The sequence below is a fragment of the Bicyclus anynana genome, chromosome 21 (genome assembly GCF_947172395.1).
Source record: "Bicyclus anynana chromosome 21, ilBicAnyn1.1, whole genome shotgun sequence".
NCBI lineage: Eukaryota > Metazoa > Arthropoda > Insecta > Lepidoptera > Nymphalidae > Bicyclus > Bicyclus anynana.
Window position 1 is genome coordinate 5,051,333 of NC_069103.1, and position 72,089 is coordinate 5,123,421.

Consider the following 72,089-nt stretch of genomic DNA (forward strand, 5'->3'; position numbering starts at 1 on the left):
GTAGATGGTATGACCTAGGCATCCACTAAGAAAGGATTTTGATCAATTCTATCCTCAAGGGGGTAAAATAGGGATGATGAAAGTTTGTGTAAAAAGTCCTTCAATTTAAAGTTACAGTTTTAAAATTTTATTCAATAATTATAAAAAAATAAGAAATATAACATGAATCAAGAATTTTTAAAATTCAACCCCTAAAGTGGTGAAATAGGGGCTGAAAGTTTACATTGACTTCCACGCGAACGAAGTCGCGGGCGTCCGCTAGACTATAAATATAAAGGCACCTGGCTTAAAAACGTACTCGAAATGGAAACCAGGGCATAACCACATAGATATGAATAATGTCCTGATTTCAAAAACGAGTGCAGAGTAAATGCAAAGAATAATATTAATATTGCCTTAACTAGATATACTGCTTTGTTATAAGTATTGTTTTACATCTAACATAGCCTTTTACATCTAATTAGTTAGTTATTTTTATTTTATCCAATTTATATAAAAATGGCGACCTGGCACCGGAAGGCGCAGTGTTGGTCGACCCCCCCAATAGGTGGACCGAAGACATCAAGCGGGTTGCAGGGAGTCGCTGGATGCTCGCGATTCGAGACCGTTTTGTTTGGAAATCCATGCAAGAGGCCTATGTCCAGCAGTGGACGTCTGTTAATAATGATGATGATGATGATGATGATGATTATGTTATAAAAATGTCGATTCCCTGTCTCCGAAACGGCTCGACCGATTTTAATGATAAATTTTGTAGATTTATTTGGCAGATATGAGATAAATAGATCGTAAGCAAACATTTTATACTATTATATACGTCACTAACACATCGAAACTAAGGCGACCAAAGGTGGTTAATTGTCTTAGTTTCATTTTGTCGCATAGTAAACAATGACAGTTTAAAACAAATAATACATAGTATTACTGTTTACATCAATTATGATATAAAATGGGTAAATCACACACTTTCCTACTAACGGAGTTAATTTAAACTGTCAATTTGCTTTGTCTGTGTTATTTTTGTTTACAAGGCTTATTAAGTTTTCTTCTGATTGCTATGCAAATAAAATCTCATAATTATTTAATGGCTGACGAGAACAAAGTAGTATATGATTTACAGTATTGTTACATGGCATACATTTGGTATATACTGGTAACATGCGGTTTAGGACTGTGGTTTTGGAAGAGCATATTGTGATGATGATGATGATGATGATGATGATGATGATGATGATGATGATGATGATGATGATGATGATGATGATGATGATGATGATGATGATGATGATGATGATGATGATGATGATGATGATGATGATGATGATGATGATGATGATGATGATGATGATGATGATGATGATGATGATGATGATGATGATGATGATGATGATGATGATGATGATGATGATGATAATGATGATGATGATGACAATGATGATGATGATGATGATGATGATGATGGTGATGATGATGATGATGATGATGATGATGACGATGATGATGATGATGATGATGATGTAGAAGATGTTGACATCTGAAACGTTAAGATATCTGCTAAATACTTGCTGCTGTCTAAATACTTGATAGTTTTAAGTTATAGGTGAAAAATGTAGGAAAATAGGTAAATAAACAAAAATATGCCTGGATATACAAAACTGTGAACTAAAACGACTTACAAATAATTTATATAAATATGTAGTTAATTTATAAATTAGAAAATGGAAGCCACATTGAGTTGATTTAGGAATTGAACGTTTTTAAATAAGTAGATTAGGTTATTATCAATAGCTCTTTCGTAATCGTTTTATACCAATGTCATATTTTATGTTTATTTTCATTGTATTCGTAGAATATTAATATTTTTTGATTGTTGTAAGAGTTTTGAATTGTGTAGAAATAAGGTGAGCAGAAAGACTGGTGCCTGCGACGTACAGTTTATAAGACTGTACAAATTAATATATAGAAGTATTTGGTCATTGTTGTATAGGATTAACCAAAAATTTTTCGTATCCAAATTCAAAAGCATTGTGTCACTTTCATTACTTAATTAGTCAACACAGTTCATTTTGTAACGCTACAGGACCTACTAATATTTAACTTTACTCTTTATTTATTGTTTTTACCAAGTTGCAACACTTTCTACAATCAAAATTATAAAAGAACAACTTAAAATTTACACAGTAAGTTAACATTTTACAGTTACAATAACTGTTATATAATATGCAAATTAAATTGTTTAATTTTTATTTAACTTTAATAGACATTAACATGAATAATTTAGCAAACATAACAATATATTGCTATCAATACTAACATCTCAATTAACGTCTAACGCAATACGCCGAAATTTGTTTTGTAGTAAAGACTACGCCGGATTGGAACAAACTGACCTCACGCCGGCTATAGTACAATCGCGACGGTCCGAATCGGTGCACGCGCATATCGCTGATATAACACGATATAAAAGGGGACGTGCCCCCTAGGCCTGCCTAATTGCCGTCGAAATTCGTCAGAAGTACGACCTAAAAAAAAAAAAAATGGCGGATATAGAACCAATGCACGGTCCCAATGACACCGAGGGTGTGCTTGTCGCCAAAGGGGTGTCTATGCTGGTTTTGTTTTGCGCCTGTATGATATGTGGTCTCGTTCCCATGTTTGTGGCGAGGAAGTTCAATTGGATAACACCAGAGGAAGCCGGCACCCTCAAGTCCAAGAACAAAATCGTAATGACCTTGCTCTCGTTCGGAGGCGGTGTGCTCCTGTCGACCACTTTTCTGCATTTGCTTCCCGAGGTCGATCACAACATCTACCATCTACAAGGTCAGTGCTATTTTTTCTATTGTTTCGGTTTGGACAACAGCAAAATGCCTCTATTTTGAACACTTGTTTAAATTATTAAAAATGATTTTGACTATATTGCTAAAATTCTTACTCAAAGATTTTTTAGTTTTCAGAATATATACGACATTTAACCATTCCCTACTTATGCACTTTATTACGGAATTACTAAAAAGTTTAGGGTACCTTAAGGGTACTTAAGTTTGCTGAGTTCCTATTTAATAAATAGAATTCAGAAAGTAGGCATCAATGGAAAACAATTTACCAAAACAATTTATTTTAATTTGTTGTGAAAATAGGGGTCACAGGTCTATTTTAGGACTATTACGTTTTCTTATTCATATGATACTGTTTACTGAAGATGACACATCACATGTGTTTAAAATTAATAAAAGAGAAATTATATTCATGACAATATAAACAAGTCTCTCAATAAAGTGGTACAATAATTTTAAGCTAATTAATAACTCAGTGCTCAATAAGATAAAATCAAAGTGTATAAAATTACCAAACGTAAAGAAAGTAAAAGCCAATGTGAAGTTTAAAATAATGAGGAATAAGATCTGGTTGATACAACTGTTTTGCTTGTAATTGAGTTTTTTGCTAAACTCCGATGGAGCCCAAATGTAAATAATATATTGACCAGATATAGTTCTGCTGCGCGATTAAAAAAACGAATCGTTTAGAAGATCTTCGAAAGACCAGGCCAAACCTACTTATATAAATACAATACAATAGTAGTGGTCAGTCATTTTGTCAGTCGTGCAACTGGACTTTTAAAACTAAAGCTACTGTTACAAATGCTCATTTCAAGCACTTAAAGCATGCTACTATTGAGCAGTTGCTACTTCTTAGCATGTATATCGCAACATTGCTAATAATGAGCATATTGCTTATTTCGAGCTTGCTCAAGAATCAACAGTCGTGCGACTTATGAGCATGCTACTTGCTGCGCACGGAAGGGGGCGTGCTTTTAGCGCGTCTGAACAGGTTTGCTTATTGAGTATGCTAGTCGATCATCATTGCTATTCTGTATTCTCTTCACCTTTACCTTTCCCTGTCTAACACGATACTATAGACAGAGAGCGATAGATACAAATTAGCATGTGTAATTGGAATGTTTGCTTTGAGCATGCTTATTCAATACTTAAAAATAGCATGGTTATTGCTAGCAAATGTAAACTGATGATAAGCATGCTCGTATGGAGCATACTTAATAGCACGTTTTTAGCATGCTATTTTAGAGTATGTGTAACAGTACCTTTAGTTTGATTTTGCCAAGTTACAACCGCGCGCACTCTAAGGTGACGGATACGTCAAGGAGGACATCATCTTCATAAGAAAATCGTACTGACTAACATAGGCATTGCTAGACTTGTATATGTTAGCTACTTTCACAGCATTAAGATGTTATAGACTTGAGCATTTACTTGTAATGAGCATTCGTGCGAATTTTACAATACAGAAAAATACGAGAACATTTTAGTGAGCATTCTAGCGATCAGATTTGCTTGGAGCTTTTGGCTGAGCCAAGCTTCTGTCATTCGTTACATGTGTTACGAGTTACGAAATACGTTACGAGTTACATACTTACAAGTGATACTAATATAAAGCATTTAATGAAACCACAACGCTCTTATAGACTGTACAATTTAATACACCGAAGTTTTTGTAATCGCTGTATGGGAGTGATCAAAAACTGAAGTATGATCAAAAACTGAAGTATGACTTATGAAGTCAAAAGTATAGGCATAAGAATTTTCATTACCTACAACAAATCGTTAACAAACTACTTGTAATTCTACTGAAGCTTCACTAATATTTGGCTCTCGTTCGTTCGTTATCAACCCATATTCCCCGAGTCTCCTCTCAGAATGAGAGGGGTTAGGGTAATAGTCCACCACGTTGGCCCAATGCGGATTAGCAAACTTGACACACGCCGAGATTTAAAAAAAAATATCTGGTATGCAGGTTTTCTCACGATGTTTTCCTTCACAGTTAGAGACACGTGATATTTCATCATCATCATTCAAATCAATTTCTTAAAATGCACACAACTGATAAGTTGGAAATGCATGCCCCGGGCCGGATTCGAACCCACACCCTCCGGAATCGGAGGAAGAGGTCATATCCACTGGGCTATCACGATAATATTTGGAATATTTGGCTCTACTCACTACTTAATATATTTACCAAGTTGTCATGATTTTCATATGTCTTATCTCATAATAACTTTTAATCGTCAACGATGTAACTATGTTAAATAAATAATTATTAATGAAATAGCTAAATTATTTAACAACAAATATCTTTTATTTAACTGTGATATTGTTTTAACTATAAATAACTCATATAACTGTAATAGACATTAATATGAATAATTTAGCATAGTATAACAATATATTGCTGTAAACACTAACATCTCAATTAACGTCTAGCGCAATACGCCGAAAGGCTTTGTTTTGTAAAGGCTACGCCGGAGTGGAACGAACTGATCAACTGACGCCGGCAGAGTATAGTACCGGCGCGTCGGTCCGAGCCGACGCACGCGCATATCGTTCACATAACACAGTATAAAAGAAGACGTGCCCTTAAGCCTGCCCAATTCCTCTCGAAACTCTTTAGAAGTACGACTGAAAAAAAATAAAAAATGGCAGATATAGAATCAACGAACGGCACAACTGACACCGACGGGGTGATTGTTGCGAAAGGGGTGTCTATGCTGGTTTTGTTTTGCGCCTGTATGCTATGTGGTCTCTTACCCATGTTTGTGGCGAGGAAGTTCAATTGGATAACACCAGATGAAGCCGGCTCGCTCAAGTCCAAGAACAAAATCGTAATAACCTTGCTCTCGTTCGGAGGCGGTGTGCTTTTGTCTACCACTTTCCTGCATTTACTTCCCGAGGTCGATCACAACATCATCGATCTACAAGGTCAGTGCTATTTTTTCTCTTGTTTCCAAACTGGTTTCGACTTGGAAACAACTTTAAAAGAAATATACAGCAAAATCCATTTTGAATGCTTGTTTAAGTCAGTAAAAAGGATTTTTGACTAAAATGAAAAAGGTACCTATTATCCAAAGATGTATTTTATACTCTAAAGTCATAGGTCCGTTATGAATACTTGCTTAAGTCATTAAATGAATATTGACTAAAAGACTAAAAGTATTTTGAAAAAAATAAAAGAAGTACTGCTACTTACTAAAAGTAGTATTTTAAAGATGTATATTTGTAATTAAAAGTGCTGGTTCCATTTTGAAATCTTGTAAAAATCATTAAAACTGATTTGACGAATGTGCCATAAGTATAATTTTCACTTTTTTGGGGTTCCCATAACACGTTAACTTATTTTTTGTAGGTTTGTTCTAATATACAGGTTATTAACAACATGCTGTCATTATTGCATTACGAAGTAACATTGTACCTATTTATGTTCCCTCAGTTTCAACATCGACATTGCGTTACCGGCTGTTATAATATTTACTTGTACATTTAAAGGTCAAATGCTACATGCCTAATTTTTTAATGTTTAAATTATGAATCGGAATTCATATATCTCAAGCATGTTTGTAAGTGAGTTGTTTATTTAATCGTTAGTACAGAATACACCGTAGTTGTATTCATGTGGAAAAATCTAAATATAAATGATTAAAAAAATCTTCAGTATCAATAATATATTTCAGTCCAATTGTCTTCTATTTCTTCCATAGTTATTTATATATGTTGAGTTAACTGTAGGCTTACTTCTGAAATCCTGAAAATACATAATATCAAAAACCACGACTCTTTAGCTATCACGTCCAGAGCTTCTTTCCATTAGACCACGGTTATACTGCCAACGGTGCAGTATGTAATTAAAAATGTGTATTTAAAAATAAATATTTTAATTCTATGTCTGACAAATTGATCCATGCATCAGGTGACCCAAGAGCTGGCGCTTATTTGGCCCAAAGGATAAAGCCTTGCTATCCAGAGAGGTAATAACGCCATCGTATTGGGTACATCGCCCATGGGTAAACAATTAGATGGCGTGTATTTTTTTTTTATATTTTCTCATTTTTTTTTAATCTTTTATTAATATAATAGATTTACATTTTTTTCAATTTTAAAACTCTATTAAACTTATCAATAAAAAATTTAAAATATAAAAAATCTACTCCATTGTCACAATACACAGTATAAAATATAATTTCTACAGCTATTTTATTAAATTTACGTCAATATTCGGAGACATAGATCAGCTTTCGCCTGTTTTTTTTTAATTGAAATTTAATATTCCATAAGTTCTTATTTATTATTAATTGAATTATTATTTTGTATTAGTTTATATATTAATTGAAAAAAAATATTTGAATAGTCACTAGTTTGTTCGGATAAGTTACTACTTTGTTCGCGGGCTAAAATAAATTTCACTCAATCTATTGTTTGATGAATGAAGAAAATTGGCAGTATAGAGTTACACATGTTTACGTCGTATGACAATCGTAGTATTGCATGAGAACGGAAATTCAACTCATGTTTGTCAAAAAGGAAAAACACGTACATAACTGAATGAAAACCTCAGTAGGAAATGGATCTACTAACTATTTAGTAGGAGACTAAATATGGGATTTAATCACAGTACATAGAACGCTAAAACTAAAGCTTTAGCAAAAGCAAAACTATTTATCTGTTTTATATTTATCTATTTTTTCGCATCTAAGAACAACATTAGAGCTCTTGGGGATAATTTTATTTTATGGGGTTAAAGATACTCTGTTCTTTTCGTTTCTCTCAACAATGTTTATAAGTACGAGTTGTCGTACCGTCGATCATTGTTTCTAACATCATTCTAATAGTAATCCTTGCAGAGTCAGTCGGCCAGTCGGTGTTGGAGGAGCATGGTGGGTCTATGTTCCATATTCCCTCCTTTATAAAGCCTTGCTGGCAATAATGAAGTTTATAAAAAAGGCCATCCTTAATATAAAATATCAGTCTTTTCTATTCATGTCGTCTTGGATATTATTTTGTTTTCTAATAAAGTCGGTATTTCCGTGAATGTTGTTGTCCCATTATATTCTTGATAATATATTGTTGTTAGCAAAAAATGTCACAAGTAGGTATTATTTGTCCAGTCCACTTGTCACCACAGTCTTTTGTGAATATTTTCTTTGAAACGAGACGAATTGCAACAATATACAATGTAATGTCTGAATCCTAACTAAGATTTTATTCAGCAATGTGAGTTTGTTTGCTACGTTTTCGTGCCCTAGTTACACAAACCATCAGGTACAGAAAAAAAATAGTATATACCTCCAGAAAAAGATACTATTTTGTACTTTAAATTAAGGCATTAATGGCAATGACCTTGAATAATAATTTATCTATATTTTGATTTCCACAGTTTGGTCACGGAATATTTAAACATGATAAAAACAAGATTTAATAGAAAATTTAAAAAAATATGAAATACCTAAATAGAAAAGTATTATATTTGTAATAAAAGTTAAAAATTGATATGTATTTCAAAATAAATATTTGGTTAAGATAATAATTATTAGTCTGCAATTTTATTTTAAGGTCAGATATTTTCTCGATTCACATTATCTACACTGCGTATAATGAGCCGTGATAACCCAGTGGATATGTTTCTCTGCCTTTGATCCGGAGGGCGTAGGTTCGAATCCACTCCGAGGCATGCGCCTGCAGCTTTTCAGTTATGTGCATTTTAAGAAATTGAATATCACGTGTCCCAAACGGTAAAGGAAACCATCATGAGGAAACCTGCAAACCTGAGGTGTGTGAAGTCTGCCAATCCGCATTGGGCCTGCGTGGTGGACTATTGGCCTAACCCCTCTCATTCTGAGACTCATTGCTCAACAGTGAGCCGATTATGAGTTGCTAATGATGGTGATGAATGTATGTATGATGCGTACGCAGCTGCAGGGCAAACCTTGTACACATTGCCTATACCTACCTTATTTGTTTTCTTACGATATGCTATTGCAATTAGGCATTTTTTTGTTCTATTATACTCGCAAAATACTGTACCCGGATGTTATTTGTTACGAGAATTGAAATATCTTCAGTTGGATGGATGTTGAGTTAAATACTGATTTAACTCAACGTCTATATTCAGCATAGCTTACATTTAAATTAATTTACAACATGATATAATTTGTTCATAATAAATTAACCTGGACAGGCGCTGTCAGTCTTTTTGGTATTTTAATGAATATTTAGTGCACAGTTATAGTAAGTACCTAGTTATAAAGATCCAAATAAATACTGATTCCATTAATCTTAACATTAACAACCCATATTTGGGTCACTGTTGAGTACGAGTCTCCTATGTGGATGAAAGGGGTTAGGCTAATAGTCCACCACGCTGGCCCAATGCGGATTGACAGACTTCACATACGAAAATAATAATTGAGAAAATTCTCAGGTATGTAGGTTTCCCCACGATGTTTTTCCTTCACCGTTTGTGACACGTGATATTTAATTTCTTATAATGCACATAACTGAACTGAAGGACGGAGGCGTATGCCCTTATTTTTAACTACAAACTTCAAAAAATGTTAAATGCTCTAAATTCAAAGCATGTTTTTTTTAATGTTTATTATGTCATAGTTCCATAATTTTACAACAATGACATTAATAAATTAAAAAAAAATTGTTCGATTTAATTTCGAAGAACTTTGCTTCAAATCAAACGCACAAATAAACTTTCGCCTTTATAATATTAGTGTGATGGACCAAAGCTGCTCCAATAGGATCTTACCAAATTTGGCTTGGCAGGAAGAACAACACAAGCAGAGAACGGGGAGTGTTGATCGATCGTCAAGGAATTCCCTAACCCTACATCTTGTAGTCATAAGTTCGGGACTCTACTCGGAGTTTTTCTCTCTACCACGCGATCGACCCGGCACCCGCACGGTGAATCCATGGAATGCTAAGATATTCGTCCCATAGTAAAAGGTGGCAACCCTAAAAATATGATATAGATCGGTAACATCAGAACCATAGAGATTGTACCACGATACGGTATCGAATGAACATTATTTCGCTCAGAAAATCTGTCGTTATACCTGTCGCTCCATACATTTTACCTGTCGTTCCTTATCTTAACGGACGTGATAACGATTTCGCAATCTCTAACATCTTTACGTGACTTTGTTAGAGTGGATCTATTGTTCGATCGTTTTATTCATCATTATCATCATACTATCAGTCCATTTTATCGGCTCACTGCAGAGCCAGATCTCTCTCTTTATAGGAGAAGGTACTCTCTTTATAGAGCCCACGCTGCTCCAATGCGATTTAGTGGGCTTTTGTCATAATGTCTGATTTTGTGACCCCTATCAGATAATAATAATAATTACTGATAATAAAAAAATAATAATAGCACCATCGTATTCCCAACAGGGCTGAGAATTATAATTAAAATTTCTTGAAGAACGAAAGGCATCATACTATAAGTTATATGATCGAGATAATTAATAATAATTATTGTCAGAATTACACATTATTATAGAAGCAAAAACGCGAAAGTGCAAAAAACGAATGAAAACCAAGCAAAAGATATTATGGATGCGTTAATAGATAGCTGTTATGTCTACAACTAGTGAAGATAATAATAATAATTAATCTTTGATTGCTAGCATTTATCGCATTTCAGTTCTCAAGAGTCAATCTCGAGATAGGCAAATGAATTAATAACTTGGAAATAATAGAAAGTACAGGAAATGAAATATATTTAGAATATATATTTATTATTAAGTAGACATTGTAATTTTCCTCATAAGAAAACGTAGTTTTAATGCCATTTTGTACATATTCGTATACATAGAGGTAAGAAATGCACATATAACTAACGCGGAACGAACAAAGTAAATAGCTAAAATACTTTTTAGAGAGTATTTCACTATCAACAATCTATAAACATTTACGATAGATAGATAGACATTTAAATAGTTGATAGATAGTAGATACAAGAAAACGTATTTTTACTTTTAAATATTAACAGGAAAAACAAAATTATCAGTGCAAATTAAGATTTGATAAAAATGCTCGGGTTTTAGGATGACGAAAAAACAACAATTATCTTTTTGAAATATCGAAAAGCACTATAGGTACAATGTTGAAATTTATCAGGGAAATAGTTTATAGTTAGTAGACGTACATTAGCAATGGATTTTGCGAGAGGTCCAGATTAAGAGCGAACGAATTCTTGGTCGAGTTTACTAGATTTGTGTATATTAGAATACGCAAGCCCAAAATTTCACCTTCCCGCCATTTAATGTTCACAAGTTTATGGATGCTCAATGAGAATGAGAGGGATAAGGCTAATAGTCCACCACGCTAGCCCAATGCGGATTAGCAGACTTCACACACGCAGAGAATTAAGATAATTCTCTGGTATGCAGGTTGTTGGTACGATGTTTTCCTTCACCGATTGAGACACATGATATTTAATTTCTTAAAATGCACACAACTGAAAAGTTGGAGGTGCATGCCCGGACCGGATTCCGACCCACACCCTCCGGAATCGGAGGCAGAGGCACTATCCACTGGGTTATCACGACTCTTCACATAATTAGCGGGCTATAGTTCAATTGTTTCGGCGTGCCATTAGACTAGAATGTACTGTGCGGACATTATCTAACGCTTGCGCAAGATCACCTCACCCGCAGCGCGTATGTGTGCCGATGTCCGTTCCACCGTCCACTCATCTCAATACTGTGTCAATATTGTTATTTAATATCAGTGTCATGCCAATCTCTGTCGAGTGTTGTATGTTTTATTTGTTAATGATTGTACTATTCTTAATACCTGGCAAACGTTGTTAATTAATCAGAATCATTTATTTGCAAGAAACATTAAATTTAGGTATACAAAGATGTTCTTTTGTATTAGGTAGCAATGTTTCACCATTAATAGGTATACAAATGTTTAATTAATTAAATTTAAATTAAATGACATTAAGGTTAAAAGAAATATAATTACAACTATTTAATATTAAAACTATAAAAAAAACTTATTGATTATTTAAAAAATCAAATACAACATTATTAAAATTTCATTAAAATCGGAATACCTACTATTCCGTAGGAGTGCCAGGTATACCGTAACACAGGATTATTATCTTTTTTTTTTTTTAACAATTTTTTTTTATCGCTCGAGAGGACGAATCAGTTTTATCTGATTGTTTCGCCACATATAATTTCTATGAAAGTAAAATAAATGTTTATTCAAAAGACTATTTGGTCTATACATATATTCATGACTGCCTGCATAATTCATTTCTCTGTTCCCGATCATAATCACAGACGTTTCCTGTTACTCCTTCCTAAGCTTTTTCTAATTACAAAAAACAATATGAAAATTCCTTTATTTTCGAAGTTAAACCTGAGCCAGAATTAAATATATTTTTTCCTGTTCTAAATACATTTTCGTTTTATATATATAGTTTTTAATTTTTTTAATCGATCGATGTAGGCGACTTTCTGTCAGATGCTCTGGGACCGGACGAACTCAACAATTAACTTATTACCAATTCAATGAAGGGAAACACAGAGCAAACGTCGTACGTGTCTAGAATTACAAGCACTAACTAATCGCAATCCTTTGACAGCGTATTACGTATCTCTCTGGTTCTTTATTATCCTGTTTTCTTTTTTCTATTATTGCTTAGGTTGTTAGTATCTCTCTATATTAAGAGTTTTATCATCTGTTACAGACCAAACATTTTTAGAATTTGGTTATTTATATGATAGATAAAGAGAAACCGAATATAAGCGACCGTATTTCACCTCTATTGTATGAACAGTTTTTTACATCAAATTAAATATATCACTAAATATATTGCCTAAGGGTTTTAGGGTTGCCTAAAAACTTCCGTCTAAGATATAATTATGGTTTATGATGATGTCCGGAATCCAGGATTGATTTTTAAAAGACTACCTTACTAATACCATCGTGTTCATAATAAAATTTTATCACTTAACTTTAATTTATTAACTAGACCAGTGCTAGTTAGTTAGTATTGATTTATCTGTTTATGATTTACCTGCATATGAGTAAGAGGAAAATAGTTAACCTAACTTTTACACATTATTTAAGCTTCATACTTTCGGTCGCCCGGTTGGTATGAAAGTCATATATATAGCCTGCAGCTCCTCGTTAAGTCAAACTTATGTAAAAGCTCTGTTGTACTTTGACCTTAAATTGTTTTTATTAAAAAAAAACTCCAAATCACTTATAAGTCTTAACATGTTATGGTTTTCTATCAGAAAAATAAAAATTAAATTAAGTAAGTGATGCGATTACAAAATTGTTTTTAATGTAGCTAGCGAATAAATGTTAGGAATTTGTTATACCTAATTGTCATTATAACTTGTTAGAGGAATTTACACGTTCCGCCACAAGATTTTAATTTATATAGATATAATTATCTAAATATTTTAAAAAGTATTTTAAAAGGAGGCAAACATTATATGTTCGTGGAATGAGTAATGGTTAGTCATTTGAAATGAGGAAATACCAATATCGTTGGCCTAGCTAACGCGTGGGAAATCACCTGCTAAGGTGAGTCGGGTAGTTGTGTAATATGTGCAGTACTGTGTCTTTTTGATACTTCGATCGATATCAACCCATATACGGCTCACTGCTGAGCTCGAGTCTCCTCTCAGAATGAGAGGGGTTAGGCCAATCACCACGCTGGCCCAATACGGATTGGCAGACTTCACACACGCAGAGAATTAAGAAATTCTCTGGTGTACAGGTTTCCTCACGATGTTTTCCTTCACCGTGATATTTAATTTTTTAAAATGCACACAACTGAAAAGTTGGAGGTGCATGCCCCGGACCGGATTCGAACCCACACCCTCCGGAATCGGAGGCAAAGGTCATATCCACTGGGCTATCACGGCTCTTACTGACTTTTTGATACTTAGACTAAAGAAAAATGGTATTGCATCAACACATCAGCCCCTGTAGCAAAGTGGCACGTCGATTCTCTTTCTACGATCGCAAACGCTTCGAAAACTAGAAAAATGTATGGGTATGACAAATCACGTGACCTGTCTATAGCAAATGTCATTCCCATGATTTTTTAAAGTTTTCGAAACGTTAGCGATCGTAGAAAGAGAATCGACGGGTTACTTGGCTACAGGGGCAGGTAAATGTACAACACAACAGGTTGAGTTTGTTGTGGGCTGAATGGCTGAACTCTGACCGAATCATGTCTGGAACCCTCGTAACTTTAGTTTTCGACTATAATTACCACTAATAAATCATGACATGAGTAATTTGACGTTTCAGAAGTGTCACAAGCACTTTGAAATAATAAGCATAATTGAAATAAATGAATTTCGAATTTCAGAATTTTTTAAATTTTGTATTTTCTTAAAACCGCACATAAGTCCCCTTTAATAGAAAAAAAAGTGTGTGTCAACTCCGACGCACGAATGGAATTTACTTTTTCAAATCGACTGCCTAAATAGGTGTATGTTGCCCGAGGAGCAGCAGGCCGCGGCGTCCACGTTGTTGACGGCAGCCTACGGTGAAAGGTGCGCAGAATAGGTTGCGCACAAAAAATGTAACGCTGTCGAACTTTACAGCCAATATTTTTTTTCATACCGGGGGGTACATATAAAAAATGTATATATAAAAAGTCGATTCTTAAGAAGTAAACTCCAAAAAAATTAAATCGCTTCCTCCATTCGGGCGCTGTGGTGCCACAGACAGACAGACAGACACGTCAATTTTATAACACCCCTCTTTTTGCGTCGAAGGTTTAAAAGTACTAGTGTAATAAAACAAAATAATCTACTATATAAAAATAAGTCGGGTTTTCCTTCCTGACGCTATGACTCCAGAACGGACGAACCGATTTCCACGGTTTTGCATTCGTTGGAAAGGTCTCGGGCTCCGTGAGGTTTATAGCAAAGAAATTTCAGGAAAAATTTTAACGTAGGGTAGGGGTAGGGTAGAGGTAGTTGATAGTTTACATCGAGTTTCACGCAGACAAAGTCGCGGGCGTCCGCTAGTTGCATATAATTAGGTTGTTACATAATAAGAAAGCTCAAACCTAAGTCACTGGTAGACGTCTAATGATTGTCAAAGTCCATTGCCATACCTAACGAAGCATTACATAAAGTCCTTTCAACCAGTCAGTATCTTATCCACGGTCAGTGAACTATACTTAATGGTGGTACATGATTTACATAAAATACCTAGTTGGTCAGGTGAGCGTAAACAAATTAGAATGTCCGATACTTTGCCCGCCTTAAAAGATAAATAAATAAAGATAGCTAACTGCTACCATTACTAATTTTTGTTTTATTGAGTCGCGTCAGCTCTCCTTCTGTTTTTTTTTAAAGAATATTTACTATAACTTTTGAATATATGACCAATATTCCCATACCCCTCCAACTAGTCAGGAAAGACTGTATTAGGAGTGGGTACAACAATAGACCAACGGGGCGGGGATCGATCCACCAGCCGTCGATGATGAGTCCAACCGCTATTGAGGCTCTAACTAAATCTAATATTATATGCAATCATTATATTTTTTTTAAACGTTAGTACATTTTAAGCCCTAACGCAAAAATAGGGGTGTTATAAGTTTGACGTGTCTGTCTGTATGTCTCATCATAGCTCCCGAATGGATAAAGCTATTTAATTTTTTTTTCTATCAAAGGTTATCGTGCGGTTTTAAGAAAATAGAACATTAAAAATATCTATATTCATTTATTTTTAAAGCTATGTCATGATTTATTTGTGTTAATTATAGTCGAAAACTAATGTTACGAAGGTTCCAAACGTCAGAGAATAGCCCACATCAAACTTAGCCTGTTGTGTTGTTCTTGTTATTCTTATGTGAGAAATATTCACCATTTATTTCGGCCCCCAACTAATTTTGATACAGGGCTCCTCTAAGGCACGCTACGCCACTGGCGGCAATAGTCCAATCCAGCCAAAGCCCTCTTGAACTTGAGTCCGAGTCTGACTGTAGAGACACAGATTAGGTGCTAGGTAATGATATAGTATTTACGATACGCAGAATCACGAGCATTAAGGCTTACAATGCCGAGTATGTGTATTTATCATCAAATAGTTTATTTTTATTTTTCTGCTAGGAGCTAATCCTATGTCATAGGACTACATTATGGTTATGGGCTATCTATTCAGTGTATGATATTTACGTTTGTTGATATTTGTATACGTAGTACAAACATCGATTTAATAGTGCATATAATACAAACCTGTGAAGTCAATAGAAATATGAATATTGATCTTAAAATATGTCATCTTTACTAAAGGTTTCAACCTTGTTCTGAACGAGCCCAAGGTGCCTAAGATTGCCTTGTGGACGTGTCATCGTGTAGGCATTAGTCTTCAAAATATTCTAATCTTAAATAGGCGAGGTATCTTTAATTTAAAATCCTACCACAGCTATTATCATAAATAGTAATTGATTCTTTGAATCGAATTTCGTTTCGCATATTTAACATTAAGATTTTCCTGTTAAAATTTGTTCTGAGAATTCAATAATATTGAATCTGTGGGTCAGACCCATAATAATATCGTAATGGTTATACAAGTTTTGTCCACGTAGAATGGTGGCAAGAATTTCAGTGAAGACAGCCGGGCTGATCCTTTGCGAAAAAAAAAATGAGATAGCCCTTTTTAGTAATCAGTCGAGGCAATTAGCCGTGGCTTATACTTACGTGAATTTAATACGTAAATTTATAACTTAATTATAAAAAAAAAATGCGAGTTAATATGTTTGGTCCACGACATAAGTAGGTATGGTATACTCAACCACTATTCTGTTTCTCTCATGTTATTGTGATTTTAATTAAATTCAAAAGCAAGTCTCGAATTCGTCTCTATGATGCTACGAGTATAAATATAGATGAATGAGAATAGTTCTATTGTTCCGGAGGCATAGAAAAATCAATTTTTATATAGAACGAGCAAACGCCCGTGATTTCTGCCTTCAGACCTTAATCCGGCCTTCTCGCAAAATCCGATTTTAGCGGACGTCTACTAACTCTACCTCCCTGTTAAATTGCAACTTTGTACGTCATGCTGTTTTCTGTGATGACTGACCGTTCGCTTTTATTTATTTAAATAACAATTCGATCTTCTGACAAGAATTGATATACATAATTAGCATTATCACGAGTCAAGTCGCGGACACAAGTTCGTAGTATAATCTCGAAATTTGTAAGTATTTTTAGCAGACTCAGAAGTGGATTACCAAAAATAAGAGAACCACTGTCGAACAATAATTATGATTCAATATTTTTCAGGACAACTTAATTAAATCAAAATGTAACCAAAATAAGATCCCAGAATGGCAGGGAATGACCTTGAGTGGAGTCACACACTTGTGAACGTTATGTGTAGGGTTAAAGGCACCTTTGACAGTTAAATAACACTCCCCTTTTCCACTCAAGTCACTCTCCCCGCCTATCCCAAGTAACCCATAAATAACACAACAAGAAATGTGGACGGCTTGAACGCCACGAGCATACTAAAACCGACCGTACAACGAGCGCCTTATATCGCAAGTCATTCCCGCCAAACGATCGCTACCCCTCTCTAACTCCCTACTCTTTACGGAAACAAGTCGCGCCAGCCGACGCTATATCCGTCTCAGACTACTATTTCCTACAGCATTTTATGGTCTAAGTTGCATCGCGCAACGGGGGAAAATAGGGAAAACTTTTATTACGTAGTCGTAAAAGGTTGTGTTTGCACTATGTAATGACCGTAAACTCAAATTACCGTGGTAATTGTACGGACTGACCGCATCGCGAAGAAAGCGCAATTCCGTAACAGGTCTGTACAAAATGGCAAAAATAATGCTCAATAGGTTAAAGAAACTGTTAGAAAGCCGTTTTTTCTTAATTTTTTTTTATTTAATAACAAGTTAGGCCGTAAATATATTTAATATCATTGGAGAACTGTGTATGTGGAAATTGTTAGAAAGCTGGTTTGATGAAATATGATAAAAAATGTTATCTATGGTATCATCATCATCATCATCATCATCATCATATCAGCCGATAGACGTCCACTGCAGGCCTTTTGTAGGGACTTCCAAACATCACGATACTGAGCCACCTGCATCCAGCAAATCCCGGCGACTCGCTTGATGTCGTCAGTCCACCTGGTGGGGGGTTGGCCAACACTGCGCTTACTAGTGCGGGGTCGCCATTCCAGCACTTTGGGACCCCAACGTCCATCGGCTCTTCGAACTATGTGCCCCACCCATTGCCACTTCAGCTTCGCAACTCGTTGAGCTATGTCGGTGAATTATATTTCTATTCTTCTGCGGATCTCCTCATTTCTGATTCGATCACGCAAATATACTCCTAACATAGCTCGTTTCATCGCCCGCTGTGTGACTCTGAGCCTTCCTATGAGGCCCATAGTTAGCCCTTAAATATATTTAATATCATTGGAGAATTGTGTATGTGGGAATTGTTAGAAAGCGGGTTTTATGAAATATGATAAAAAAAAGTTATCTATTGTTTGTATATCTCGATCCTATTGACACTCGATACGGTAAATAATGAAATCCTGACAACACTGATAAAAGTATGTGTGTTACTATATGTCGAAATACTGATTTCCACTAAACGATTGACTTCATTGATTAGATACTACTAACAGTTACAAATACTTGGCAATAAAGTATTAAAAAAACAATTTGTTGAAATCTTAAGCTACTCACAGTCTGTAGATTAGTCTAGTAGACAGTCTGTAGATTAGTCTAGTAGTACTCATAGTCTAGTAGATTCTGTCAAATCTATGGTTTGATAAATGTAGTTTGTTTTTTGCAATTTTCACGTTTTATCTCACAACACGAACCTTCTTTGTGCCTTTACGATTGGGCATTCCTAGAGTATTGCGTTCAGACTAGGCAGTTTGATACTGTTACTATCGCGTTAACGTAAACGCGAATTTCTAAGGAATTGAAACAGCGCCATCTAGTGGCACTACTGTACAACTGTTTCAATTCCATATAAATTCGCGTTTACGTCAACGCGATAGTAACAGTATGAAAATAATGAAAACTTCCACTAGGTACAACAGCAAGACATTTTGCGAGTATATTTATATTCGTCCCTACAAACATGGGTTAATATTAATAAACATTGCAATTAAAATTATATATAAAACGTGCTGTCTGTCCAAATGATGATACTTGATAAAAAAGTTCTTTAAAAAACAAATACTCGTATCTTGAAACCGTACGTAATATAATTTAGATGTTGGATAGAAGCAGGCGTTACTTTGCGGAAGTTCATCATGAATATATATTAATTTATTTATTTTGCTATGATCCGCGAAAAGCCGACGAACCCATGCGACAACGTCACCCAGGTCCGACAAAATACTCTGCAATTGTACGTTGTAGAGTCAACATCTCCTGAGGATGCTCTGGTTTCGGGGTGAAACGTACGTAGAGAGTATTTTGTCGGACCTGGGTGACGTTGTCGCATGGGTTCGTCGGCTTTTCGCATAGTTAAATAAATAAATGAATTCATAATTTAGACGGTTAAGTATTTTTCAGCAATAGGTAAACTAATGAAATCCCTCTGCTGAAAATATATTTCTTCTTTAAAATATTTCTTCGAGAGTGACACGAGCGAAGAAAGAGTTAAGTGTTCTTGAACGTGTCGGCTTTCGAGAACACTTATTGGCTTTTCTTGTGACGTCATACACTTTAGAAATATGCCGCTAAATATCGTAATTGTTAGATAATAAACGAAATACGATGTCGTTTATCTTAGATACTATTCCGTGAATATTAAAATGTAATGATTAGATATTGATATCAATCTAAAGCTTGACATAATACATGACATATAGGAGTACCTACTAGTTTCCGTAAAGTTGTTTTGTAATAAAATTAAAAAAAAATCTTTTCATCGTTATATGTATCATTATGAGCCCAGTGGATATGACCTCTGCCTCCGATTCCGGAGGGTGTAGGTTCGAATCCAGTCCGGGGCATGCACCTCTAACTTTTCATTTATGTGCATTTTAAGAAATTAAATATCACGTGTCTCAAACGGTAAAGGAAAACATTGTGAGGAAACCTGCATACCTCAGAATTTTCGTAATTCTCTGCGTGTGTGAAGTCTGACAATCCGCATTGGGCCAGCATGGTGGACTATTTGCCTTACCCCTCTCATCACATACTACTAAGCCCTGTGGTTTTCCCGTTCCCGTGGGAATGTGGGGGTATAATATAGCCTATGATATTCACAAATAACGTAGCTTTCTCTTGGTAAAATCATTTTCAAATTCGGTTCAGAGTACAAACTTTACCTTTTAAAATTGTTAGTACATGTTGTAGAAGTTTCAATGGATTTATACGTAACGCCAGACGATAAAGGTTTCCCAATTCGTCCTTAAATAAAATGAGACAAGACACTAGAATTGGCAAAGAATACGCACTTTCATGTATGCGCCTTGCAATACAGTTGTCGGCATTTGTAAAACCTTCACGCACGAAACCATAGTGGCATATAATTTTGTGACGCATTCATTCCTTATATGGTGACGATTAACGGGATCTTACTTTCTTTTGACCACAAGAATTTTCGTTGCCATTTTCGTAATATCAAGTACTGAGGTTGCATTATAATTATAATGATGAGGTTGCAATCAACGTAAATGCATCGTTTTTATTTAACAGCTAAAACCGGTTTGATTGTAAGTTAAATTATAATAAATTGCAATTAGTCTGTTTCAAAATATTTGCGATTATATGATAATCATAAAGTCAGTCAATGGAGCTAAGAATTTCACTTTGTATAAAAGACAAGATCCAAAACTCACACCTCATTGCAGTTGCTCATTAGACATATCATAATCATGCCAACTTCTCGAATTTGGAAAAGGAAAACATTTCAAAGGGATATTACGATAGGCTTAATTTCTAACAAATAAATAATTATTTGTTATGTATGGCAAAATTACTCGTATTCACCACTGTACCGCTCAGAAATGACGGCATAGTGCTTAGAGTTATTTTCTGATATAGTAACAGCCTTCTAAGCGTTATTCACGTTGGTTCATTTCACAGGTAATTTTTGTTCATGGGCTTGTAGTCCATTATTATCCCGCCAATTGATGTCAATTTTACATTTTAAATATAAAACTCACCGCGTGTTGCGTCTTATTCAGATTTATGAAATTTAAGCTAAATTCACACTGGCTGTTTAGAAACTCGCATGGCCACAACTACTCTATACTCTATGGCCGCACTCTTTTTTTATATAATTAGTTTATTTTTTACAAACAACTCTTCACAGCTGACAGCAGTTCTATTTTTAAAGTTCATTCCGGCCCTTAGGAGGGAAGTAATTCGTATGAGTTATTCCCTCCCTATGGTGGAAAGCAGCATTTTCCACTTAATACTCAGATCAAAACAACACTACTTTCCGAGTATGAGAAATGAAAATATTATTTATTTATTGATAACGGCGACTGGTCTATTCACTAATTTGGTCTATATCTACCTATTATTATAAACATCAAATCACTTGAAAAATATCATATCCACCTAGGGTAGTCATTAGGCACCGGACGACATTAATTGTTACATAAAATCTCAATTTTGTATTCCTATAATGTCAACTAACAACGTCAAAGTTAGTGAATTTGCCTGGTAAAGTAATACTAATTGCTTTTAATGTAAATACACGTTTAGTTTTGAAAGTTACATGGGTTTTCCTTAAGTTTTAACACAGCCTTACCAATTCGCTTGCTTATGCACGGTAGCTAGTAATGTGTTCGTGCATAATATTCGGCCAAACAAAATACCTATTGTATGTTGTCTATTGAATTTAAACAATGTTGATGCCAACACGCATCACCGATTCATGGAACAAAGCTGACGGTATGCATAAGGTTGCATATATTGTTATTTAGGTGTTTTATAGGATATATTTTGGAGAATGTGCTCAGGAGCTATTCGATGTCATACCACCTTCGCCTTTTTACCATCGCACCGCAAGACATCGGGTGGGTTTTCATCCCTATATTGTAGATGTCCCTAGGACCCGTACAAAACGCTTTGCGTCTTCTTTTCTCATACGCACGGCTAAGGTTTGGAATACCCTTCCCAAGTCTGTGTTTCCTGAATATTATAACTTGGGTATCTTCAAAACAAGAGTGAATAGGCACCTTCTAGGCAAGCGTGTCCCATCTTAGACTGTATCTACACTTACCATCAGGTTAGATCATGGTCAAACGCAAGCCTATTTGCATTAAAAAAAAAAAAAAAATTTTGCAACACTTATCAGAGTTGATGATTATGAGAATCGAACTTTTCAAATTTAAAAAAGGAAAACATTTCAAAGAAAACATTCATTTCTGCATAATATATGCAGCTTAGATAAACTCGATATTTCTCACAAATAAATAATTATTTGTTAAGTATGGCAAAATTGGTGCGTATTAAGTGCCAAGCTAGCAAAGAAATTTAAAAAAGAATCCTTAGCATCGCGAGAGATCCAAGAGGTAAATAAGTTGCCGCTCGAAACACAACATTTTTAATCTCACTACAGAGAGGAAACTGTTAGGTATAATATATAAACAATCCAATAAGTATGACAATAGTAAGTCTGTGGTCAAGATGAAAATATTATTAATTTATTTATAGTAGCGACTGGCCTATTCACTAATTTGGTCGTTATTCATTATCCAAGTAAGACACACCTTTCTATCCTTACGCTTGTAGTAAGTCTGTGGTCAAGATGAAAATATTATTAATTTATTTATAGTAGCGACTGGCCTATTCACTAATTTGGTCGTTATTCATTATCCAAGTAAGACACACCTTTCTATCCTTACGCTTGTAGTAAGTCTGTGGTCAAGATGAAAATATTATTAATTTATTTATAGTAGCGACTGGCCTATTCACTAATTTGGTCGTTATTCATTATCCAAGTAAGACACACCTTTCTATCCTTACGCTTGTAGTAAGTCTGTGGACAAGATGAAAATATTATTAATTTATTTATAGTAGCGACTGGCCTATTCACAAATTGGTCGTTATTCATTATTCAAGTAAGACACACCTTTCTATCCTTACATTGTAAGACTGACGATATCGACGAGATATTGCAACTGGCTCTCCGCACTTCACTAGTAAGCTACTTCATGATATTTATCAATAAATAAGTTTGGCTAGGTCATAACATAAGGATGCGATATAAGGGACACAATTTAAGATATATTAAAAAAAAATTTTTACACCGAAAATATACATTTTAGAACACATGTTCCTTAGACATTATTAATTAATTATTCTTAAATAATATATATATATTTATATTACACCTCCAACTTTTCAGTTGTGTGCATTTTAAAAAATTAAATATCACACGTCTCAATTGGTGAAGGAAAACATCGTGAGGAAACCTGCATACCAGAGAATTACCTTAATTCTCTGCGTGTGTGAAGTCTGCCAATCCGCATTGGGCCAGCGTGGTGGACTATTGGCCTAACCCCTCTCATTCTGAGAGGAGACTCGAGCACAGCAGTGAGCCGAATATGGGTTGATGACGACGATATATATATATATATATATATATTATTCTTAAATAATATAAATATATAATATATATCTATCTAGAATATTTGCCATATCTTTTATAATATGACTAATATTCCCGTTCCCCTTCAAATAGATGGGAAAGACTGTGCTAGGAGTGGGTACGACAATAGACCAACGGGGCGGGGATCGAACCACCGTCCCTCGGTAATGAGTCCGAACGCTCTAATGGTTGAGCTATTGAGGCTTCTTCTTCTTCTTCTTCTTCCTAGAGTTATGGGAAATACTCGCTAGCAAGTTGTATAATAGCTTTATTTTTTGAACTGTACTTCTAAGAAACTACATCGTAGAAGGCAATAAGTATTCTGTGTCAGCTGCTAATAAATTTTCCGCAGTATCGCAAACGGAACTGCAGTCCGGAATAAATAAACACTTCATTTTCATTTACTTACAAATCGTTGCATAATATTCGCTAAACGATTAGGTATTTACTACAACCAGTTTAGTAACGTGGTGGCCATTTATACATTTTAATTAGTTACCTGCGAGGGTTGCCAACCTTACTGTAATAAATAGTATTGTACTATTTTGGGTCTGCGTACTATATACTGTTGAAGAAATATATAGCTAATACGCAAAATACTATATTTTTTTAAGCAATAGCGTATCCAAGCGTGTCAATATTATTGTTAACCGACTTCCAAAAAGGATGAGGTTATACGTTCGGCTGTATGTATGTTTTTTTATGTATGCCCAGCGATATTTCCGCCATTTGTGGACCGATTTTGAAAGTTCTTTTTTTGTTTGGATGGGTATACTTCCTGGGTCCCATTTTTTCATGTAGGTGCCAATCTAGCGTCGTGTTTTAATTAAAGCCGTTTCTGGATGAACCACAGAATTTTTGTAATTTAAACGGCTTGAATTAAATCATCACTGGCTTAGCACCGCCTTCAAACTGATCAGAAAGTAGCATATAGGTGAGATGTTATTATTTGCTTTTTTGTTTAGGTTAATTTTCGTGTTTCGTGTAGAGACGCGATAGCCCAGTGGACATAACCTCTGCCTCTGATTCCGGAGGGTGTGGGTTCGAATCCGGTCCGGGACATGCACCTCCAACTTTTCAGTTGTGTGCATTTTAAGAAATTAAATATCACGTGTCTCAATCGGTGAAGGAAAACATCGTGAGGAAACCTGCATACCAGAGAATTCTCTGTAGGACTAACGGCCTTGCCCCTCTCATTCTGAGAGGAGACTCGAGCTCAGCAGTGAGCCGAATATGGGTTGATGACTATATACTGTTGAAGAAATATATAGTAAGCAAAAATACTATATTTTTTGAAATATCGTATTCAAACGTGTCAATCTTATTGTTGTTTTTCTAATTAAATGTTCATAATAATCCATGTTACACTCTTACTCGTGTGTTAAAAAAATAATCTTGAAAAATGCAAGAAGTACTAATAAATATACTTTTTAAAAAATTAAATAGCCAACAAATCGCATGCGTGCGGGCGGGTTTATAGCTTAAATATGAAAAATACTATATTTTTCTGAAAAAATGTTGGCAACTCTATGACAAATACCATAATGTGTGTATATTGTATTCATATAAAATACTTATAAATATCACCATGGGAGACAAGACAATTATGTAAATATAGTGCTTATATTACTAAATAGCTTTATTGGATTTCATTTAAGTACCTACACAATGATTTACATATATCTACTTATATAATCCAATGTGTAAAACGTTTATCTATAAATAACACAAGGAATCCATATTGATTCTGTCTTAATATCTACTTAGAAAAGACGGCCTCCGTGGCGCAGAGGTTTGCGCGGTGGATTTACAAGACAGAGGTCCTGGGTTCGATTCTCGGCTGGGCCGATTGAGATTTTCTTAATTGGTCCAGGTCTGGCTGTTGGGAGGCTTCCGCCGTAGCTAGTTACCACCCTACCGGCAAAGATGTACCGCCAAGCGTTGAGGCTTCTTCTCAGTCAATAGATTTAGTTTCAAGTTAAGCAATTTACTAATGAAATAAAATTTAATCTATAGGTACTTTTAAAGTCGGTACACTATATTTTAGAGAACGGCTAGATCGATTTTTATGAACTTTGTTTTGTTAGACTTGTCTCCCGAATAGCAGAGTATAAATAAAAATTACAGAACTAATTAAAACAATGGAAAAATTGAAGGAAAGAAAACATGGAGAAAATGATTTTTTCTTTATTTCCTTAGGCAGGTAAACATTATAGAATCCAAAGTTCATTTATCCAAGTTGGTTAAGCAATAGAGTAAGTTCATAAACAAAAGTTCATTTCAAGTAATTCCTTTTGGATCGTCAAGTTTGACTGCTTGTAGAGACTCTACCCCCAGTTATTTTGAGAAAAGCCAGAAATAACCTCAAGTGTTGCTTCTTTAACCTCATAGATAGGAAGGAATGGACAGACACAGGAACGGAAATGTACACAAAATATACCGTTCAACACATAACCTGTCTTATGGACCGCAGCAGGGTAAACACAAAATATAGTAACTCCAAAAAATCACAAATTTTTGACCGTTGTCGTCGTTTGTATGTGTTGTTTAGTGGGAAAGGCAAAAGACATTACTAAGCTAAGTATTCGAAATTTCAATCATCTACTTGAACCATATACAAAAGAATTAGCACCGGTATCAATTTGAAATGTTTTTCACCAACACTAAATCAAAGTTACTTAACATTTAGCCGTCGCGTGACAAAACTCAAGTACCTACCTGCCTGGAAATAATGTTAAATACTTCATTTCGTCAAAGTAGCCTTGAAATGGCCTGTCAGTTTCACTTCACCCTCGGGCCTCGGTCTTGTTACAGTTGAAAATTGATACTATTTTATAAAGGTTTGGTTAGACTATGGGCGGGGCACATAGTTCGAAGAGCCGATGGACGTTGGAGTCCCAATGCGCTAGATTGGCGACCTCGCACCGGAAAGTGCAGTGTTGGTCGACCGAGGACATAAAGCGGGTTGTAGGGAGCCGCTGGTGAGTGGTGGGAGGTGGTGGGAGATGCTGGTGGCTCGTGATCGTTGTGTTTGGAAATCCATGCACGAGGCCTATGCCCAGCAGATGATGATGATGATTATGATGCGTTATTCATACCATACTATTTTATATCCTGGAAAAGCCCACGGTTTCCGCGAGAGTAGTCGCGGGCGTCCTCTAGTAGCTTTAGGTAGGTAAAGGTGGTCGTCCGTTATAGCTCACGTTTTTGCTATTTTACCTTTATTTTACTGTTTGATGACGACTGCAGCTGAGGCATTACTAATTCGTCTATTAAATATTATAATAGGATATTCATAACCGTGAACTTACACAAAATCTATACTAATATTATAAAGAGGTAAAGTTTGTAAGTTTGTCACATTTTTTAAATGGGGTAATCTTCGGAACTACTAGTCCGATTTCAAAAATTCTTTCACCAGTAGAATGCTACATTATTGGGGAGTGCTATATTTTATATTGGTATCATATATATTAGCCGAGTTATCACAGTTTTTGTCATACAGGTCGGACTGAAAATCCTCTTAAACAGACTTATTCGCATGCGCTGCCTTAACTATTGTGTAAAATTTAAATTAATGTTTTTTTTTTTTTTTTTTTTTTTTTTTTCTTAGCGGGGAGGAAAAAAATCCCTACGGACTTCTGCCGTCAGGCAGGGCATGTCCGACTCGCACGGACTAAAAATAACCCCCCACAACTCCTGGGTCAGCACGGAACCGCGTAGCATTACTTCGTGCTGACCGATTAGTTATCATTCCTCGCATCCCTTTTTCTCTTGTCTTTCTCTCGTTTCCCTCCGAACCATTATTGTTCGGAGCGTGTTAGCGCATTTGTGCCACTCGTTTTCGCTCTCCAACATGCGAGCAACAAGAGTTTGCGCATTAAACTCCCCTGTTTCCTGTGCTTCTGCTGTCACGTCTGCACATCCCGGGCATTCAAAGAGAGCATGCCTCGGATTGTCCTCTTCTCCGCAGAAGTAACATTTTTCATGTGGCGCCTTACCAATAGCGAAGAGGTAGGTATTAAACACCCCGTGTCCACTGAGAGCTTGTGTAAGCCAGCGGTCTACCTCCCCATGCTTCCTATGTAGCCAGGCCTTTAAATCAGGGATTAATTCGCGGGTCCAGCTTCCCTTCCCTGCACCCGACCATTCTCTCTCCCACTCCTTCAAGGTGTTCTCACGTGTTTCATGGGGATTTTGATCTCTCTTTTCGAACAATAGGGCCCGTTCTTTTACTAGCTTATCTATCGGGACCAGTCCTGCTATGACCAGCACTGCTTCTGTGGAGACTGTCCGGTAGGCACCGCATACTCCTATCGCAAGGCGTCTTTGTACCGTCTCTAGTTTTTTACGGTACAGTTCCACATTCATGGCCTTCTTGAACAGAGGTGCCCCGTAAAGTATAGTAGAGTGGGCAACCGACGCTAAAATTCTTCTTCTGCTCGCTCGGGGACCGCCTCTTGTCGGCATCAGCCTGCATAGTGCCTCGGTCAATTTTTGTGCCTTCTGAGCTACCTCCTCAATGTGAGTCTTGAAGCTTATGTTTTTGTCAAGCCACACTCCCAAATACTTAACATGGTCTTTAGGTGTCACTGCAGTACCCTGAATTGAGAAATTAATGGGTTGCAGTTTTCGCCTTCCGCTAAATACGACTGCCTCCGTTTTCTCGGGTGCCAGAGCTAGCTGTTTCTTTTGCATCCATGCATTAACTCGTTCAAGCGCTTTGTTTGCCCGAGACATGAGGCTTATTTCTGTTTTGGCCACCACCACAATGGCAAGGTCGTCCGCGAAGCCTAACACTTGCACCCCTTCTTCTTGTTCTAGCGTGAAAACACCGTCATACAGAATATTCCATAAGGTTGGACCTAATATTGACCCTTGTGGAACCCCGCTACTGACAGTTATTACTTCTGTCACTCCTTTGTTGTCTCTGACGATTATACTTCTGTCCTCTAGATAGCTACTTAAGAGGTTTTGTAAGTAGCCCGGTAGACCTCTTTTTCTTATTTCTAACAGAATTTCCTTCCAAGGAGCAGAGTTAAACGCATTTTTGACGTCGAGACATATTAGGGCACAAAGCCTTCTAGTCCTGCGTGAGCCCTGTCTCGCCACTACAGCGGTTTCCACTACCCTTTTGATGGCCATTAGTGTAGATCGGCCTTGCCGGAAGCCGTACTGGTGCTCTGAGAGACCTCCATGTTCTGGTAGGAGCTTGTCTATTCTATTCACTAGAAGTCTCTCCATCAGCTTGCCGTAACAATCGAGCAAGCAGACCGGTCTATAGCCAGATGGGTCATCTTTGGGCTTATTGGCTTTCCTAAGCAGGATCAAATTGGCCGTCTTCCAGACTGCCGGAAAAACTCCAGATTTGAACGCCGCATCCATGATCTGTCTTATTTTTTCTGGTATAGCTTGCACGGCCAATTTAACTATCTCTGGATACAGAAAATCCGGTCCGGGCGCTTTTTTAGGTTTTAAGTTTTCCGCCGCCGTTTTCAGCTCGTCCTCTGTTACATCCACGGGTTGAGACTCATCAGCTATGATTCGCCCAAAGGTTTTGTGTGCTGGAAACAGGACCGCCGCCACGGATTTTATTAATTCCATTTCTAAACCGGGTGGGCGTGGCCGCATCTTTTTGGTGACGATTTTATACCCTAGTCCCCACGTGTCTTTATCCACCTCGTCGCAAAGCTTTTTCCACTCTTCCGTCTTTGACTTCATTATTGCTATTTGCAATGCTATTTTGGCAGACTTATATTCTTCTCTCTTTTTCTGAATACCTTGATCCGCAGCACCATCAATATTTATAGGTCCCCTTTTGTTTTTCCGCCTCTCACGCGTATATTTTCTACGGCAGCTAGTGCAGTACTTTCTTTTTTCTCCTATTTCCCTATTCCACCAGTAAACAGGTGCTTTACGAGGAAGGCCTTTTTTTGGCATCGCTTTGTCACAGGCCCTCGTAGTCAAGGCAACTAGTTCCTCCGGTGTGCTAATTTCATTTTCATCTTTTTTTAGTATCTCTACCATCTTTTCCTGGTCGATTTCGTTTAGCTTCCACCCCATTTGTGACTGCGTTAGCAGTACATCCTTGTTTTGGGATACCTGAAACTTTATATAGCAGTGTCCACTTAAACTATCTTCGTCCAAGACTTGCCATTCCACAATTTGCTGTGCCAGACCAAAGCTTGCGAATGTGATATCTGGAGTAGAATTCTTCGGACCTCTTTGAAATGTCGGTCTATCCCCTGCGTTGACTATGACCATGTCCTTACTTGCAAGTAATTCCATTATATGGCGCCCTCTGGCATTTTCAGACTTCTTAGACCACACTTTTGAGGCTGCGTTGAAGTCTCCAGCTACTATAATTTCCCCACGTTGTGTTTGTATGCTGTCAAAAAGGTCATTTGTGTCCTGCTCAAATTCTTCGAAGCTATAGTTTGGGGAGAAGTAGCAGCTATACAATGTAAGACCAGATATAGCCACCGCGATGAAGCCGTTTCCCCGGTGCACTACTTTAGCCTGCATCTCTCTATTGTAAACTATGTAAGTTGCGTCACCCCTCCTATCTGTAATCCATTCACGGTTCTCCGCTATCTTTTTATTTGGTTCCGCTACTATAGCTACATCTATGTTGTGATTTCTCGCAGTTACTTCGAGCAGGTCGTGGGCAGCTCGCGTTCTGTCCAAATTTATTTGTAGGACTTTAAGATGCGAGTTTGTCAGTCCATATCCTGCTCTCCTGGCTCGTTTTTTGACTTAGATAACCTACCGGGCACTTTCATTCTCCAGGATGGACAGCTCTTGGAACCCATTCGGTGACTGGTATTGACCTGGCCTCTGTCTTTGCAGATAGCACATGTGGTATCTTTGTCGCATTCTTTGGATTTATGACCTTCGTTTCCGCAGTTATAACATTTTTTGCTACGGTCATGTCCCGGGCACCCAATTGAAATGTGTCCATACTCCAAACATCTGTAGCATCTTTTTATTCCTTCAATAAGCCCTATTGAGACTCTCAGCCAACCTACTTTTATTTTCTTCTCTCTTACAAGTTTTTGGGCATCACTTTTTGCCATCTCTACTATTGCTGTCTTGTTGCCATAGTTGTTCTGCCAAAAGCTCTTAATGCGAAACTCCTTCACAATTTGTTTAAGGGATTTTTCTATATCCTGTCTTTCGGTCGTAACGTCTAGTCTTTTTATTATGACCTCAGCAGACTCTTTTAGGGTTCTCAAAGTTAAGTTTGGGCAGCATCCTTCTACTTTCTCCTTTATTTTTGAGGCACCCCCTACCTGTCCTTTTTCAAGTTCAAGAAGTATGTCCCCTCGTCTTGTCTTTCTTACTTTCGAGAAAACTACTTCTTCACTTGCTAGTCCTGATTTTATTTCTTTTAATACACTAGCATACTCTCGGTCCTTCACCTCTATTAGCAGCGCCTCCGGCTTCTCCATCTGAGACCTTACATTTCTCTTGTTTTTGTTGCGGTTTTCATTCGGTGCCCGCACTTCTTCTGCTTTCTGCTTCGGTTCTGTCGGAATATTTTCCTTTAATAATTCATTTACTGGTACTGGTTGTGTAGATCCTTTCGTGTTTTGTTTATTTTTTCTTATCTCAACTTTCTTTATATGAAGCTTCCGCTTGCTTTTTTTCTTTTTAACTTTCTTCCATTCAGTTTCCGTGCCAAGATCATCATCATCCCATTCCAACCCTTCCATCTCCCCACCAGTCGATGTGTTTGTTCCTTTATGTTCTATGCCGACTGCTTTTTTTGGCCTTTTTGGGGTTCTTTCAGGCTCTTCCTCCTTTTTTGCTGCGATCATTCTTCGCGCATCCATTACCCGGCCACATGTTTTCTGTAAATCTCGAAGTCTAGTTTTCACCTCATTGGCCGTATGTTTATAGGGTCCTTGCTTTTCAACCATTGTATTTAATAGTATTATACTATTATATAGTCCGTTAAGAAGCCTCTCTTCCTTCCCTTCTAACGTTTCAGTCTCTATAGTCGGCGATGATTTTTTCCGCTTCCAGTCTCCTCTATTCGGTGGCGTACCCGCCATTGGCGAGAAGAATGTCAGCGGGCTCGTATAGGATGTCTGTTTGCACTGTACGTTCCCTTCATCCCCCGTCGATATTCCATCTTCTGTTTCTGTTTCCGTCCGTGTTTGTGTCGTCTTCTTCTTAGGTGGCGTGCGTTGTAGCAGGCCAGACCTTGCAAATGGTGTGTTACACTTTAGCAAAACGTTGCCCCCCCCAGAATACGAGGGGCAGCCCCTATCATCGGCCGAAGCCTCCAGGGGGCGGGATTCTCCGACGCGAGAATGATCAGCGCCGGTACCAGCCTGGGGTATGTGTTTTTTTGGTTGTGCTTCCATGCTTAATACATTTATTCTCCTTTACGTCTTCCGAAGAAAAACAGCCGCCCAATATGGGACAGACGCTGACCAGGCAGCCGCTCGCTCCGAGTACAGACGCTGCCTGGATTTGTGTTGCGTGCTTTTGGTCCGCGCCGGGTATTTTATTTCCCCGGTACCCGCCAGATAAATCTGGTGAGGGAACCCCCTATCCGCCACCCGGGGACGCGCCCGATGGAAGAGCAGCCAACTCCACACGGGATTTTAAATTAATGTATAAACACTTTATGTATCATTAAAAGTTCTACAAAAAAGTCCGCGACACCATATATCTATCTTCTATATATTAGCAGATATAGTAACTTTTAAGTTTTAAAAATTATTAATTTTATATACTTTGGTTTACTTCATTATTTATACAACTAAACTTTAATCCTTATTAAAATAAATTATTTAATAATCACAAGGGTATTATGGAGATAAGATTTGCCCTTTACAGTATGTTAATTACTTAAATAGTTTCGGAGATAATACAAAATTTCTAAAAGACGCAGAATTTTCGCTATATGACGCCCGACGCTTTCATTTACGTAGTTCCTGTTCCCGTGTGAATATGGGGATCAAATATAGCCTATGACACTCGCAAATAACTTAGCTTTCTATTGGTAAAACAATTTTCCAAATCGGTCCAGTAGATCCAAAGATTACCTCCTACAACCACACAAACTTTACCTCTTATATTATTAGCATAGAAGTCTCTATTTCCCTTGGTCATCGCACCACTCTCGAAGGGACCGATTTTGCTAAGGGTAGGAGTAAGATAGAGAATTTATAGAGTAGGTTAAGGTACGGGTAGGGAAGCGTAGGGGTAGTGTAGGGGTAGGGTAGGGGTAGGGGTATGGTGGGGGTAGAGGTAGGGTAGGGGTAGGGTAGAGGTACGGGTAGGATAGGGAAGTGGTATGGTAGGGGTAGGATAGGCGTGAGATAGGGGTACGGGTGGGATAAGGGTAGGAAAGGGATAGAGTACGGGGAGGGTAGGGTAGGGGTAGGATGGGGGTAAGGTGTAGGTAAGTTAGGGGTAGGGTAGTGGTAGGGTAGGGGTAGGGTAGGGTAGGGGTAGGGTAGGGGTAGGGTAGGGTAGGGGTAGGGTAGGGTAGGGGTAGGGTAAGGTAAGGGTAGGGTAGGGTAGGGGTAGTAGTAAAGTTGACATCGAATTTTACGCGGACAAAGTCGCGGGCGTCCGCTAGTTTCATATAAATAGAACAAATTGTACGATAATGGAATACAAATATTTTCTTACGTTGTATTTTAAGTTACTAGTGGACGACCCGAGGTTACACTTGCGTAGTTCCGGTTTTTATGAGAACACGCGGATAAAATGTAGCCTATGTTACACGTTGAGAATGTAGCTTTCCATTATTGAAAAAAATCGACTTTAGTTTCGATAGTTCAGTAATTTAGGAGTGAAAGCGAAATAAACAAATAAGAAAAAAAAATCACGACTATCCATTTAAAGAAATTTTAAAATTAAGTAAGTATTTAACTGAGTGAGAGACTATATTTATTTTATTTTTATAAATATTTTGGATTTAACTCAACATAACATGTTACTCGTATCTCTTTAAAGTGTTTCCCAGATAGCATGGTTACGGTGACAGTCGCCTATAGACGTATTATTATCGTGAATCGCGGCAAACTTTCATGAGTGAAACGAACTGTCACCCGCACCATCCTACAAGAAACGAACTGTAGTAGTTAACAGCACCATACGTATTAAACGTTTTTGCGGGTTTTATGTAAACTACTTTTTGCTTTCATTGTTTCTTGTTCAGATAAAACTCGTTCTTGAGAATGATTTCATTTGACCTTGACGTATTGAACGTATCTTTGTTGACTAGGTAATATGTAACTACTCCTTAGACCAATTACCTTTTATAGGACCTGCCTCGCTAGAGTTTTGACGGCCTCCGTGGCGCAGTGGTACGCGCGTTGAACTTACAAGACGGAGGTCCTGGGTTCGATTGCTAGCTGAACCGATTAAGGTTTTCTTAATTGGTCCAGGTCTGGCTGGTGGGAGGCTTTGGCCGTGGCTAGTTACCACCCTACCGACAAAGACGTACCGCCAAGCGATTTAGCGTTCCGTCGTGTAATGACATTGTTTTTGAGCAAGAATAGTGAAACATATATTTGCACATTTTAATTTATGAGGTACAAAACTGTATAACAGTGTTCCAAGTGAAGTCATTGAACGGACGCTTAGATTATAACCTGAACCACAGAATAACTAAAAGTAAATGTACCTACTGTCATATATGGTCATTTTGTCCAAATACTGCCAACTAACAATCCTTTGTTCACGGAAAAAGCAATTAAGTCAATGGAATGTAATAATAAGTTATTATGTTTTGTTTACAAGAGTTCTAAAACGGAGTTTGCATAGCCTGAATAATCAAACAAAGTTATTTAAAGCATTTTCATTGTTGTTCAGTAATTATTCCGTTATCTTACAAACGTGGTACGCTCATAGCAAAGAATTGTTCCGATGTTATCAAGCTGTAACACAACCTGGAAGTAGGATTATCAAATTATCCATTTATTAAATAGTTATTATGAGACAATTATCTTTTTGTACCTAACTGTACCTATTCATTTATCTACACTTATATTAAAACTGTAACAGGTTAGGTTTTAGAATCGGCAATTTAGAATCGATACTGAAGTCAAACATATTTTTATTTTTTGGGCATCACGCTGAAACTACTGAATGGAATCAAATTAAAATACTGAAACTACTGAAACGTGGCAAAAAAATACTGAAACTTGGCACGATTTAAAACCATAATACGGTGCATAATTTTTGTGGCGAAAAAAAAATCAGGAGGGGTTGAAATAAGGATTGAAAGTTTGTATGGAAAGACCTGTTTCAAGTTTGTAAAAGTTGGTTTGTGTACTATCAGAAAAATGATAAAAATAATGTAATTCAAGATTTTACTCATAAAGGGTGTTAAATTTCCTTAATATAAATTCTGCTTTTTTAATTCGGATCTATTAACTAATGGATGTTCTAATAAATGATATTTTTTTTTTAAATTGCTACGTGCTGTCTGGTCACGCTTTACGTATCTGTCAATCATAAAAAAGTTTTCAAAGAACTGCTTCGTTTTTAGGGTTCCGAACGTACGTAGTACAAAAACGGAAACCTTATAATCCGCCTCGCGCACATTTTAAGGTCTGTCTGTTTTTCTAATATGCACAAATTTCGAAAAATGATTAGCCGTTTAACAAAATATCGCATTCCACACAAATTCATATAGTCATATATGACGGCCTCCGTGGCGCAGTGGTATGCGCGGTGGATTTACAAAACGGAGGTCCTGGGTTCGATCCCCGGCTGGGCAGATTGAGATTTACTTAATTAGTCCAGGTCTGGCTGATGGGAGGCTTCGGCCGTGGCTAGTTACCACCCTACCGGCAAAGACGTACCGCCAAGCGATTTAGCGTTCCAAAAGAGGTGTGGATTTTCATTCTCCTCCTAACAAGTTAGCCCGCTTCCATCTTAGACTGCATCATCACTTACAATCAGGTGAGATTGTAGTCAAGGGCTAACTTGTAAAGAATAAAAAAAAAGTCATTGAATATTCGTTAAAAAAAGGTTTCCTTTTGCAAGTTGCCATCCTTACTATTTCTATTAACTCATTAAGTTACTAATAATTGTAATTGCTTTGCTAATTTGCTTCAAAGACCAGCAATAACTATTTTTTAAATATGTATTTTCTTTTCAATACAAGAAAAACAAAGACCCGTCAATTCACGTCTGTCTTAGCAAATAATGGCCCAAAAGACAACTAAAGCAGTAAGTTTATATTATGTGTTTTGTCTAAATCACACAATCATAACCACCCCAGACCTTCATCATTATCTAAGCTATCTATATACAACTATATAATACTATCATATATAAGCTGAAAGTTCGTCAGCTCATGCTCCTACCATAAGTAAGTACGGTAGCCAGTTATAAAGTTTGGACCGTGGTCTCTTTGGGAGGTAGCAGGATTTAAGGATTCAGACTCTCAACCGTCTAAGTAATTTTTTCATGTTTTCATAATATGAGAAATTATATACCCAGTCGCCAGTCACTCAGCTTCGCGGCAACCCTCCGAAAAACACTATTTAATTTGAAATTTCAAGAGTCTCTAGCGAAGGGTTTAATTTTAAGTTTTCAACTACCACCATTACATTAAATTAAATTATGACATAATCCTGAGTTTTCAAAAGTAAACTAAGCCTAATTGAAATAAATTAATTTTGAATTTTGATTTTTTTTCACTTCTCATATTATGCCGATAAAAATATAAAAAATATATACTTTACACTTAGACGGTTGAGGGTCTGGTTCCTTAAAACCTGCTACCTCCCAAAGCCACCACGGTTCAAACTCAATAATTTGCTACACTACTTATGGTAGGAGCATGAGCTGACAAATTTTCAGCTTTTATAAACTAACGAAGGTCTGGCTTTCACAGGCTCTCCGTCTATAAAGAAGTTACGTGACAAAGAATCCATTGTGACCAACAATAAAGTCTAACAACTGATAATAAACACTTCAACATGAAGATATAATAACAAAATGGAAAATTCACTGCCAACAAGTGACGTAAATATCCACGTTTGTGGATTTTAAGTGATTTTGTTACCTATAAGTAGCCACAGTGGTGTGCACAAGTTTTTTAACTAGGGTAGGCAAAGATTTTATAGTATTAGATATGTCACTAACGCTTCGAAACTGAAGCAAACAAAGGTGGCTAATTGTCTTAATTTCATTTAGCCGCGTAGTAAACAAAAAATGTTATTTAAACAAATAATAGCCAAATATTGTCTGCAATGGCTCGACATTTTGCTGTGCTGTGCTTTCCCATACATCTTTTGCTATAAGTCTTCAGGGTAGGCAGTGCCTGTTTGTATCTATGAAGTGCATAACACTGGATACCAAGTAGCCTACACTAAAGACCAGCATATACTCGTAGTAAAAGGTTACTAAATTAGCAAATGGAATAGCAATAATTCTTATTTCGCCTTTTCTATTTTTATTTTCACAACTTGAACTATTTTATGACCTTCTTCGTAGTATGAAATCGAATCACAAGTTTCACTTGAATTCATCTAGTAGTTACGGAGTGATACGTTTTAGAAAAATGCTTGTTTTTGTATTTCTTGAGTTTTTTTTAATAGAGTAGCGATGGCGAAAAATTGGATATTCTTGATGAAAACTGTAATAAAACTGATACAAATCATTTGTTCAGTCCATATCCTCGACACCAAAGAGGGTAGTGTGTAACAAAAGAATGGACCAACAAACCTCCTGGCAACATGCAGAATCGTAATCTGCATGCTTTTCTGAGTTCCAAAGGGTAAACAGAATGCGGTCTTTGAATTATGCACACTCAATACCTCACAGTACCTGGTCTAAATAGCGTTGAGAGCTATGCCGGTTATTTTAGTCTGTTGGCACATTTATTCGTACACACATATAGCAATTCTAAGCTCTTTCTTAGAATTTTTCTCTATAACACGTAATTTATCTAACTCTGAACCAAAACAGGATGTCAATGTATAAAACGTATATAATTAAAAATTACGCAACCGAAGTGCATTAGCTTCCATGGAAATACCCTTGGTTTTAACACTTTTATTTACCGTGATCCTTAAACTCATAGCAGTAAGGGTAAAAATGCAGTGAACTTTTAAATTCTTAATTTGTAGTTTACATATTCAGTGGGCTATGCAAGTCGTGAATGTTAAGCGCGGTGACAACCTAAATCTTTTGTTTCGTTGAACATGAATATTTAGTAGTTTCTAATTTACTTGTCTACCAGACTGTACTTCGAGATTTGTAAAACACTAACGCTTTCAGGAACTGTGGCTGTAATAGCAAATTCTTGGTATATTTCAATTAAGTTTAGTTTACACTTTTGAATGTCTGCTAGTAGTAACTACTGGTTTTAACGACAGGAACTAAAGAGAAGTGCAGCACTAATAATGAATGGATGCCAAAAAAATCGTTTTTTTTAATAAAGAGAATATATGCTATATCTTTTAAATATGATCAATATTCCCATTCCTAGGAGGAGCTAGGAGTGGGTACGACAATAGACCAACGGGGTGGGGATCGAACCACTACCCCTCAGTGATGAGTCCGACCGCTCTGTTGACTGACTGTTGAGCACGATTCTCCTCTCAGAATTAGGGAGGAGAGATTATGTCCACCACGCTAGCCCAATGCGGTTGACAGTCTTAACACACATAGATAATTAACAAAATTCTCAGGTATGCAGGTTTCTTCACAATGTTTATTGAATCTTTCACCGTTTGAGTCAAATGATATTTAATTTCTTAAAATGTACAGAACTTTGTAAAAAGTTGGAGGTGCATTTCCCGGACCTAATTCGAACCTACGCCCTCTGCAACAATAACAACAAAGGCAGAGGTAGAGAAGAGAGAAACATAATCGCTTATTAAAAAATCATATATATTTCAATATTAATTACTTCTTACTTATTATAACTACTGTGTAGTTTAGTTTTAACTTTCACCATTGAATCTCAAACGAGCGACTTTCCATAAATTCAGGATCTCAAGGTAAAGGTTATTTTTAAGGTCGTCTCGTATTTAAACATTTAAAACTTCAATATTTTTCTTATACGTTAGAGTACTTACTTATATTTTCCAAGTGTTATTTATGAATCATTATATCAGCCGATCGACGTCCACTGCAGGACCATAGGCCTTTTGTAGGGACTTCCAAACATCACGATACTGAGCTACCTGCATCCAACGAATTCCCTGCGACTCGCTTGATGTCCTCATTCCACCAGTGGAGGGTCGACCTACACTGCGCTTTCTAGTGCGGGGTCGCCATTCCAGCCCTTTTGAATGCGCCCATTTAAACAATTGACTAACTTTAGTAGATGCAAACGTTTTTAAATATACTATTATCTCAATCTATACTTATAATAAATCTGTAGAGAGGTAAATTCTGTACATGAAATATATTTCCAAAATAACTATCAGGGGGTGATTAGTGATCGATACGGATGCCAAAAATGCAATCAGTAAGATTTTTGTCTGTCTGTCTGTCTGTCTGTCTGTATGTTCTTTATAGAAACAAAAACTACTGGACGGATTTTAACGAAACTTGGTACAATTATTCTACATACTCCTGGGCAGGTTATAGTATACTTTTCATTACGCTACCATCAATAGGAGCAGAGCAGTGAAGAAAAATGTTGAGAAAACGGGAGAAGTTACTCAATTTTTTAAGCTTCCGTCGCGTGTACAGCCTTAATGGTTAAAGCTACATAGAAATCATGTACGACGAAAATGTTCTCCTTAAATTTATCTATAAAAATACAATAGCATATATATGAGGAGCTTTCTAATTATATTTGTCTACTCTTATGTTTATAACACTCATCACTCATAACCCTAACTAAAAAAGTTAACATTATTACCTATTCAATAAAAAAAGAATCATAAAAATCGGTAAAGAAACACCAAAGTTATACAAGAAATACGCTAAGCCATCGCGCGTGAATACTAATTCATACTATATGGATTATTTTTATGTAACGATTGCCGCGCTCGACGCGACTCGCGGGGGGGGGGGGGAATAAATAAAGAAGTGCAGCCTTAATGAGTAGGGTAGGGGTAGGGTAGGGTAGGGTAGGGGTAGGGTAGGGTAGGGTAGGGGTAGGGAAGGGGTAGGGGTAGGGTAGGGGTAGGGTAGGGTAGGGGTAGGGTAGTGGTAGGGTATGGGTAGGGTAGGGTTGGGATAGGGTAGGGTAGAGGTAGGGTAGGGTAGGATAGGGGTAGTGAAAGTTTACAACGACTTTCACGCGGACGAAGTCGCGGGCGTCCGCTAGTGTTATATAATAGTTTTGCATGCTAATAATGAATATGTGTAAAAAATATTTTTTTCCAAATTATTATATATTTATATATATATTTCAAACTCATTTTCCTTATTTACTTTTGCTACTTATCACGTGCCATTTACTTTTCTTTTAAGTAGGTAGCATTGCATTTTCCCAGAACATATAGTATTTTATCATTATAGTGCCAAATTTTAATTATGGAAGGTTTTTTCCTCATGATTGTTGTAAAACCACTTATGTTTTGTTAAAATAATGGATGTTACATTATGATATAAGTGCGGTAAGTTGAAAATTACAGCCGAGGCGATATTGCAGCTCGAGCCAAAGGCGAGAGCTATAGTAAGGAAGATTAAAAACTTTTCTGATATAAAAACTCTTTGCCAAGATTTAAAAGTACCGTTCTTTTTTTAGACGGATGATAATAAAGGTTTTATATTACAGCACATGTGCATTTTACTTTTACATTACGGCACATGTGCGTAATGAGATACATACGATATTTACGAGCAAATTTGTTGTAAATAATGTTTTATTTTATAGGTAAGTATTGTATTTTTTATACGTACATTTTTTTATTTTGTGGGTCAACAGAATCATTAAAATGATATTGTTTTGGCGCCGACCCTGTATTAAGTGAAATACGAATCTAAAATAATAAACATTCATTATTCTAACCTTAATTTAATAGTTTTGTTGTACGAGTACCTAATTGACTCGATTGTCTAGTGGTTAGCAAGATCAAAAGATCCCGGTGTCCGATTTTTTGTTAAAAATAAATTGTTGAATTTTCTTTTTTAATATAAATTATTTAAACATCTTGAAATGAAATAAATAATTAATAAAGAAAAAAATTTCTACGTGTGTGAAGTCTGCCAGACCTCATTGAGGTAGTGTGGTTATTAGCCTAGCCCCTCTCATTCTAAGAGGAGGCTCTTGTTCGAAAGTGAGCCAAATATAGGTTGTTATCGATAATGATGATCATAATGATACCATGATTATTCTAACAATATTTTTACGAAAATAAACCTCATTTTCTTTTAATTGATTACGAAAAAACGGCTAAAACTCACGTGATATTAGGTCGGAGTATGCCTGACTAGTTTCGAACCATGAGACCACTCAACCCCTCTCCCAGCGCGCAATGCGAGCAGCAGCACGTCGCGCACGCGTACCCGCTTCGCAGTTTGGATCGCGATGCAAGAACCAGCTCATGACTAAGGGCTCTGTATGGGCTCGGAACTAGTCGGGCATACTCCGACCTAATATCACGTGAGTTTTAGCCGTTGTTTCATAATCAATTAATATGAATAACACTCACGATAGTTTAAATTCTAAATTCGAAATTCTTATTTTTTATTTTTTTTTATATATGACTTATATCGGTGTCAAGTGAAGCAAACTGCTATTTTTAATTACAACTGGAGATCAGTTGAAGAGTCCCTCAAGGCCAGATGCAGCGAGATGTCGTAACGCTGCGACGCGGTTTTACCGACTTTCTGTGTTTCTTCGTGTTACCATATAATTTTTCAATGCGGGATTGTTCTGATTATGAAAATTGATATGAATTATGAACTCATATTTACCAAAAGTCTTGTGTAATTATTTATTTGGTACGTCTTTACTAAACTAAACGTTTCATCAGATAGGACTTGAATTTTGAATATTAATAATTGAATAATTGAATAATTGAATATTGAAGACTTTCCGCTTTGATAAGAACTCGGTGTAAACTATGCCGGTAACGTTTTATTGAAACGAGTCAGATAATTTTATTTTGGTTTTGTCAATGGCAATATTAGTTCTTCATATAGTTATCATTAATTCAGTTATATTTGTATTTTTCATAATATGAATCTTGATGAAAAATTTGTTCTTTATAAAACGCTTTAACCTGGAATTACTATAGTTTATGCAACCCATACCCCAAATATTACCTTTTTTATTCTTTACAAGCTTGTCCTTGACTGCAATCGCATCTGATGGTAAGTGATGAGGCAATCTAAGATGGATGCGGGCTACCTTATTAGAAGTTGGATGAAAATTCATACCCCTTTCGGTTTGTACACGACATCATATCGAAAGCTAAATCGCTCGGCGGCACGTGTGTGCCGGTAGGTAACTAGCCACGGCCGAAGCCTCCTACCAACCATGCTTACCTACCTATCATTCCATTGACCGGTATATGATAACTAGCTACGAATGAAACTTCATTGTCAGATAAAAGCTATAAATATGTAGAAAATAATTTCCAATTTCAAAATATAAAAAAAAAATCTAAAATATATGTTACACTTCATAATCGAGATAATCTACTAGTAGATCTACAAATAAATAAATAAATAGACAAATGACATAATATTATAATATTTAGTCTTTGTAAATAGCAACGGCTGGATACCCTATAGTTTAACCCTACAGGTAAATAAAAATGCATCAAACAATTTTGACATTTATTACCAGCATGCCTAAAGTTCGTTTTAGAATACACAAAAACATTGCGAACTTAATGTGGGTACCAGTTAATTCGGTCGACATCAGACTGGTAGGAATGCAAGCTAATAAAAACCACATGACGATGCGATTTTAAAGTAATCTGCGAAAATTCTGGTTTTCGGCAACAGAAAATGATCCTTAATTATAGTGTGTAATTACTAATTAGATATAAAAAAATATCCCATTAAAATAAGACGGAAACCTCTGTTAAGATAGGTACTTATTAAAACACGTTCCATAGGCACTAGTAAGTACACATATACGTAGTTTTATAAAGGTGATGTACAACTTCCCTATATTCTCTAAATGTACATATATCACGTGTCTCGTATCATTGTATCAAACGGTGCAGGAAAAACTTCGTGAAGAAACCTGCATACCTGAGAATTTTCTTAGTTCTCTACGTCTGTGAAGTCTGCCAATCCACATTGGGCCAGCGTAGTGGACGAGCGAGCTTAATCCCTCACATTCTGAGAGGAGACTCGTGATCAACAGAAAGCCTATATAGGTCGTCAATGAAAATCATGATGATGATAACGAGAAATTATCCAGTCTCCAGTTGCCAGTCGCGGCAACCCTCTAATAAATACTTGCCCAACCTTCGAAGAACTTTACCAACATTCAAATAACTTTAAGGTTATCTAGAAAATTGTTGCCACGAAACTAAAGGTTTGGTGACAATGAAAAGATAAACAGATTACGTAGTGTGTTTCCGTTTTTCTTGTAAATTCATTCATTAATAAATTAAAATATTAATTAAAAATACAGTCTTCCAAGTGGTATTACGAAAGCTATGGGAGCGAAGGTCACGGTCACCGGCCTACGAGTACGTTGTGCGTGGTTATGCTTTGTGCAGCGAGCTGCAACGAGACTAACGAACGAAACGTTACGTTCTTTAGACGGTAAACTGAAGTCGACATTTGCAATCGTTAATAACTGGATAGGTTTTAATAAGTTAAATTTTAATCCTACTAATATTATTTACGAAAGTTTGTATGGATGTTTGTTACTCGTTAACGCCATAACTACTGCCCCCCTAGCCATGTGGCTCGTCGATTCTCTGTTTACGATCGCTGACGCTTCGAAAACTAGAAAGATATATGGGAATGACATTTGATATCGACAGATCACGTGATAAAGATCTTTCATTCCTATACATTTTCGTTGTAGAAAGAGAATCGACGTGCCATCGGGCTAGGGGGGCTAAACCGATTTGGCTAAAATTTAAAACGAAGATAGATAATAATATAATGGATTAACTAATTTTTTTCTCGGAAAAAGCCATCCATCCCGCAGGATTTGTGAAAAACCGAATTCCACGCGGACAAAGTCGCGGGCTACCGCTAGGTTTTTTTTGTATTTTGTACAGGGTGCCATGAAAAATTGTCTCCATTTCATGACAACCTTTCGCTAGAGGCCCTTCAAGTTAGATCTTTTGTTTGTCGAAGGGTTGGACATTGAAAGCCTTTTGAATCAGTTGACTAACGCGGCCTTCGCCTTCGGCCCTGAATGCATATGGTATTAAATAATACCTCATTGCAGTTACACCCATATTAAAGTTACCCGAGCTTGTTGTTGGAAACAAACATACATCCGCCACAGGAATTTCCGTCATGATACCACCCACGGTTGTAATGTCAAGGCATTAGACCTTGATATTATCAACTGTGAGATGATATTACCTCATAAGTTGAATTATTAAATATATAGATCATAATATCTACGATATTTCAAGGCCGCTGGCTTATCAAACTAGCGAACGCCCGCGGCTTCGCGTGGAATTTTCCGGAAAGTAGCCTATGTGTTAATCCAGAGTAAAATCTATTTCCATTCCAAATTTCGGCCAAATCGATTGAGTAGCCGCAGCGTATTTGAATTCGCGACACCTGGAAAAATCCGAGAATGTAAATTGTGAGGTAACTTAAAGTAACCGTGTTTGTAAATGTAATCAATAACCTAAATAAGTAACTGAACATTGTATTGAAGCAAACAATACTTTGTAAAGTTCAAGATTTCTGGAAATAAAAACATTTTACTATTTTTCTTCAAATCAACATTTAATTATTTATCTGTGTCGATGTCGTTACCGTCATCCCTCATAATAATCCGCCACTGGAGCATCCTTGCGAGATCTTTCCTCTATGGATTATTCTTTGGATTTATATATTGTTATAAATTTTAAGAAGTAAGTTAGTATAACATAATTATTGAGGTTTGTCTGTAGAGGAGATTGGGCATATCATTATTTATGATATATATTTGTACAGGGGGTAAAAACATCTCTCTTCTTAATCTCTTATTGACAAGTCGCATAGAAACGGCTAGTTTTTCTTTGAATTATTCATAAAAAATAGTTGCTCTATAATCTATGTTATTTAAATAAACATTATTTGATTACTATGTTGCAACTTTATTCAGTCCATAAATAATAATATTTATTATGTGCCAGTGTGCCAATCAGTTAGACAGGATTTCATTGTTTAATAAATTGATTAAGCACTGTGTAATTTGCTTAAAGCTTGTACTGAATTATAAGGCTAGTAATTAAAACAATAACGCATATCTGAATGACAAATGCTTGCTATCTTTCAGATTTAAACAGGAAATAGATAAACAAGTTATAATTTCTTTTAAAACAGCAACTTCTGTGTGCTTCTCAGTAAATAAAGCTCATATTAGTGTTACAAAGCCCGACCTGGGACTTGAAACAGGGCCACGAAGCCTCAGAGCCAAGCAGGCTATCTTCCGGACCAACGAGGCAATTTTAGGTCTTTATTAAGAGACGTTTGGCTGATTGAAGAATACCACCAAACAGTATTACCAACTTTCGAAAGTCGGTAATACTGTATAGAAATATTTATGCCTAAAGTTTGTGCCAAAAACCCCTAAAATCGCCTTAATTATTGAGTTGTCCCTTTAAAAAGTATAATGATTTAGAAAAAGCTGTAATATGTTTCAAAAGTCTATATTTAATACAGACAAAATATTACGTCATCATCTGAAGATTCAGATTTTTTGAAATTATACATACAAATACAAATGTTGACATTGAAAAAATTTAACAATTTTTTATTATTGGATGAAAATTGCCGCTAGTTGCCACAGTGGTTGTAGAATAACGTATTATATGCCGTTATAATTCGCTAGGTCAAGAAAGAAATATTAAAATTATCATCAATTTAAAAATTTAAGACCCCTAAAAATATCTTATCTCACTTATTTACCCCCTAAATTTGGGGGGAAAACCCCTAAGTTGGGAACCCTGCCACCAAAGACATACCGTCGAGCGATTAGCGTTCCAGTACGATGTCGTGTAGAAACCGAAAGGTGTGTGGACTTTCATCCTACCCCTAACGTGTTAGCCCGCCGCTTCCATCTTAGTTTGCATCATCACTTACCATCAGGTGCGATTGTAGTCAAAGGATAACTTGAGTTATAAAACTATGTAACAATGTTACCAAGGTCACAAATCAATAGGAGGAAAAAATGAATATTTAACTGCATCACTGATTAATTAAGCAGCCTGTTGCGATGATATCATCTATAACGATAATAATAAATGATGGAAATATATTTATGTTTATAACATAATAGGTACCTTTATTATACATATATAATAAACTGACTAATATTATCTTCATTATTATTAGTCAGTTTATTTTTATAGTTGGAGCTTACAGCCACCATACTCCTCCAATGCAGGTTGGTGCGCTAAGGGCTCAGACTTATTACATTAGGACCAGTATCGAATCCAAATTCACGAACAAAATTGTCTGTCTTCCAAGACACTGGGGCATTTGTAACTCTTCAATTCCGGGCTGCTATTTTGAATTTATTGAAAGAAGAAAAGACTAAAATATATTACATAGACTATCTTAGGACTTGAACCTAAGACTTCAAGAACCACAAAGGCTAACCGCAGGAGCACAAAGTAGTTATATATATATTTTTTTAAAATTTAGATTTTAACATGACACGTACTTTGTGCCATTTCACAGGAGCACTGTGAAAGGATGTATTTATCCATTACTTATAGTAGGGGAGACGAAGAGGGGATTTTTGCAGTTACTTGAGCGCGTCAGATAAACATAAGGGATGCAAATGCAAACCTTGCATGTTATTCAGTACCTCTACCAAGTATTAGCCCTTAATATTAAGAAACTAACTTCAGAAATACTTAAGCAGCACGTCAGATTAAGATAGGGTATAAGATAGCTAAAAAGTGTGCATTTCGAAAGTCTGACGATTTCAGCATAACGTAATGGAATGGGAGGGTTCCAAAGTTACAAAATAAAACCCTTATATTTCTGTTATGTGGCCACGAGCGCGGTTAATTTTTTACTTATTTTGAATGAAATAATTTCCTGAATAATCGCTCATGTTTTCTGATGATTTCAGTAAGCCATAGTAATAAAAATTGTCTTTAAGGTCTGTAGTTTTTTTCCCACCAATAAAGCATATAACCTTTAACCATTCTTTCTATCATCTAATCAACCAAAACTAATCGATTCCAATGACGCTGTAGTAACTGCAAATTTAGCATCCCGGACTCCGATACTATTACAAGTTATAGCATTACTACCAGTGTACCTACATTTCTTTGGTAATTGAAGTGAATGTTGACTTTGATTTATAGTAATGATTTACTTTGATTGATGATCGTTAAATAACTAGACCTTATAATTGCGTTTAGAAACACTAATTGCGAAATGATTATGATTAACCGCAATAGTTAGCACTTATACTAATACATACTGTTCTTTCGTTTCTGGTATCTATCTTTTTACGAATAATTTCTCTCAATCGGTTTTATGAGTCTCAAGGTCATTTTAAGTCGAGGTCCTTATCTCACAGCAGACCTCGTTAGAGAGACATTTCGTTCCCTTTCATTCTTTTAACAATCAGGTTTGATTTTGGCAGACTTTTTGCACTTGCCTGCTTGCTGGTAACGCTGTTTCCTTTAAAGGAACTTACAACAAAAACACAATCCTTATAAAGACATCTTTTGACGTCAAGAGATCACATATTTATGCGTCTTGTGTAGTCGACATGCATTTTTCGTTTTGTATAAATAATTCCTGATTCATATTATTAGTGTTTCGAGTAGTAAATATTCACATCACGTCTGTGACCATTGTTTGATCAGATGCGAATAATGTATTGGTTAGCATTTGTTGATAAAGTTTGCTTCTGTTTGCGGTTTGCCAATGTAAAGCACGGTTAGGCGCTATCTATATGTTTCTACTAGTATTATATTCTGTGCTTTTGATTTTGATCCAAGTAATAATAATCTTTGAACGAAAATAAGGGGGATTGATTAACGAACTTAAGACGGGAATGCAGCACTTTCCATCAGCATGTAGCCTTGATTGCGCCGATTACAAATATTTGAATACTAGCGATTCTCTCCGTCTTCGCACGGATGCAATGCTGATATCACGTATATATATAATATAAGATTACAGTGTATTATTGGAAAGCTGATACTAAATACACTACAGAAAAACTGTGAACTCCCACCGCCCCGGCCGGCCGGTACCGCCGCAAACGCTACGTCCCGCAATTTTTAAATCTGTAAAATCTTCGAAAATATTCATTTAAATCATATGCTGTAAAGAGCCATATAGATCTATAATAAATCAATTTAAGGTATTTACTTTGATTAGGGAAATGCACTGTATTGGTTAAAATTGCTTTGAAAATTAGCCATTATTTGTCGTAAAATGTAAATGACAAAAATAAATTAGCGTGGGATATGCATAAGTGATAGACATATACCATGGCAGAGTTTTCTGTAGGCATTTTCAATGTGTACAATACTTAGTACACTATTTTGATAAATCTCGTAGGGTTCATCCTGCATTTGCAAAATTAGAAACCTCCTAAACCTTATACATATAAACCTTCCTCTTCAATTACTCTATCTATTAAAAACTCACATCAAAATCCGTTGCGTAGTTTTAAAGATTTAAGCATAAACAGGGTTATAGAGACAAATATAGCGAGTTAACAATGTAGTGATACTCTTACTGTAAACGCATATGACTGTGTGTACGGGATTTAGAATTATTATTTTACAAAAAAAATGCCTTAGTTACCTACACAATATTTACACAACAGTTCTACGGTTTCGGTAGGCCGAGGTCCGAGTCTCACAGGATACGTCAATAAATAGGTAGAGTCGTTTGGAAGAAATGAAACAATTTAAAAAAATCTTTTACCAATAGAAAGCCACGTTATTTTTGAGTATCGTAGGCTATATTTTATACCCGTAATTCCACGGAAAATGGTATAAACGTTTGCTAAATTTCCTTTAATCTGTTGTTACAGAAAAGGGTCTCATGCAAGAGTTCGACTTCGCATTAGCACCACTTCTGATGATATGCGGTTTCTTCCTCATGTACCTGGTTGAGGAGCTAGTGCACATTTACTTGAGAAGAAGAGAAAGAAGGAGCGGCCAGTCTTCCCCGTTGGTGAGGAACCTGAGCGTGAGAAGAAGTCAAGTCAGCGTCGATGGCAAGGGAGAGAAAAGTGTCAATAACTCTACCGCTGATCTAATTGACCCAAACTCTATAAGGCTACCTAAGGTAAGATTCAAGTCATACAACGTAAGCGTCAAAATCGATGTAAACTCTGAATCCCTATTTCACATTCTTCTATTTATATTTTCGCATGTTTTATATAATAAATAGTCCACTAATCATTTCACAAAAATCATAAGTCGAAACATGAACGATTTATACTCATATATAAAAAATGCAATCCTTTCATATCCCTTTAGGGATAGAGTTAAACAAATATAACTTGAAAATGGAGGACTTTCCATACAAATTTTCAACCCCATTTCGTCCTCTTTTGATTTTAATTTCAGGACAGTGTTATATCTTTATTATATTATATCTGCGTATTATGGTCTCAAATCGCGCTAAGTTTCATTTAAATTCAGTAACTACTTTATAATAATCTCTTGCAGCAAACATAATATTAACAAAATATCTTCAATGTACAGAATTTCACCTGTTACAGTTTCATTATTATATGTATAGATAGATAGAATACATGTATGTGTATGTATCATAAAATCAACATTCAGGCTCTGAATACATACTATGTACAAGATTCAGGTCGGAAGTATCTACCTACTCGTATCTACGTTTAAGCAATATTTTAAGCGAATGAAATGCGCCGCAATCTAGGTTAAAATGTAGCTCAATTTATATACTGAATACTGAGACTACTCCAGTTTCCATTTAGGGAGGCTAAAATTATTGGGCTAGTATTTTAATTACTGTAATTGGCCACTGCGTTGACGGTAAAATAATTTTAAACCGGTGAATTTATTTTGTTTGTAATTCGGATTTTGTTTTAATCCATTTATCAATCTGATGGACGTTAGGGTGCCAAGGTGCTGAAATGGCGACCCCGCACTAGAAAGCGCAGTGTTGGTTGACCACCCACCAGGTGGACTGACGACATCAAGCGGGTCGCAGCAATTCGCTGGATGCCGGTGGCTCAGTATCGTGATGTTTGGAAGTCCCTACAAAAGGCCTGTGTCCTGCAGTGGACATCCATCGGCTGATATGATGATGATGATCAATAACTGATTAGGTAGTAGTCCTATAGTATCAGAAAAAGTTACAATTAGGTAATACATATTTAACTTAGCTCAGTTATGATGTAACGTTAGGTTTTATTTACTTTTTTACCCAATTACGGCAAAGCCAATAGGAAGGGCTGTATATTAAGCAATGTACATAGTACATCATATGTGTTAGTAGCCCCGTAGCCCCCAAACTAATCATCCGATAACTAGACCATACATTTTTTTAGAGTCGAGTTAACTTTTTTTACTTTTTAGTGTTTCCGTAGTTCAGGTTACAGTTATTTTTTAGCTACAACTTTTTAAAGGTCTACAGTGCTAGATTTTCTTCCTTTTTGGATAATATGGAGCTTAGACCTTGTTGTTTCAATACCGGTTTAACGACCACTAACAGATGTTCATGATCCATGAAGATGGGTGTAAGACCACCAACCAACTTCGGGCTGAGAACTTTGACTGTAAAAGAGATGGTCCAATATTGTATGGAGCCAATATCAATTGTACCCTAGCGGAAATAAAAGAAAATATTTTTTTAACTATTTTTGATTATACAAATCTACGAATTTACTTTAATTCTTTCGAAAGAATATTCATTATCTCCCAAGAAATGCAACACTAATACGGGTAATAATGGCGGATTGATGACGTTTTCAATGCAGTAATCGATTTGACGTTTGCTGTCAATTGTCATGTCATAGTTGCTTAATGGGCACCATCTTGATATAACTCAAAAACTTAGGTTTTAATTTTATTTGTTTCTTTTTATTTAGTTACATTTATTCACTTTAATATATTTTAATAAGATCTTTGTATTTTATAAATTTTAATGAGACGGGGTACAAGAGTGGACCTGAAATGGACCATCTCCTTTATTAAAAGAAAGAAAAGCTCAATATTTCATAACCCGACTCGGGACTTGAACACTGGACCAACGGGGCTTGTTGATATTTGCATAAATGAGCTAAGTATAGTTTTACAAAATTCGTAGTAAATGCTTTTGTCCTTCCAGGATGTAGAAGTGAACAATCACAACCATGCAGGTCACGGTCACAGCCACCTTCCCATCAATGAGGTAGACGGCGTCAACTCAGCTATACGTGGACTGCTGGTTGTGTTGGCGTTGTCAATACACGAACTCTTCGAGGGCTTGGCCGTTGGGCTGGAATCCAGCACTGCTCATGTGTGGTAAGTGAGCTGAATATTTGTAGAGACTTTAGTCTTGTACTTCAGTCCTTTTGTAATCTCATTCAACATTTTTTTCTGAGTTTACCATTCTCCTTCGTGTTGATATTGATCTTCATAATTATCAAGCCATATTCGGCTCACTGCTGAGCTCGAGTCTCCTCTCAGAATAAGAGGGGTAAGGCCAATAGTCCACCACGCTGGCCCAATGCGGATTGGCAGACTTCACACACGCAGAGAATTAAGAAAATTCTATGGAATGCAGGTTTTCTTACGATGTTTTCCTTCACCGTTTAAGACACGTGATATTATTTTTTTTAAATGCACATTATTATTATTATTATCTGCGTTAGTCGACCCTTCAGGAATAAGTCGGGATGATGGTAAGAGACCTGATGGATTAACGCTGGTTCCCTGGGAAATTAGGCCAGCGTGGTAGACAGGTGGTTGGCCTAACCCCTGTCATTCTGTGAGGAGACTCGAGCTCAGCAGTGAGCCGTATATGGGTTGATAGATAATAATAATTTATTGAAATAAAGAAACCTACCTATGTAGACTATAATCTAGTTATGATTCAAATTAGAGGTAGGTACCTAAATAAGATTCGACTTCTTTATAATCAACATTTTAATTCTTCAATTAGTGACTGTTAAAAAAGTGAATTTTTTTTATAGAAACAGTAACTTTTTTACTACTATTGCCATCTAGTGTCGAATAGCAAACCATAGTTGTGTAAGACATTGAACTACTCTACGTTAGGTGGCGCTATATTGCAAACCTAATCTTAAAAATGTTTTCATCAACTTGATAATTAAATTGAAGTACCTAAATTGATAAAAGTAATATCTATGTACCTACTTGATAATTAAATTAAAGTAAATTGATAAAATTAAAGTGTTAAAGAATATGGATCTCATTTCTGATTCGATCACGCAGAGATACTGTGAGCATTATTCGTTCCATCGCCTGCTGTGTGACTGAGCCTTGACAAGAGGCCCATATTGAGTAGTGGCCCATAACACATGATTATGGTCGTAAAATCATTGGACTATTAACGCAGTGCATAGACGTAATAGCCCAGTGGACCTCTGCCTTCGATTCGGAGGGCGTAGGTTCGAATCCGGTCCGGGGCATGCACCTTCAACTTTCGAGTTGTGTTCATTTTAAGAAATTAAATATCACGTGTCTCAAACGGTGAAGGAAAACATCGTGAGGAAACCTGCAAACCTGAGAATTTTCTCAATTCTCTAGGAGTGTGAAGTCTGAAAATCCACATTTGGCCAGCGTGGGACTAAGGCCTAATCTCTCTCATCCTGAGAGGGATTAAATATGATGATGATGATGATGATGACGATGAAAATCATTGGAGCTTAGTGGGTATATTCTACATATCACCTCTACTATATAGACAGAGGCTTAGTTCTACAGAGAGCCGTTAACATTGGCTGATAATGACGATGACTTACAGTGGCGTAGCGTGCCTTAGAGGGGCCCTATATTAAAGTTAGTAAGGGGGTCCCAAAAATGATTGTTTAAATTAAAATAGCTAAATATGACAGTGACTTTACTAATGTACAGGTAGGATGTTTCCATTTTTGGACTGCATGCATAACCTAGAAAAAATATTGCTTTTTTTTTAAAATTAGTAATTCTTGAAGTGAAAATATAGGCAGTGTTTATATGATTTTTTTCCGGGAAGCACCTTATTAAGTGACATTGTGGATTACTTACATTTCACCAATTTTGTGCTTTCACACTTAAGAGGCCCTTGTAATACGGGGACCCCGTATCAATGATCCCATCAGGCGATGCTTCTGCGCTCGCCCAAACCCCCCGGTGACGCCGCTGAGGTCCCATAAGGAGCCTACGGCACTTACACAATCAGAAAAAAAAAAAGTATCAATGATAGGGCTGATACGGCGGTAGTTACGCCCCTGAATTGACTTGATCAGACGTCTTGTTTGTTTCCAGGTACATGTTAGGTGCAGTAGCCGCACACAAGCTCGTCATTGCCTTCTGTATAAGCGTGGAGCTCGTCGCCATTCGCACAAAGACGTGGCTCACTGTTGTGTACATCGTTGTCTACGCGATTGTCTCCCCACTTGGTATCGCGATCGGAATCATCCTCGTGGGAGGCGAAGGAGCCACTGCAGCTGGAGTGTACTCAGTTGTTCTGCAAGGCTTGGCGTCTGGAACACTATTATATGTGATATTCTTTGAAATCTGGAGCAACGACAGGGAAGGAATTATACAGTACATCGCCGCGGTTGTCGGCTTCGGACTGATGTTTGGACTGCAGCTTTTGAGTGAGTATGAGTTATCCATACTAATCTATACTAATATTATTAATGCGAAATTAAGTCTCTCTGCTTGTCTGTTACCTTTTTACGTCTAAACGACTGTACCGATCTAGATGAATTTTGGTATAATGGTAAATGGATCTTGGGGCAAAATATAGGTTACTTTTTAATTCTAAAATAAAAATTGAAGGGAGTGAAATAGGGGTTGCAAGTTTGTATGAAAAGACCTTAATTTTTAGAGTTACAGTTTTTAAAGTGTGGTCCTATATAATAAAAAATACGAAATGTAATGTGATTCAAGAATTTTTAAAATTCAACCAGTGATGAAGGGGTTGAAAATTTATATTGATTTCCACACGGAAGACGTCGCGGGAGTTTGCTAGTATTATTATAAATGCGAAAGTAAACCTGTCTGTCTGTTACCTTTTCACGGAACCGTTAAACCGATTTTGGTGAAACTTAGTATAGTGTTAAATTGGACATTGAAGCAGAACATAGGCTACTGTTTATCTAGGAAAATCCTTAGTTACCGAGGAATTTTCGAATGCAAGAGATATTTCAACTCTGCCGCTATTGGTCCAAAATTTGTCTTTTTCTCTTCCCAAGATATCTATGTCGTTAACACATGCGTAGCCTACTGGATTTATGGATTACTAGAAGATGCCTGCAACTTCGTCCACCCTTAGACATCCATCCACAGACATCCTTAGAACTTTTTAATTCGGCCCTCTTGTAAAATCCGTTCTTCGCTATAACTTCTTACTATATGCTACGAGTACCTCCCTGCCTAATTTCATGTTTGTCAAGTGTCAAGTGGTTTCTGGAGATTTCGTGATGAATGATCTTTCGAATTCATGTATATTATGATTATCTCTGCTATTTTATGCAACGTTATTATTGAGAAATTAATAAATGTATTTATTTCCAGCTGGACACTCTCACAGCCACTCGCACGGCGGTAGCGACACGGGTGACCACGGCCACAGTCACGATGACCATGGCCACAGCCACGATCGCTAAAGCGTTCAGTTAAACCAACTTATTGTTAATTATTGTTAACATTCAGATAGTCCAAATGATTAAAACAACAATTTTTGTCAAACGCTAGAAAACTTGGAATAGTAAGACTCAATTTATTAGTTACGTAAATGGGCATATTCCAAAAATTACGAATATTTAAAAACAGTTAATATTTCGTCTTCGTACTTCATTTTTCTTTCGGAAAAATATTTTATTTTTATTTATTTATTAATCTTTCTCACTTAAGACGTGTTTAGTAAAGAGTATTGATTGACTTGTTTAGTGAACATTAGAAAACGAAATATCCGAATATTATTCGTAATAACAAACATAGCTTAGTACCTACCACAATAAAACGACGAGACTTTACTGTTAATATTTTAATCCTGTTGCATGGACTGTAGTCACTATCAAAGATTACAGTGTATTATTGGAAACTATGCTATGTGACTAAAGGCTGCTGCGAGATGAGAAAAATTAAAAAAAAAACCTCGTCATTTCAACGTAGTAGGTACTTACCCAGATATAAGAGAGAACAGCCAAAGATATTTTAATCTGCTAATTTCGTTCGTAAAATCATCGCTACAAATCATTAATCATTGGACGTTATTAACTAGTACGTATTTTAGTAATTACAAGTATTATATGAATGTTAGGAAATGGGTTTTCAGACTGTCAAATTGTAACAGTTGCTTTTTTAACTTTGTAGATTTGTAACAGATATTTCCGGACTTTTATTGTTTTGAGGTAGGTTCTGACCTCTAGGCCTTTATACGTTGTATCAACCGTCGCACCACGTTATTTGAACATAAAAAAAAATCTAAATTAACATTGTCTAAAAACAAAATTTTAAAAACAAAAATTTTAAATTTTCTGTTTTTAAAATTGCCCCGCCTCGAAATTTATAGTTTAAAAATAATTAATTACACAGTAGTAAAATAAATTGAACTAACATCTGCATGAAGGAAAAGAAATACTATACAATATAATATTCAACATGTCTATCACAATTTCAGAATAAAATAACGTTTTTATTGAAATTGCGAGTGATTTGTTGAATAATTTTATTAAATGGACATTTTTAAGTCTTATCCGATATTATTAATTACTTACATTGATATCATGCTCAGGTGCCATTAGAGTTAAGGACTTTTATTTAACTAAAAAAAGGAAAATCGTAGAATGCCTAATCAGCTGTACCTATAAGTATTTATATTAATCAAGATACATAAATAACCTCTTTTGGAATAATGACTTAATACAGGAAATAATAAATAATAAAAAACGATACTAAAAATAGATGTAGATGAAGTACATATTAGTTAGGTATCACGGTCGACAGACTTCGTATTCCCAAAAAACTATGAATATAATCTTGTCGACTGTGTTATACCTATTGCTATGTCTGGGAAAAGTCTCCTCTCCAAGAGAGAAGCCATTTTGGTGTCTAGACTCATCATGCATATTGATAGTTAGACGTTTAGGCGAAAAAAACGTAGGTATGTACGTATAGAGTACACTAAGCATAGGGGCGTAGCTATCGCATTATCTATATCAATGATATGGGGCCTCTGGAATACAGGGGCCCCTTACGTGTGAAAGTAAAAATTAGCAAAATGTCACCAAAATCTCACTTAATCTGGTGTTTCCTTGGAAAAAAAAACAAAGAACTGCAGAATTTTCACTTTAGATATGACAAAGGTAAATAAAAACATTTATTTAAATCCATAGTTCTTCGCCGGTTTAGCGTGTTTCCAAAAAGTTGGAAACATTATACATAGTAAGTCATTTGAATATTTATTTTAAGTGACATTTTTTTTTGTGATAAATGTTTACCCTTTTTGGCCCCTCAACTAATTATGATATAGGGCTTCTCCAAGGCACGTTGCGCCACTGACTCTAAGATTATAGTTAGTATGTATTTAATACATTCGTAAACGTATTGTTTGTATTCTTCTTTGTCGCTTCACTCTTGACAGAGTGGTCGTAGTCATTTATATGTGGTGACAAGCCTCACGCCTCCCTATAGAATCTTCTAGATGTCTGTTATAAATGTATTATTTTATGTCTAAAAAATTAAACAAAGATAATTCATTTATGAAACCTACTATGCATGTGTTTATTTAACACAATGGCTAAAAAGTACCTATGAGTTTGAAGACAGCGTTAGCTATGTTCTGTGGTTTGAAGTCTGAAAACCCTTGTTGTTTGTGAATATAGTAAGTAAGTAGGTAAATAATATATTTTTAAATTAGCTTTTCAGCTAAAGGTGATCCTTATTGAACATAATTAAATACAGATTGTATAAAATTAACACTATACTTCTGGAGATTATTTTTGTAATTTGAAATAAGCCATCTAGTCAATTTCATTTAGCTTTTACCATCAGTTAGGTACAGTCTATTTAAGTTTTTTATAAACCTCTTGTAGGCATTTTAAAAACTACCTACATTTTACTATGTAAATTAGGCAAAGAGACAATGGCAATTTATACCACCTTGTTATGGCTGTACCAGAGTATTGTTAAGTTAGGGGCTGCTGATAAATTACAAAATAAAATCCTTCATTTGTTTCCCAGACTTTTGTTCTTGTTATTACGGTAACAGATGTTGCCTCGTGCCTCATTAGGAAGTACAACAAAATAATGACGCAACGTACAAAACAATCTTAGCAATTAAGTAAGAGTGAAGTGTTAAGTTTATAAGTTCTTACTTAAATATTCCTTTTACACTGTTCTTAAGCATTCCTTGTAAAATGTGTACAGTACTTAACTATGCTAAGCGACTTATATTATTTTAATGATGTCCTTTTCAAATAACGAATGTCTAAATAAGTATTGTTATGCTAGTTACGAGTATGTACATATAAAATATACAGTCTTTCCATAGCCTTAAATCCTTATGTAATAGACATAGCATTAATTTTGTAATAGAAATGAATTCTTTCTTCGTACGCTCGAGATGGGAACCTAGATTAAGAAAGAGAGAAGGGCAATACTGTCTTTTGCGAAATATTACAACATTGAAGGAAAAATATGTCAACCACATTAATTTTATCTACAACGAGTAAGAGCCGTTTTAGTCCGTCATCAGTAATCAATTCTTTCTTAGGTTTTTTAATATGGCCAAGCAACTTAACTTCACATTTTCACATTACGTATAGTGAAACTTAATTGACATAAGATGATAGCCGTCATATCTTTAGTCAAATCTGTAGTAAAAGTAAAAATCATAATATTTGCTTTATAATATTATGATTTTTACTTTTACTACAGATTTGACTTTTTATATATATATATTTGATTTGATATAATATTATGAACTCATTACACTGCTGACCAACACCTCATCTCTTTTTTTAAATCTCGGATGGATAATTTAACCGTGTGCTCTTGGACTATATGCTTTTGCCATTAGCAACTAAGTCTGTGATATAATTAATGAAAGTTTAGAAAAGGAAAATACTATTAGATTTATGAACACATTTTGTAATTATTATGATGATTATTATATTTAACATTATTTTGTTTATTTTTGTTTTAGTTATTTGACGAAGGATGTAATGAGGGCTTGTAAAAATGCTTTGTGTAAATAAATTATGTGTTTTAATAATTAATTAATTGTATTTTGTTTTATTTTAAAATATGCAGGACAGCTTTAGAATGGAACTAGATATTCTATGCAATTAAAATAAGAAAGCACTTTGAATACAGTAAAGAAAGATATGCTATAAACCATCCACCAAAATGTCCATCAGATTTCAGGTTCTATTTAATACTGCCATCTTTGGATTAGTTAATACACGAAATCTTGTATCATTCCCGTGCAAGTTTTAATTTACCGACGTGATTTTACTGCTCGCACATAGATGGCGTTGATGTCAAACCACCACTAGTCTACCGTATCTAGCTATATAATAATATAAACAAAATATGTGGCTTTATTAATTAAAATGCACTAAATTAGCGTATACACTTGTAAAATTGGGGATGTGCAGTCCTGCTACCTTCCAAATCTTTTGAACTTTGAACTTCATAATTGGTTACCTACCAAACTATAGGATCATGGACTGACAAACATTTAGCCTTCGTAAAATGAGGTAGGTATGTCTGGATATCTTCTTGGCTTCTTGATCTATCTTTATAATATAAACTAGCGGGCGAACCCCCCTTTGTTTACGCAAAATTCGTTCATAACGGTCGTCTACTAACTATAAACTACCTCCCTGTCAATTTTATCTTTGGACGGTGAAGCGGCTTTCGATATTTTGTGATGAGTGGCCTTTGGGACCTCGTATATAATCTTATATTATATACGAGGTCCCAAAGGTCGAGTAAACGCGAAAGGTCACGAAATATCAAAACCCGCTACACGGTACAAATATAAAATTTGGCAGGGAGGTAGTTTATAGTTAGTAGACATCCGCCAAGAACAAAGCGGCAGGGCTAGATTAAGGAGGTCTACAAGTGGACGATGTTGCAAGCGATCGCCAGTTATGTAGATTTTCGCTATAGCTTGGCAACTTCGTTCGTAACACTTTTGATGGTCCGCGAGGGCCGGGGGGCGTGTAGCGATGAATGAAAAACCCACGGCTGATGCACATCACTTCCCCGCACGCACGATTTCACACCCTCGCAGTCTTTCCCCCCGTCGCCCGCATATCATGGGAGTGTCATCAACGAACTTGCCAGACTATAGCATTGGAATAGAAATGTTGTTGTTGTGTAAAATATGTCAAAACTATGGCGGGGCTTTGAAAATTTGGCTTTCAAGACAAAGTGGTACGGGGTCGAAATGCTCGCAACACTCGGTCGTTTCGACCGAAAAACTTTTTTCATTACGCGCGCTGTCCTTTATACAGCGACGCTCAGTTTTAACTGAAACAAAATTTAAATAAAATACCACGAATCGCCCATTAATTTGTCAGTGCGAATAACATTTTTGGACAACTGTTCTGCTTTTAACTCTCAAAACAGTAATGCTTAGATTTTTCAGACATTACACTTCTTTATTTGTCTGCATTTGCCTTGTTGGTTCAGTAGTTTCTATATGTGGCTATGGATCACGAAGTCCTGAAATCGAATCCTGGGTCCTGCGTCATGATTTAATGGTTACCACTATTAGGTCAAGACAAATAGTGCTTGTAAAATAAAGTCAAAAACTTAACATTAAAGTTACGAGGGTGCCAAACGTGCCTTGATCCGAGAAGAGCGCACAACAAAGTCAGCCAAGTTGTTTTTGATTACCACCATTGTAAAACTAAGTACACAATCGTATAGTTAGTTCAACACCAATATTTTTATCATTTATATTATCATTAATTGCAATAGGCCATTAAAAGTTAGTAATGTTGAATAGCGTCAACAGAAGTTTGACGATTTACGGAGTTCTTTACTATATTTATAGAAAGAAAGAAAGAAAGAAAGAAAGAAAGAAGCTCCCAAAACAATAACCTGAGGTAATGTTACACTAATAGTGATATAAACATGAAAGAAAAGTAGCATATAACAATGCAAATACCATTAAGGACTTGGAACTAAGTACGAGTGTTTTAATTCTATCAGGAATGCATAACAATGTGGTATACAAAGCAAACTTAATTTTACATCTGCTTAAGTTATATTCAAATGATTCTGGACCTTAAAATAAAGCAATAAGCTCTTTCAATGTTTTACAGGGTGGTGCGGAAAAAATTGTAACAGTCAATAGATTGTTTGGGTAGTCCTGAACAAACCATAGGCACTTTCAGGAGACACGTATAACATGTTACCAATAAAAAGTTGTTTGGAATGCGTAATAGAGTCCTTGTTTTCGTTCGCTCGGCACATTCGCTTAAAAAATTCTTTACGCTTAGAACGAATATCCATGGGGGTTTTATGAGTAGCACTAACGGTTCTAAATGAAATGAGAATTTGACTGGGCTGTAACGATTCAAGATGCTATTAGCATATTTTAATGTTACTAGACTGTGTCTTTATTTCTGACTTACGTAAATTTAATTTTTAATTGATTAAAGTAAATATTTTTTTTTGCGAAATAACACAATAAAGACCTGCTTTATCTTAGTTATAGTTACAAATCATGCCCACGTGAAATGGTGGCAAGAATACTGGCTGCATCTGTACAATAATATTACCAACCCTTCGGTCAGCCACCTTGAAATAATTCGGCAAAAATTTACACGATAATTCAAAATCCATTTATTTTGAGAACGTAGGCTTAGTTTTCAAAAAAGTCTGGTTTATGAGGCAGACTCTGTTGAGACGAACCGGAGGCTGGAGTTGTTCTTTTCAAAAACCATACATTACGTAAGTATCTCAATAATTTTATTATATAATAAATTAGCATGAGTTATTTTTTGAATTTTTTACGTAAAGCATACCTACTATAGAGGCAGACCAAAAAAAAAGAAACGGAGTATCACTCGGTGATTATGACTTTTAGTTGGAACAATTTTATTGTTATCACGCTCGTCGGTAACAGTATTTTCTATTTTGTAATTATTTTTTTGGTTTGGAAATGTTTTTTTTATGTATGAAGTCCATATGTACCAGTTTTCAAGCGTATATAGCTCTACAGGCTGCTGTCAAATTCGGGAGGTTACCTTGGTTTCATATCGTGCTCGTGAGATCATACACACTGCTTCGAATTTTCGCTTGAAAGGGGAAAAGAAGTTAAGTATGTAAATTATATGGAACCCAGAAAACCTGTTTACCGGCAGACATACGCATGGCAAGTACTTAGCTCTCACAAAAAGCTCTACTACTACTACATTCTGAACACTATCAGACAAAAAACAATTGTCTCTGTTTCAATTCTGCCGTATCATCACAGGAAAATAGAGGGATTGTCATTTTCATATTATATGAGAAGAAAAACAGTTTTTAATATTCCGATGACGTTCCGCAATACGTGAATATTTGATGCCACCCACTGTCTACACTCATGAATTTATGAATCTCATTATTGTATATCATTGGGTATGTTTTTACGATCCCATTATACTACCGCATTATTCAATTTGTTTACTTCGGTCGTGGCCTTGTGGTTTTCGTTTGCTTTTTTTATATCTCTAAAACATATTTTTTTTTGGTTTTAGTATATTAGATATTCGACGTTTGGCAGTTTTTGTTTATTGGTGTCGGTTTTATAGATATCCTTTTTATCAATTTATTATTTAATTCTGAAAACGTATTTTGGTGTCATTTAAAAGACACTAGCTGATGCCGTGTGCTTTCACCCGCGTGGTTCCCGTTCCCGTTATACGGAGATAATATATAGCCTATACCCTTCCTCGATAAATGGGCTATCTAAAACTGAAAGAATTTTTCGAATTGAACCAGTAGTTCCTGAGATTAGCGCGTTCAATCAATCAAACAAACAAACAAACACTTCAGCTTTATAATATTAGTATAGATAAAGGTTACACTGATAACGTTTCACGGATTATTTTTTTTATAAATTTATCTGTCGAATTACTCAATTGTGTTTATTTCGATTGTATGTTACATTTGTTTTTTTTCTCGAGCATTAATTTTTTGGTTTCAGTTTTTTAGATGTTGACGTAACCTTTTTTGACCTGGTATTTTTTATAAACTTTATAAGTATTTTATCTTTTTGTTGTTATAACAACGTTATTATTTTCATATCTTTATTTCCACTCATATACATAATATTACAATACGTATACTCTTAATATAGTAATATAATATCTTATCAATAAATTTTAAAGCATTGCTGTTATTTTGTTATGTAGCCTCTCTATGGGTAAAAGCCTTCTCCATACTATTCCATTTTTCCCTATCTTGGCCATATGTACCCAGTTCTTTCCTGCCGTTTTTATTATATCATCGACCAATGTTATTTTGTCTTCTTACATTTCTTTTGCAAATTAGTTGTCTGGTAAGTTTATATCTTGACAAGTGTCAGTTCCATTTTTGTTTCAAACTGAAATGAAGAGCATCTGTTAATTTAGTTTTGATTCGTATGTCTACGTTTGTTATTTTTTGTATCTTCCTCAATTTCAGTATGCTGCGTTCCATGGTATGTTGACATGATGAAATTTCGTTTTTTACTTTTTCTGAGTAGATCCATGTCTGACTAGCGTAAGTTAGGCTCGGGAGAATGCAAGAATCCATTATTGTCTTTTTTATAGCAAGGCTATAGTTCCCTTTTAGAATTTATTTTAGGGCCCAGTATTTCTTCCAAGCTGTAGGGACTGTAGGTATTCGTTTGTCTAATTCGTTTTAATTACTGTTTGCTTTGAAGGACACAGAATTTCCTAGGTAAACATTCATCCACATAATCTATAGGGATGATGACAGTTTTTTAAATTGTATATAAATTAGGAGTATATTTAAGGAGTATGCTAATAGTAAAGCTATTTTGTAAAAGTAACAGGGTATCTGCGATCATTACTTTCGGAGCTATAGGGATTTAAAGGGTCAGATGCCGCGGATCCCTGAAAAACGCCCCGAAAAATGGTACGATTAAATGACGTCGTAGGTCATAATGATCGTCAAGATTTGTATGGGCGGTCAAACAAAATTACTAATATCTTTGTTATTTGTGCGTTTATGTTTATAGTTCATGTATTAAAAAATGTCACATTTAATGTAAGGAAGCTAAAACTGTTTTCATCTAATTACGATAAAAGATATTTAATAGATTTTAAAATTTTATAATCTTATTTATTTTGCAAATATCCAGTCAATCTTTGCTTTTTATTTATAAATTAGTTAACATTGACCTTATTTACCCTATATCATGTATCATGAAAATCAATATATTCAAACCTAGTCATCATCCCTATTGTATAACTACGAATAATGTGTATTTATTAACAAATATATTAGAGAACCTTGTTTATTACAGAAAATCATCCGCTGTCAAACTCAAGCCACCTCAGATCTATTGTGACGAAACCCAACGATTGAATAATAATTGTCAATCCTGTTTTAAGCACATCCTCAGGGAAACATAAGTTGAGGACAAGTCGAGGAGACTTTGAGGAAACAATACGGTTTCGCCAGGGGCGTAACTACCATACCGTACTACCGTATCAGCCGTATCAACTACTAGCTGACACCGCGCGGTTTCACTCGCGTGGTTCCCGTTCCCGTAAGAATACGGGGATAATATATAGCCTATCGCCTTCCTCGATAAATGGGCTATCTAACACTAAAAGAATTTTTTAAATCAGACCAGTAGTTCCAGAGATTAGGGCGTTCAATCAAACAAACAAAGAAACAAACTCTTCAGCTTTATAATATTAGTATAGATACGGGGCCCCCAGACTGTAGGGCCCCTTACGTGTGAAAGCAAAAATTTATAAATGTAGGTAATCCAAAATATCTTTTTAAGCGTGCGCCCAAAAGATGGAAGCATCCTACATAGGTTAAAGTCGGTTTTTATATTTGTCTGACGAGTCGTATCGTGACGCGTCAGACCAGAATCGGTATCATACATTTTGTATGGTAACGTTTACACTTATGTGTTGTAACATGTCGTGATGGCTTCCGATGCGTCGCATCATAACACGAAACACGTCGCATCACATCAGACAAATGTAAATCCGCCTTAACACGTACGTATAGTCTCATATTTATTTTAAGCGAGCCGTTTTGTTTATTTTGTGAGAAATCTTTATCCATCGTTTGGGCCCCTCTACTAGTTTTGATAAAGGGCCCTTTTAATGCACGCTACGACACTGGGTTTCGCGTTGTACAATCTAATTAGACTCCAACTCAGGTCAATTTTAGTTGAGAAAAGTGTCTGAGTATTTTTAGCGTAATTTTGCATTTACAACGTGATTTTAGTTAATTCCGTTGGCAGCAGTGCTCCAAAGTAATAAAACATGCAAATAGAAGTGTATGAGAGGTAAAGTTGGTTTGGGGAAGGTAATAAAATCTCCGACCAACCTAAGCATTTTGAAGTAGCGCCCGTTTAGCTCGTCCTAACTGATGGAGAAGTGATACTTGGCACTTGGCTTTAATCTTGTTTTTTAAAGAGGAACTTTCGTTTTGAATATATTACACGGAATAGAAAAGCAATAGATGGCGCTATTTGTAGATGTATATTTTTACACATTTTCGACAAAATCCATAATCTCACCTGATGATAAGTCAAAGTCAAAGTCAAAAGTCAAAATTCAGCCAACCACTGCGCCACGCAGTCAAATTAATTTTTCCATATTACTTCCTACTAGTATTATAAACGCGAAAGTTTGTATGGATGTATGTTGGATCATACATCCATATATAATATGTATTGGAATACTTGGATAATTAAGGGTCTGATCAATTGAAACCTGCTTGCTTATCTCCCACAGCCGCCATAATCCTAATTTCCATAATCACCTACAGTGGAAGCATAGGCTGACAAACTTTCTACTTTTATAAAATATCTAGCCGACGCCCCGCGGTTTCACCCACGTATTTCCCGTTACTATTAGAATACGGGGATAAAATATAACCCATGATACTCACAAATAACGTAGCTTTCTAGTGGTAAAAAAATTTCAACAATCGGTTCAGTATATCCAGAGATACCAAAGATTAACCCCTAAACACCATAAACTTTACCTCTTTATAATATTAGTAAAGGCAAAGGTCTTCCGTCATAGACCAATATATCTCGAAATATTTTCGATGTCTATTGACGAAAATTGTCAGATATGTGCCACTTAGCTGGAATGTGTTCAAACGGGCATGCAAAGACGTGGCCACAGGGGAAATTACCCGGGCCGGCGTAACCCGGATAATTCGTCCTTGTCTTGAACGCGTCATCCATCGGCGCGACATGTCATACGATCTCGGTTAGCGATTCAGATGGATTGGATCGGATTCATCCGAAATACCTTTTGTTGTTTGGACTATGACTGTAACTTCTCGTACCTAATTTTTATAATAGTTATTGCACACTGCTGTCTATAGCTTGGCAACTTGACCGCGCGGGCCGGAACGTGTAGCGATGAATGAAAAACTCACGACTGATGCACCTGATTTCCCCGCAAGCACGATTTCAAAACCGCTGTCTAAAGATTATTACGTAGGTATCTATATTACTATTATAGGACTCAAAGGTGATTACTAATATAAGAAAACTAATGTTTAACAAAGGTTATGATTCACAACACTTGTCAGGACAACTTAATAAACAAATCAAACTGTAACCAAAATAAGACCCTAGAATGGCAGAGAATGACCTTGAGTGGAGTTACGTACTTGTGAACGATGTGTGTAGGGTTAAAGGATCCTTTGACTGATATCAAACACTCCCCTTTTCCACTCAAGTCACTCTTCCCGACTATCCCAATTCCCAAGTAACCCATAAAGAATTACACAACAAGAGATGTGGACGGCTCGAACGCCACGAGCACACTGAAGCGAACACGAGATCGAGCGACGTCATATCCGTCACAGACTACTATTTCCAACACTAAACGGCGATAACATTACTAATAATTTCTTTTGTTTTTTCTGTTCGGATAATAATTAAAACAGTTTAATAAATACGCAAAAAAACAATTAACATTTTCTATTGGTTTTATATCGTTCCGAAATCGAGGTACCTATTATGTTTTCAGTATTTCCTTTCTATATTAAATTCTTATTTACCAGACAACCTCCTTCGTACATGGTGGCGCAGTGGCATTAAAGTTTAAAAATAAAAGAATGTGAATATTTTTGTCTCACGGAGTGAATAAATACCACTTTTGCTCACTGTTTTTAAGCAGCAAACTCGCCATTTTCGAACTACAAAAGAAATTTTCACTGAAGATTATTATGTAGGTATATTACTAATAACTAGATACCTACTTAAGTACTCAACATCTTTGTTCATGTTACCTGGGCTTAGAGTAAACCACTGTAATAAAAATTATCTTGCGGGAAAATAATCTCTTAGAAGATCATCTCTTCTTTCACGCCTTTCCGGAGGCGAGCGACTAGTTGTACACAGGTTGTTTCACTTTTTAACTATTTTGTAAAAAATGTGCTTTAAAGATTTAAAAGATTAATGGATTTAATATCAATTTTCTGCTTCCTTTGTTCATTGGTTAGCTTACATCCAAAGACACACGTCTTTTCTTCTCCATCCTTATTTAGTATTTTCTTACTTTTAATTTCTTTATTAGTAGCCTGGAGTTGGAAGTTGATTGGTTTTAGACCCCCGTGTCATACATTGCTGTCGTTACCACTAACGTCTTGTAGTGACTATCAAAGAGCTAAACTTTATCAAACCCGTTGTAAGGTCCCTTGTCCTTACCGTAATAGCAGTAAGTCACCGTCTCACCACTCACTACAATGGCCAGCTGCAAACGTCCGCCTCCTCTCGATGCCAGCGGTAGACTGGCCCATAGAATACAATTTGGACTGGCCGCTCTCGGCCGGGTGTATATATACACGAACACTACACCCGTCAAACCACAATTGAACAGCGTGTTGGATATGTAATACGTTAAAATAAACAGACGGATACAATTTTCAAATCCCCTCTCCTATAAGAGGTCTGGCCCTATAGTGGACATTAAAGTGGGCTGAAAATGGTAATGCTATTTTTCTTGTTTATTAGATTTTAGCCTGGTTAACTAGCGTACGCCCGCGACTTCATCTTTAATCCGGCCCTTAGACCCCTTTAATCCGGCCCTCTTGCAAAATCCGTTCTTAGCAGACTTCTAATAACTAAACTACGTCCCTGCCAGATTTCATCACGTCAAGGGGTTTTCAAGATTTCGTGATGACCTTTCTCATTTATATACTGAGATTCTAATTACTAGTCGGGCTGTAATTATCTACCGAACAAGGACGCTCGACATCTCCAGTGTATAGTGTGAATGCAACCACTATAATTATTAAACCAAGAGATAGAAGATCTTGGACGACTAGGTTGTAGTATTAATTGGAGATTGTACAACGCTCGGTTGTCCGTATAATAACATCTTTGATGATATAGGTTCATGTTTAATATGAATGACGTCGCTCGATCTTGTGTTGACTCGTGCCGACGCTAGATGGCGCGACTTGTTTCGTAAAGAGTAGGGATTTAGAGAGGGGTAGCGATCAGTTGGCGGGAAAGACTTAAGATGAAAGGCACTCGTCAACCGGTCGGCTTCAGTGTGCTCGTAGCGTTTAAGTCGTCCACATTACTTGTTGTGCACATAATTCTTAATGGGTTACTTAGGATAGGCGGGGAGATGGTGACTTAAGTGGAAAAGGGGAGTTTAGGTTAACTATCAAATATATCTTTAACCCTACACACAACGGTCACAAGTGCGTGAATTCACTCAAGGTAATTCTTTGCCATTCTAGGGTCTTATTTTGGTTACAGTTTGATTTGTTAATTAGGTTGTCCTGACAAGTGTTGTGAATGTAACCTTTGTTCGACATTAGTTTTCTTATATTTGTAATCACTTTTGAGTCCTATAATAGTCGATAATAAATGATAATGATAGAAATTTCTTAACACCCTGTATCTAAAAACACGGGCACCCGGATAAAAACTCGCAGCGTAAAGATTTAACGGACATCTGCCCTGCGACGGCATAGCCTGCAAGCAATGCCGGCGCTTTAAATAGAAAATCCTACTAAATAATTATTTTTACGTTGACTTTTATGTAGGAACTTGTTTTATTTTGTACTCGGGTTGATACCTGTAAATTATTACGTTACCAACAAACGCCATTTATAAATTATGAACAGGTGTGAATTTTCAAAAATTCTTGTATACTAGGGATTTTATTGTTCTTTACAAGTTAGCCCTTGACTATAATCTCACTTGATAGTAAGTGATATTACAATCTAAGATGGAAGGAAGGACAATGAAAATCTACACGCCATTCGGTTTCTACACGACAATGCACCGGAATGCTAAATCGTTTGGTGGTACGTCTTTGGTAGGGTGGTAACTAGCCACAGCCGAAGCCTCTCACCAGTCAAAACTACTTAAAATAAACGAATTTGAGTTAACGTACTGAATTAAACCTATTGGGTGATAGGGTAAGGATCATGGTTTAAATTTCACAGATTTACACCAACACGACCTAGATCTATGTTTGTTTTGGCGGTTGAACTGTATGCGGTTTGGAAGGGCCAACATTTAATATCGAGCTACGCAATGACAAAGATCCATGGAATCCATTTTGGCTCATTTTATTTTGCGCACTAGATAGCATAATATTAATTAGTTGTTATAAACATTTTAGTTGTGTTGTGTTTTTTAACAATAATTATTAAAATGTATACAACCGGGTATAGAGCCGTGATAGCCCAGTGGATATGACCTCTGCCCCCGATTCCGGAGGGTGTGGGTTCGGATCCGGTCCGGGGCATGCACCTCCAACTTTTCAGTTGTGTGCATTTTAAGAAATTAAATATCACGTGTCTCAGTCGGTGAAGGAAAACATCGTGAGGAAACCTGCATACCAGAGAATTATCGTAATTCTCTGCGTGTGTGAAGTCTGTCAATCCGCATTGGGCCAGCGTGGTGGACTATTGGCCTAACCCCTCTCATACTGAGAGGAGACTCAAGCTCAGCAGTGAGCCGAATATCGGTTGATAACGAACGATACAACCGGGTACAAAACATTTACGTACCTACCCACCAAACTAAAAAGGGAAAAATAGCATTATAATATTTTCTACCTATTGATCATTTTGAAGATGGTAACACTAGAAACCCACAAAATAAGTGCGTGGTTTTACTTTACTATTGGTTGGATTTTCTTTTCCTAATTTATATGAGACCTAATTCAAAATAATTTCTATTTTATTATTCTAATTAAAAGAAATTCAAAATCCAACTACTCAGTAAGAAGTTCCACGTGTTCATACAGAAAAAAAATATGCACGTCTTGTTATTTTTTGTCGGATGAAAAGAAAACTGTCAAGTTTCATGAAAATCTCAGAAAAATCTTTCCAAACGGGTGATAGAGTTACTCACTCACAAAGTTTACTTTTCATAAGAGCTAGGTTCTATTAAGAAGTGCATAAAATCTTTAAGTACAACAGTCTAAAGATAAGGCTTATAAATGTCACCCGTTTAAATGCTAGCTGCCCACATACAAAATTCAACTTGAAAGGCATCTTTTCAAGTGTAGCATCAGCAAAACCATTTAAAACGCAACACGCTATTTAAGCTAAACTGGAGCAGGCAAACTAACGAGCTATTCAAGTAACCACTGACCCGAATTAGATGAGCGCAGATCATGTGAAATATTTCGGTACCTACTTTTGGTTAACATGGAATTTCATAAACGTAGTTAGTTTTTTTAATTTTAAGCTTCTCATCTTTTTTTCGATCATACATGCAGATGTAAAGATGTCCAAAAAAGAACAATGCCAGACAATGTATAGAAGTTTACCACATTTTTTTACATTTTGATCAGGCTTCGCAGCTCTGGATTCTAGCCATTTTGAGCCTAAAGTGATTTAAATAGAATAAAAACGCTTTATAGGGCTCGAACCCAAGGTCGAAATAAGGTTTTTAAAAAATAATTAAACAATGTCTGCTACGGGGAAATAATGTAATAGATTTAATTACTTATTTTGGCATATTTTTATTCCGGAGTTTAACAGTAAAAATGATTTATTAAAAAACAATTACTTAAAAATTGGATACATAGTAGGTACAATTACATTTTCCGCAAAATTCTGAGCTAGGACTGGGTCAGGATCTGGCATTCTCCTTTAAAGTTCTCTTAAAATCGCTAACCTGCGCTATTTTTGTAGGAATTTTACTAATAGTTATTTAGCGTTGGATTGAAGTCTAATTCGATAGACTTCCTTCATGACGTTAAATGCCCGTGCCACAGAAAACATATTATGTACATATACCCGTGCATTGGAGAACACGTTGTCAGTCTTGCAATTGATATCTTTATCTCGGTATACGACTCAAACATGAACCACTACATCAACAGATTTTTCGTCTAACATAGTTATATCAAAGAAACTAGGTATTAATACCAAACCCTAAGGTGGAAACCCCACTACATTCGTAACTCCGAGCTGAGAAATTAAAAAAAAAAATCAAAAGTTCAACATTTTATAGCCCGACCCAGGACACCAACCATGATTTTAGGATCCACATAGACTAACCTCTGGACTAAAGAGGCACTTATAATAATTATAATACAACTTACGTGACCGAAATTCGGTTGAATTTGGAACTATTTCGTATTTTATATCCACTTCGTTTGACGGTTTGCTGTAACGAACGAGCTCAAACAGCATGCGCTCAAGAGTAAGTGGCAATAAACAACAATGTACACCGACAATAAGTTCCCCGGCAACACACAGTACAGTAAAGCTCCAAACTCATTATCAACCTCAGAACGAAACGGAAACGCCTCGCTTACTGCGCACGGTCACGTCGCCGTTCGCTCGCCAGCAACGCGCTTATTTCACTTCGAATATCCGAGAGCTAGTAGACATTTTTGAATACGTATTTGAGGTATGTTAAAAGCTTGTCCTGTACTCTTGTATGTTACCCTTACACAGAACTAGAAATCTGTTTAAGGAGCAGTAGGGTATTTTTTCAGGCAATCTGTAATTTTTATACAATCAAGTTGATAATTTTATTTGTAAAAAAATAAATAAACCAGATTTTGATTTTGAGCTTGAAGCACAGAAAATATATGTACAAGTACAAGTAATCATGATCAACCCATATTCGGCTCACTGCTAAGCTCGAGTCTCCTCTCAGAATGAGAAGGGTTAGGCCATTAGTCCATCACGCTGGCCCAATGCGGATTACGGATACAAGAACAAGTGCTTAAAGTTGCACTTGCCGTGGACACGGAGCGGCTACGTAATTACGTACGTATGAGGTACGTAGCGTCGTAGCTTGTTCGGAGGCGACGCGTTTCCGTCACGAGTACGTATCCTAACAGTGTTCGTTGAATTGGCGATACGTAGCCGCTTCTTGTCCGCATCGATAGATGAGTTTCGAGCTTAAAAGTTAGGGGCGCTACTTGGCCACCGATTAGCGCGGCTCAACATTCGGTTCACGTGCAACTACAAAAACAATTGACACGCAACAAATCGGGCCGGATGGGCGACGAAACTAGCCGTAGCGTCCGCACTGGATTATAATGCCTGTTTTCATTGCGCCAAGATATTATAACGGGTTTTATAAGCTTTTATTTAACTTACCATGTAACTTGTGTTATAAAACGTTTATAGTGTTTTATTTTGGGCACATTATTACATTTGGAAAAAGACCGAGGCGCCGTTCATTAGCTGACATAAGACAAAAATACAAACAGATATAATAGTGTTACGAAGGGTTACGAAGAGTTATGGTTCGAGGATTTGGAATTAAACACTTAGTGACTCATATAAGACTTTATTCCACTCCATAATCCAAGTATCAATACCCACTTCCAAACGTAGGCAAAATTATACAGTCCAAAATCGTAGCCGAGTTCACTTGTATTGCTTGTGTCACTCCGATGTTCACTTCACTTCGTTTCGAAGTTAACTGCCACGAACGTCTTCTCTGTCGTGTATTTATACCCACTCAGAACGCTTCCAGATCATTCTGGGAACGCCTACACGCGTGTTGTTTATTCCACGGAATTCGCCAATTCAAAACAATAACAATATATTGATGAGCGGTCAAAACAACTCGACTTGTAAACAACTCGTAAGGGCGAGCGATTATGAACCCTATGTATCTAGTCATAGAGTTCTCCGTAACAAAAGGATACTATGTTTTTTTTGTTTTGTTCTTTGCTGCATAAAGTTGTTTCATCATCATC

At 36.3% G+C, this 72,089-nt stretch overlaps 1 protein-coding gene across 2 annotated transcripts; it reads left to right on the plus strand.

Annotated features, from left to right (window-relative positions):
- The first annotated feature begins 2,440 nt into the window (after positions 1–2,440).
- Positions 2,441–57,948, plus strand: LOC112046915 (zinc transporter ZIP1). Of its 2 annotated transcripts, none has more exons than XM_052888099.1 (5): positions 2,441–2,820; positions 48,558–48,814; positions 50,837–51,012; positions 52,981–53,315; positions 54,238–57,948. In XM_052888099.1, exons 1-5 carry the CDS (start codon positions 2,538–2,540, stop codon positions 54,327–54,329), a joined length of 1,143 nt encoding a protein of 380 aa, XP_052744059.1. In that variant the 5' UTR covers positions 2,441–2,537; the 3' UTR covers positions 54,330–57,948. The 2 variants fall into 2 exon arrangements, with proteins under 2 accessions (XP_052744059.1, XP_052744058.1); XM_052888098.1 differs by lacking the exon at positions 2,441–2,820 and adding an exon at positions 5,355–5,771.
- The last annotated feature ends 14,141 nt before the right edge of the window (positions 57,949–72,089 follow it).

Excerpts from the sequence above, each read along its gene's own strand:
- LOC112046915 (XM_052888099.1), top strand. The coding sequence starts at position 2,538 with ATGGCGGATATAGAACCAATGCACGGTCCCAATGACACCGAGGGTGTG. Across the intron at positions 48,815-50,836 it reads ACTCTATAAGGCTACCTAAG|GATGTAGAAGTGAACAATCA; the intron begins GTAAGATTCAAG and ends TTGTCCTTCCAG. Across the intron at positions 51,013-52,980 it reads TCCAGCACTGCTCATGTGTG|GTACATGTTAGGTGCAGTAG; the intron begins GTAAGTGAGCTG and ends GTTTGTTTCCAG.